Source organism: Petromyzon marinus, unplaced genomic scaffold (assembly GCF_048934315.1).
Source record: "Petromyzon marinus isolate PM22_M1 ecotype Great Lakes invasive population unplaced genomic scaffold, UKy_Petmar_22M1.pri1.0 PM_G_Scaffold_49, whole genome shotgun sequence".
Lineage (NCBI taxonomy): Eukaryota > Metazoa > Chordata > Hyperoartia > Petromyzontiformes > Petromyzontidae > Petromyzon > Petromyzon marinus.
In genome coordinates this window covers 712,239-784,327 of record NW_027423001.1, presented here as the reverse complement: position 1 = coordinate 784,327, position 72,089 = coordinate 712,239, and the positions used below count along the sequence as shown (strand labels likewise).

The following is a 72,089-nucleotide window of genomic DNA, read 5'->3' as shown; positions in this document are numbered from 1 at the left end:
TAAATAGGAAATACGGTTGGAGGGGGGGAGGGGCCAGAGCGAGAGTGGCAGCTCAAACATGCACATCTTACACATACAAAACGGCAGCTCTAAAAAAGACTACCTCTTGTAAATACAAAACGGCAGCTCAAAAAATTACCACCTCTTGTAAATACAAAACGGCAGCTCAAAAAAGGGCACATCTTACACATAATTACAACGGTAACTTCCTCGTAGAAGTGTGATAATAAAGTATTAAAGCTTTCGTGACTGCATAAAATGACTCATTGGTTTTGTCGGTAAAGTCACGTAGGTAGAAATACAATAAAATTATATTAAAACAAAAAACAATCACGACGTTTCGATCACAACGCAAGCGATCTTCATCAGGTGTCAAGAACAAATCACAGAGGTAAATACAACAAAAAGATGACATACGAGAATTCAACAAACCTGAAAAAACATTATGTGAAGCACATCCAGTCAGGCCAACAACACAGTTAGACACTTCCTGGCAGACCACGAATTTCAGAAGAGTGTTACATTTCGTGTTCAACCTTTGGATTGCACATACCAGCATAGATAGAATGAAAAATACGAGGTACACAGTCAGTAGAAATACATATACAAGTCAACCAAGAGGTAAGGAGGGAGGAAAGACGGACAGGGAGGCAGAGAGAGGGGGGGGGGGAGGGATGAACAGAAGCTTAAAAAGGAAATACGGTTGGAGGGGGGGAGGGGCCAGAGCGAGAGCGGCAGCTCAAACACGCACATCTTACACATACAAAACGGTAGCTCAAAAAAGGACTACTTCTTGAAAATACAAAACGGCAGCTCAAAAAGGACCATCCCTTGTAAATACAAAACGGCAGCTCAAAAAATGACCACCTCTTGTAAATACAAAACGGCAGCTCAAAAAAGGGCACATCTTACACATAATTACAACGGTAACTTCCCCGTAGAAGTATGATAATAAAGTATTAAAGCTTTCGTGACTGCATAAAATTACTCAATGGTTTTTTCGGTAAAGTCATGTACGTAGACATACAATAAAATTATATTAAAACAAAAAACAATCACGACGTTTCGATCACAACGCAAGCGATCTTCATCAGGTGTCAAGAACAAAGCACGGAGGTAAATACAACAAAAAGATGAGAGACGGGAATTCAACAAACCTGAAAAAACATTATGTGAAGCACATCCAGTCAGGCCAACAACACAGTTAGACATTTCCTGGCGGACCACGAATTTCAGAAGAGTGTTAAATTTCGTGTTCAACCTTTGGATTGCACATACCAGCATAGATAAAATGAAAAATACGAGGTACACGGTCAGTAGAAATACATATACAACTCAACAACGAGGTAAGGAGGGAGGAAAGACGGACAGGGAGGCAGAGAGAGAGGGGGGGGGGGGGGCGGAGGGATGAACAGAAGCTTAAATAGGAAATACGGTTGGAGGGGGGGAGGGGCCAGAGCGAGAGCGGCAGCTCAAACATGCACATCTTACACATACAAAACGTCGGCTCAAAAAAGGACCACTTCTTGCAAATACAAAACGGCAGCTCAAAAAAGGACAATCTCTTGTAAATACAAAACGGCAGCTCAAAAAATTATTACCTCTTGTAAATACAAAACGGCAGCTCAAAAAAGGGCACATCTTACACATAATTACAACGGTAACTTCCCCGTAGAAGTATGATAATAAAGTATTAAAGCTTTCGTGACTGCATAAAATTACTCAATGGTTTTTCGGTAAAGTAATGTATGTAGACATACAATAAAATTATATTAAAACAAAAAACAATCACGACGTTTCGATCACGACGCAAGCAATCTTCATCAGGTGTCAAGAACAAATCACGGAGGTAAATACAACAAAAAGATGAGAGACGAAAATTCAACAAACCTGAAAAAACATTGTGAAGCACATCCAGTCAGGCCAACAACACAGTTAGACACTTCCTGGTGGACCATGAATTTCAGAAGTGTTAAATTTCGTGTTCAACCTTTGGATTGCACATACCAGCATAGATAGAATGAAAAAAAAGAGGTACACGGTCAGTAGAAATACATATACAAGTCCACCAAGAGGTAAGGTGAGAGGAAAGACGGACAGGGAGGCAGAGAGAGAGGGGGGGGGGGGCAGAGGGATAAACAGAAGCTTAAATAGGAAATACGGTTGGAGGGGGGGAGGGGCCAGAGCGAGAGTGGCAGCTCAAACATGCACATCTTACACATACAAAACGGCAGCTCTAAAAAAGACTACCTCTTGTAAATACAAAACGGCAGCTCAAAAAATTACCACCTCTTGTAAATACAAAACGGCAGCTCAAAAAAGGGCACATCTTACACATAATTACAACGGTAACTTCCTCGTAGAAGTGTGATAATAAAGTATTAAAGCTTTCGTGACTGCATAAAATGACTCATTGGTTTTGTCGGTAAAGTCACGTAGGTAGAAATACAATAAAATTATATTAAAACAAAAAACAATCACGACGTTTCGATCACAACGCAAGCGATCTTCATCAGGTGTCAAGAACAAATCACAGAGGTAAATACAACAAAAAGATGACATACGAGAATTCAACAAACCTGAAAAAACATTATGTGAAGCACATCCAGTCAGGCCAACAACACAGTTAGACACTTCCTGGCAGACCACGAATTTCAGAAGAGTGTTACATTTCGTGTTCAACCTTTGGATTGCACATACCAGCATAGATAGAATGAAAAATACGAGGTACACAGTCAGTAGAAATACATATACAAGTCAACCAAGAGGTAAGGAGGGAGGAAAGACGGACAGGGAGGCAGAGAGAGGGGGGGGGGGGAGGGATGAACAGAAGCTTAAAAAGGAAATACGGTTGGAGGGGGGGAGGGGCCAGAGCGAGAGCGGCAGCTCAAACACGCACATCTTACACATACAAAACGGTAGCTCAAAAAACCACTACTTCTTGAAAATACAAAACGGCAGCTCAAAAAGGACCATCCCTTGTAAATACAAAACGGCAGCTCAAAAAATGACCACCTCTTGTAAATACAAAACGGCAGCTCAAAAAAGGGCACATCTTACACATAATTACAACGGTAACTTCCCCGTAGAAGTATGATAATAAAGTATTAAAGCTTTCGTGACTGCATAAAATTACTCAATGGTTTTTTCGGTAAAGTCACGTACGTAGACATACAATAAAATTATATTAAAACAAAAAACAATCACGACGTTTCGATCACAACGCAAGCGATCTTCATCAGGTGTCAAGAACAAAGCACGGAGGTAAATACAACAAAAAGATGAGAGACGGGAATTCAACAAACCTGAAAAAACATTATGTGAAGCACATCCAGTCAGGCCAACAACACAGTTAGACACTTCCTGGCGGACCACGAATTTCAGAAGTGTTAAATTTCGTGTTAAACCTTTGGATTGCACATACCAGCATAGATAGAATGAAAAATACGAGGTACACGATAGGTAGAAATACATATACAAGTCCACCAAGAGGTAAGGAGGGAGGAAAGACGGACAGGGAGGCAGAGAGAGGGGGGGGGGCCGGAGGGATGAAAAGAAGCTTAAATAGGAAATACGGTTGGAGGGGGGGAGGGGCCAGAGCGAAAGCGGCAGCTCAAACACGCACATCTTACACATACAAAACGGCAGCTCTAAAAAGGACCACCTCTTGTAAATACAAAACAGCAGCTCAAAAAATGACCACCTCTTGTAAATACAAAATGGCAGCTCAAAAAAGGGCACATCTTACACATAATTACAATGGTAACTTCCCAGTAGAAGTGTGATAATAAAGTATTAAAGCTTTCGTGACTGCATAAAATTACTCAATGGTTTTTTCGGTAAAGTCACGTATGTAGACATACAATAAAATTATATTAAAACAAAAAACAATCACGACGTTTTGATCACGACGCAAGCGATCTTCATCAGGTGTCAAGAACAAATCACGGAGGTAAATACAACAAAAAGATGAGAGATGAAAATTCAACAAACCTGAAAAAACATTGTGAAGCACATCCAGTCAGGCCAACAACACAGTTAGACACTTCCTGGTGGACCATGAATTTCAGAAGTGTTAAATTTCGTGTTCAACCTTTGGATTGCACATACCAGCATAGATAGAATGAAAAATACGAGGTACACGGTCAGTAGAAATACATATACAAGTCCACCAAGAGGTAAGGTGAGAGGAAAGACGGACAGGGAGGCAGAGAGAGAGGGGGGGGGGGGGGCAGAGGGATAAACAGAAGCTTAAATAGGAAATACGGTTGGAGGGGGGGAGGGGCCAGAGCGAGAGTGGCAACTCAAACATGCACATCTTACACATACAAAACGGCAGCTCTAAAAAGGACTACCTCTTGTAAATACAAAACGGCAGCTCAAAAAATTACCACCTCTTGTAAATACAAAACGGCAGCTCAAAAAAGGGCACATCTTACACATAATTACAACGGTAACTTCCCCGTAGAAGTGTGATAATAAAGTATTAAAGCTTTCGTGACTGCATAAAATGACTCATTGGTTTTGTCGGTAAAGTCACGTAGGTAGAAATACAATAAAATTATATTAAAACAAAAAACAATCACGACGTTTCGATCACAACGCAAGCGATCTTCATCAGGTGTCAAGAACAAATCACAGAGGTAAATACAACAAAAAGATGACATACGAGAATTCAACAAACCTGAAAAAACATTATGTGAAGCACATCCAGTCAGGCCAACAACACAGTTAGACACTTCCTGGCAGACCACGAATTTCAGAAGAGTGTTACATTTCGTGTTCAACCTTTGGATTGCACATACCAGCATAGATAGAATGAAAAATACGAGGTACACAGTCAGTAGAAATACATATACAAGTCAACCAAGAGGTAAGGAGGGAGGAAAGACGGACAGGGAGGCAGAGAGAGGGGGGGGGGGGCGGAGGGATGAACAGAAGCTTAAAAAGGAAATACGGTTGGAGGGGGGGAGGGGCCAGAGCGAGAGCGGCAGCTCAAACACGCACATCTTACACATACAAAACGGTAGCTCAAAAAAGGACTACTTCTTGAAAATACAAAACGGCAGCTCAAAAAGGACCATCCCTTGTAAATACAAAACGGCAGCTCAAAAAATGACCACCTCTTGTAAATACAAAACGGCAGCTCAAAAAAGGGCACATCTTACACATAATTACAACGGTAACTTTCCCGTAGAAGTATGATAATAAAGTATTAAAGCTTTCGTGACTGCATAAAATTACTCAATGGTTTTTTCGGTAAAGTCACGTACGTAGACATACAATAAAATTATATTAAAACAAAAAACAATCACGACGTTTCGATCACAACGCAAGCGATCTTCATCAGGTGTCAAGAACAAAGCACGGAGGTAAATACAACAAAAAGATGAGAGACGGGAATTCAACAAACCTGAAAAAACATTATGTGAAGCACATCCAGTCAGGCCAACAACACAGTTAGACACTTCCTGGCGGACCACGAATTTCAGAAGTGTTAAATTTCGTGTTAAACCTTTGGATTGCACATACCAGCATAGATAGAATGAAAAATACGAGGTACACGATAGGTAGAAATACATATACAAGTCCACCAAGAGGTAAGGAGGGAGGAAAGACGGACAGGGAGGCAGAGAGAGGGGGGGGGCCGGAGGGATGAAAAGAAGCTTAAATAGGAAATACGGTTGGAGGGGGGGAGGGGCCAGAGCGAAAGCGGCAGCTCAAACACGCACATCTTACACATACAAAACGGCAGCTCTAAAAAGGACCACCTCTTGTAAATACAAAACAGCAGCTCAAAAAATGACCACCTCTTGTAAATACAAAATGGCAGCTCAAAAAAGGGCACATCTTACACATAATTACAATGGTAACTTCCCAGTAGAAGTGTGATAATAAAGTATTAAAGCTTTCGTGACTGCATAAAATTACTCAATGGTTTTTTCGGTAAAGTCACGTATGTAGACATACAATAAAATTATATTAAAACAAAAAACAATCACGACGTTTCGATCACGACGCAAGCGATCTTCATCAGGTGTCAAGAACAAATCACGGAGGTAAATACAACAAAAAGATGAGAGATGAAAATTCAAAAAACCTGAAAAAACATTGTGAAGCACATCCAGTCAGGCCAACAACACAGTTAGACACTTCCTGGTGGACCATGAATTTCAGAAGTGTTAAATTTCGTGTTCAACCTTTGGATTGCACATACCAGCATAGATAGAATGAAAAATACGAGGTACACGGTCAGTAGAAATACATATACAAGTCCACCAAGAGGTAAGGTGAGAGGAAAGACGGACAGGGAGGCAGAGAGAGAGGGGGGGGGGGGGGGCAGAGGGATAAACAGAAGCTTAAATAGGAAATACGGTTGGAGGGGGGGAGGGGCCAGAGCGAAAGTGGCAACTCAAACATGCACATCTTACACATACAAAACGGCAGCTCTAAAAAAGACTACCTCTTGTAAATACAAAACGGCAGCTCAAAAAATTACCACCTCTTGTAAATACAAAACGGCAGCTCAAAAAAGGGCACATCTTACACATAATTACAACGGTAACTTCCCCGTAGAAGTGTGATAATAAAGTATTAAAGCTTTCGTGACTGCATAAAATGACTCATTGGTTTTGTCGGTAAAGTCACGTAGGTTGAAATACAATAAAATTATATTAAAACAAAAAACAATCACGACGTTTCGATCACAACGCAAGCGATCTTCATCAGGTGTCAAGAACAAATCACAGAGGTAAATACAACAAAAAGATGACATACGAGAATTCAACAAACCTGAAAAAACATTATGTGAAGCACATCCAGTCAGGCCAACAACACAGTTAGACACTTCCTGGCAGACCACGAATTTCAGAAGAGTGTTACATTTCGTGTTCAACCTTTGGATTGCACATACCAGCATAGATAGAATGAAAAATACGAGGTACACAGTCAGTAGAAATACATATACAAGTCAACCAAGAGGTAAGGAGGGAGGAAAGACGGACAGGGAGGCAGAGAGAGGGGGGGGGGGAGGGATGAACAGAAGCTTAAAAAGGAAATACGGTTGGAGGGGGGGAGGGGCCAGAGCGAGAGCGGCAGCTCAAACACGCACATCTTACACATACAAAACGGTAGCTCAAAAAACCACTACTTCTTGAAAATACAAAACGGCAGCTCAAAAAGGACCATCCCTTGTAAATACAAAACGGCAGCTCAAAAAATGACCACCTCTTGTAAATACAAAACGGCAGCTCAAAAAAGGGCACATCTTACACATAATTACAACGGTAACTTCCCCGTAGAAGTATGATAATAAAGTATTAAAGCTTTCGTGACTGCATAAAATTACTCAATGGTTTTTTCGGTAAAGTCACGTACGTAGACATACAATAAAATTATATTAAAACAAAAAACAATCACGACGTTTCGATCACAACGCAAGCGATCTTCATCAGGTGTCAAGAACAAAGCACGGAGGTAAATACAACAAAAAGATGAGAGACGGGAATTCAACAAACCTGAAAAAACATTATGTGAAGCACATCCAGTCAGGCCAACAACACAGTTAGACACTTCCTGGCGGACCACGAATTTCAGAAGTGTTAAATTTCGTGTTAAACCTTTGGATTGCACATACCAGCATAGATAGAATGAAAAATACGAGGTACACGATAGGTAGAAATACATATACAAGTCCACCAAGAGGTAAGGAGGGAGGAAAGACGGACAGGGAGGCAGAGAGAGGGGGGGGGGGCCGGAGGGATGAAAAGAAGCTTAAATAGGAAATACGGTTGGAGGGGGGGAGGGGCCAGAGCGAAAGCGGCAGCTCAAACACGCACATCTTACACATACAAAACGGCAGCTCTAAAAAGGACCACCTCTTGTAAATACAAAACAGCAGCTCAAAAAATGACCACCTCTTGTAAATACAAAATGGCAGCTCAAAAAAGGGCACATCTTACACATAATTACAATGGTAACTTCCCAGTAGAAGTGTGATAATAAAGTATTAAAGCTTTCGTGACTGCATAAAATTACTCAATGGTTTTTTCGGTAAAGTCACGTATGTAGACATACAATAAAATTATATTAAAACAAAAAACAATCACGACGTTTTGATCACGACGCAAGCGATCTTCATCAGGTGTCAAGAACAAATCACGGAGGTAAATACAACAAAAAGATGAGAGATGAAAATTCAACAAACCTGAAAAAACATTGTGAAGCACATCCAGTCAGGCCAACAACACAGTTAGACACTTCCTGGTGGACCATGAATTTCAGAAGTGTTAAATTTCGTGTTCAACCTTTGGATTGCACATACCAGCATAGATAGAATGAAAAATACGAGGTACACGGTCAGTAGAAATACATATACAAGTCCACCAAGAGGTAAGGTGAGAGGAAAGACGGACAGGGAGGCAGAGAGAGAGGGGGGGGGGGGGGGGCAGAGGGATAAACAGAAGCTTAAATAGGAAATACGGTTGGAGGGGGGGAGGGGCCAGAGCGAGAGTGGCAACTCAAACATGCACATCTTACACATACAAAACGGCAGCTCTAAAAAGGACTACCTCTTGTAAATACAAAACGGCAGCTCAAAAAATTACCACCTCTTGTAAATACAAAACGGCAGCTCAAAAAAGGGCACATCTTACACATAATTACAACGGTAACTTCCCCGTAGAAGTGTGATAATAAAGTATTAAAGCTTTCGTGACTGCATAAAATGACTCATTGGTTTTGTCGGTAAAGTCACGTAGGTAGAAATACAATAAAATTATATTAAAACAAAAAACAATCACGACGTTTCGATCACAACGCAAGCGATCTTCATCAGGTGTCAAGAACAAATCACAGAGGTAAATACAACAAAAAGATGACATACGAGAATTCAACAAACCTGAAAAAACATTATGTGAAGCACATCCAGTCAGGCCAACAACACAGTTAGACACTTCCTGGCAGACCACGAATTTCAGAAGAGTGTTACATTTCGTGTTCAACCTTTGGATTGCACATACCAGCATAGATAGAATGAAAAATACGAGGTACACAGTCAGTAGAAATACATATACAAGTCAACCAAGAGGTAAGGAGGGAGGAAAGACGGACAGGGAGGCAGAGAGAGGGGGGGGGGGCGGAGGGATGAACAGAAGCTTAAAAAGGAAATACGGTTGGAGGGGGGGAGGGGCCAGAGCGAGAGCGGCAGCTCAAACACGCACATCTTACACATACAAAACGGTAGCTCAAAAAAGGACTACTTCTTGAAAATACAAAACGGCAGCTCAAAAAGGACCATCCCTTGTAAATACAAAACGGCAGCTCAAAAAATGACCACCTCTTGTAAATACAAAACGGCAGCTCAAAAAAGGGCACATCTTACACATAATTACAACGGTAACTTTCCCGTAGAAGTATGATAATAAAGTATTAAAGCTTTCGTGACTGCATAAAATTACTCAATGGTTTTTTCGGTAAAGTCACGTACGTAGACATACAATAAAATTATATTAAAACAAAAAACAATCACGACGTTTCGATCACAACGCAAGCGATCTTCATCAGGTGTCAAGAACAAAGCACGGAGGTAAATACAACAAAAAGATGAGAGACGGGAATTCAACAAACCTGAAAAAACATTATGTGAAGCACATCCAGTCAGGCCAACAACACAGTTAGACACTTCCTGGCGGACCACGAATTTCAGAAGTGTTAAATTTCGTGTTAAACCTTTGGATTGCACATACCAGCATAGATAGAATGAAAAATACGAGGTACACGATAGGTAGAAATACATATACAAGTCCACCAAGAGGTAAGGAGGGAGGAAAGACGGACAGGGAGGCAGAGAGAGGGGGGGGGCCGGAGGGATGAAAAGAAGCTTAAATAGGAAATACGGTTGGAGGGGGGGAGGGGCCAGAGCGAAAGCGGCAGCTCAAACACGCACATCTTACACATACAAAACGGCAGCTCTAAAAAGGACCACCTCTTGTAAATACAAAACAGCAGCTCAAAAAATGACCACCTCTTGTAAATACAAAATGGCAGCTCAAAAAAGGGCACATCTTACACATAATTACAATGGTAACTTCCCAGTAGAAGTGTGATAATAAAGTATTAAAGCTTTCGTGACTGCATAAAATTACTCAATGGTTTTTTCGGTAAAGTCACGTATGTAGACATACAATAAAATTATATTAAAACAAAAAACAATCACGACGTTTCGATCACGACGCAAGCGATCTTCATCAGGTGTCAAGAACAAATCACGGAGGTAAATACAACAAAAAGATGAGAGATGAAAATTCAAAAAACCTGAAAAAACATTGTGAAGCACATCCAGTCAGGCCAACAACACAGTTAGACACTTCCTGGTGGACCATGAATTTCAGAAGTGTTAAATTTCGTGTTCAACCTTTGGATTGCACATACCAGCATAGATAGAATGAAAAATACGAGGTACACGGTCAGTAGAAATACATATACAAGTCCACCAAGAGGTAAGGTGAGAGGAAAGACGGACAGGGAGGCAGAGAGAGAGGGGGGGGGGGGGGGGCAGAGGGATAAACAGAAGCTTAAATAGGAAATACGGTTGGAGGGGGGGAGGGGCCAGAGCGAGAGTGGCAACTCAAACATGCACATCTTACACATACAAAACGGCAGCTCTAAAAAAGACTACCTCTTGTAAATACAAAACGGCAGCTCAAAAAATTACCACCTCTTGTAAATACAAAACGGCAGCTCAAAAAAGGGCACATCTTACACATAATTACAACGGTAACTTCCCCGTAGAAGTGTGATAATAAAGTATTAAAGCTTTCGTGACTGCATAAAATGACTCATTGGTTTTGTCGGTAAAGTCACGTAGGTAGAAATACAATAAAATTATATTAAAACAAAAAACAATCACGACGTTTCGATCACAACGCAAGCGATCTTCATCAGGTGTCAAGAACAAATCACAGAGGTAAATACAACAAAAAGATGACATACGAGAATTCAACAAACCTGAAAAAACATTATGTGAAGCACATCCAGTCAGGCCAACAACACAGTTAGACACTTCCTGGCAGACCACGAATTTCAGAAGAGTGTTACATTTCGTGTTCAACCTTTGGATTGCACATACCAGCATAGATAGAATGAAAAATACGAGGTACACAGTCAGTAGAAATACATATACAAGTCAACCAAGAGGTAAGGAGGGAGGAAAGACGGACAGGGAGGCAGAGAGAGGGGGGGGGGGAGGGATGAACAGAAGCTTAAAAAGGAAATACGGTTGGAGGGGGGGAGGGGCCAGAGCGAGAGCGGCAGCTCAAACACGCACATCTTACACATACAAAACGGTAGCTCAAAAAACCACTACTTCTTGAAAATACAAAACGGCAGCTCAAAAAGGACCATCCCTTGTAAATACAAAACGGCAGCTCAAAAAATGACCACCTCTTGTAAATACAAAACGGCAGCTCAAAAAAGGGCACATCTTACACATAATTACAACGGTAACTTCCCCGTAGAAGTATGATAATAAAGTATTAAAGCTTTCGTGACTGCATAAAATTACTCAATGGTTTTTTCGGTAAAGTCACGTACGTAGACATACAATAAAATTATATTAAAACAAAAAACAATCACGACGTTTCGATCACAACGCAAGCGATCTTCATCAGGTGTCAAGAACAAAGCACGGAGGTAAATACAACAAAAAGATGAGAGACGGGAATTCAACAAACCTGAAAAAACATTATGTGAAGCACATCCAGTCAGGCCAACAACACAGTTAGACACTTCCTGGCGGACCACGAATTTCAGAAGTGTTAAATTTCGTGTTAAACCTTTGGATTGCACATACCAGCATAGATAGAATGAAAAATACGAGGTACACGATAGGTAGAAATACATATACAAGTCCACCAAGAGGTAAGGAGGGAGGAAAGACGGACAGGGAGGCAGAGAGAGGGGGGGGGGCCGGAGGGATGAAAAGAAGCTTAAATAGGAAATACGGTTGGAGGGGGGGAGGGGCCAGAGCGAAAGCGGCAGCTCAAACACGCACATCTTACACATACAAAACGGCAGCTCTAAAAAGGACCACCTCTTGTAAATACAAAACAGCAGCTCAAAAAATGACCACCTCTTGTAAATACAAAATGGCAGCTCAAAAAAGGGCACATCTTACACATAATTACAATGGTAACTTCCCAGTAGAAGTGTGATAATAAAGTATTAAAGCTTTCGTGACTGCATAAAATTACTCAATGGTTTTTTCGGTAAAGTCACGTATGTAGACATACAATAAAATTATATTAAAACAAAAAACAATCACGACGTTTCGATCACGACGCAAGCGATCTTCATCAGGTGTCAAGAACAAATCACGGAGGTAAATACAACAAAAAGATGAGAGATGAAAATTCAACAAACCTGAAAAAAACATTGTGAAGCACATCCAGTCAGGCCAACAACATAGTTAGACACTTCCTGGTGGACCATGAATTTCAGAAGTGTTAAATTTCGTGTTCAACCTTTGGATTGCACATACCAGCATAGATAGAATGAAAAATACGAGGTACACGGTCAGTAGAAATACATATACAAGTCCACCAAGAGGTAAGGTGAGAGGAAAGACGGACAGGGAGGCAGAGAGAGAGGGGGGGGGGGGCAGAGGGATAAACAGAAGCTTAAATAGGAAATACGGTTGGAGGGGGGGAGGGGCCAGAGCGAGAGTGGCAACTCAAACATGCACATCTTGCACATACAAAACGGCAGCTCTAAAAAGGACTACCTCTTGTAAATACAAAACGGCAGCTCAAAAAATTACCACCTCTTGTAAATACAAAACGGCAGCTCAAAAAAGGGCACATCTTACATATAATTACAACGGCAACTTCCCCGTAGAAGTGTGATAATAAAGTATTAAAGCTTTCGTGACTACATAAAATGACTCATAGGTTTTGTCGGTAAAGTCACGTAGGTAGAAATACAATAAAATTATATTAAAACAAAAAGCAATCACGACGTTTCGATCACAACGCAAGCGATCTTCATCAGGTGTCAAGAACAAATCACAGAGGTAAATACAACAAAAAGATGACATACGAGAATTCAACAAACCTGAAAAAACATTACGTGAAGCACATCCAGTCAGGCCAACAACACAGTTAGACACTTCCTGGCAGACCACGAATTTCAGAAGAGTGTTACATTTCGTGTTCAACCTTTGGATTGCACATACCAGCATAGATAGAATGAAAAATACGAGGTACACAGTCAGTAGAAATACATATACAAGTCCACCAAGAGGTAAGGAGGGAGGAAAGACGGACAGGGAGGCAGAGAGAGGGGGGGGGGGGGGGGGCGGAGGGATGAACAGAAGCTTAAAAAGGAAATACGGTTGGAGGGGGGGAGGGGCCAGAGCGAGAGCGGCAGCTCAAACACGCACATCTTACACATACAAAACGGTAGCTCAAAAAACCACTACTTCTTGAAAATACAAAACGGCAGCTCAAAAAGGACCATCTCTTGTAAATACAAAACGGCAGCTCAAAAAATGACCACCTATTGTAAATACAAAATGGCAGCTCAAAAAAGGGCACATCTTACACATGATTACAACGGTAACTTCCCCGTAGAAGTATGATAATAAAGTATTAAAGCTTTCGTGACTGCATAAAATTACTCAATGTTTTTTTTGGTAAAGTCACGTACGTAGACATACAATAAAATTATATTAAAACAAAAAACAATCACGACGTTTCGATCACAACGCAAGCGATCTTCATCAGGTGTCAAGAACAAAGCACGGAGGTAAATACAACAAAAAGATGAGAGACGGGAATTCAACAAACCTGAAAAAACATTATGTGAAGCACATCCAGTCAGGCCAACAACACAGTTAGACACTTCCTGGCGGACCACGAATTTCAGAAGTGTTAAATTTCGTGTTAAACCTTTGGATTGCACATACCAGCATAGATAGAATAAAAAATACGAGGTACACGGTAGGTAGAAATACATATACAAGTCCACCAAGAGGTAAGGAGGGAGGAAAGACGGACAGGGAGGCAGAGAGAGGGGGGGGGGTGGCCGGAGGGATGAAAAGAAGCTTAAATAGGAAATACGGTTGGAGGGGGGGAGGGGCCAGAGCGAGAGCGGCAGCTCAAACACGAACATCTTACACATAATTACAACGGTAACTTCCCCGTAGAAGTGTGATAATAAAGTATTAAAGCTTTCGTGACTGCATAAAAATATATATATATATTGTTTTTTTCGGTAAAGTCACGTATGTAGAAATACAATAAAATTATGTAAAAAAAAACCAATCACGACGTTTCGATCACAACGCAAGCGATCTTCATCAGGTGTCAAGAACAAATCACGGAGGTAAATACAACAAAAAGATGAGAGACGAGAATTCAACAAACCTGAAAAAACATTATGTGAAGCACATCCAGTCAGGCCAACCACACAGTTAGACACTTCCTGGCGGACCACAAATTTCAGAAGAGTGTTAAATTTCGTGTTCAACCTTTGGATTGCACATAACAGCATAGACAGAGTGAAAATACGAGGTTACATGGTCAGTAATTACCTCATCAGCTCTCGCAATGTCGATGCATTAAAATAAAAACCGGATCGTGGTAACGAAGCATCGATTACAAAAAATACATTACACTCACAATGCAACACTGATTTGTGTAAGACTCACTGAAGGTATCATTTATATGATATATGCAAAAGATTCGCTGTAACATCTCGAAATCTAAATCAGGTCAAGGCTCCCGTTAATCTCATGCCTTCTTCTGTGTGGCCACCCCCACTCTGAATCCCTCCACTATCGATGCAGCCTCTGCGTCAATATCCTCACCTCTCCCGACCCTTGGCTTCTGCTGTTCCGTTCTTTTTCCATCCTTTTCCTATTTCCCATTTTTCCTGTCTTCCCCTTTACCATTCCGCGTTTTCCCCCACGCGTAAACGTCCTTGACTCTACTCCCCTTCCCGCCGTGAGGCCACGGGAGCAGAGCCGCTGGTCTAGGCTAGCGGAGCAAACAAATACTGGCCGGATGGCCCTCACATTCTAAAGGTTGTGAATTCTGGTTAGAGGTTCGTTCACTGAGCCCATCACCTTCCTGTAGACAGGTCTAGGAGGTGTTCCTCCTCTGAATTTGACCCTCGCGATCTGGGTCCGTCTGTATTTTTCCTCGTGATTTGCCACGCGAGGCGGCGATGTTGGGGCCCACGACCTCAGGTGTGGGAGAATGCAATGCCTGTCGGGTCCGGTGTGGGCTGTTGGGGGCCTCGTTGCAACGGAGGCTCTTGCTGCCTCCCTCATCCCCACTCTGTTCTCCGACCCTTGCTGTCGTCGGTTTGGGGCAATCCCTTCGGAAGTGCCCCTCTTCTTTGCAAAGATTGCATTTGACGCAATCCTTGCCATAGAACAATCTATGGGCACACCAAATAGATTTTTCCAAGACGGAAATACTCTGCAAACCCACCGGCTACCTTCAGAGATTTGTTCGCGAAGTCATCTTCGGTCTCCGCTCGGCATCGTGGGTCAGTCAGGACGTTACTGGCTGACCCGGTTATGTAGTTACCCTGTTGGGGTCTAGTGAGCATGTGTACGTTGATGTAATTAGCCCTGTCGGGGCTGTGAAGTAAACGTGTTGCTTCCAAGTCAAGTGGGTGCCTCAGTGAAGAACACTACAGATGTATTTGTATGCACGTAGACTTGTCACTTACCTGCAATGGTCATTCATCTCTGCTGCTGCTGCCCATTGGAATCATGCTACACGTGCCATGACATTTCAGACAAAAGCACGTGTAGCTTAAAAAACGCACACGCTAAGATCGTGTATTGGTAGCGATGACAAGGGTCAGTGATCGTGTATTGGTAGCGATGATAAGGGTCAGTGATCGTGTATTGGCAGCGATGACAGGGGTCAGTGATCGTGTATTGGTAGCGATGACAAGGGTCAGTGATAGTGTATTGGTAGCGATGACAAGGGTCAGTGATCGTGTATTGGTAGCGATGACAAGGGTCAGTGATCGTGTATTGGCAGCGATGACAGGGGTCAGTGATCGTGTATTGGTAGCGATGACAAGGGTCAGTGATCGTGTATTGGTAGCGATGACAAGGGTCAGTGATAGTGTATTGGTAGCCATGACAAGGGTCAGTGATCGTGTATTGGTAGCGATGACAAGGGTCAGTGATCGTGTATTGGTAGCGATGACAAGGGTCAGTGATAGTGTATTGGTAGCGATGACAAGGGTCAGTGATCGTGTATTGGTAGCGATGACAGGGGTCAGTGATAGTGTATTGGTAGCGATGACAGGGGTCAGTGATCGTGTATTGGCAGCGATGACAAGGGTCAGTGATCGTGTATTGGTAGCGATGACAAGGGTCAGTGATCGTGTATTGGCAGCGATGACAGGGGTCAGTGATAGTGTATTGGCAGCGATGAGAAGGGTCAGTGATCGTGTATTGGTAGCGATGACAGGGGTCAGTGATAGTGTATTGGTAGCGATGACAAGGGTCAGTGATCGTGTATTGGCAGCGATGAGAAGGGTCAGTGATCGTGTATTGGCAGCGATGAGAAGGGTCAGTGATCGTGTATTGGTAGCAATGACAGGGGTCAGTGATAGTGTATTGGTAGCGATGACAAGGGTCAGTGATCGTGTATTGGTAGCGATGACAAGGGTCAGTGATCGTGTATTGGTAGCGATGACAAGGGTCAGTGATCGTGTATTGGCAGCGATGAGAAGGGTCAGTGATCGTGTATTGGTAGCGATGACAGGGGTCAGTGATAGTGTATTGGTAGCGATGACAAGGGTCAGTGATCGTGTATTGGCAGCGATGACAAGGGTCAGTGCACAATGATAGGGTCAGCGCACACTGTCCCAGGTGATACGTGCAGTCCCTAGCCACTTGTTGACGTGATTGGCCAGTTCTGTGGTTTAACACACGAAAGGCTTGGCAATAATTAATCGGTCATTAGGTAGAGTATGGAGAAATTCTTAACTGATATTGAAAACGACAAGACCTGGTTCAATGCTCATAGGAAATGTTTATTACGTTGCTATTTTAACACTGGGTTCCATTCACTGCCGTTTGCCTGTTGGATCGACCTTTTGAACACTTCCTCGCACCCATTCCAGTTTGAAGCAACCCCCTCTCGCTCCCCTCCCTCACCCACTGCTCGTCCCTCCTGACCACCCCACCGCTCCCGAAGTGACGAAACCAGTTCCATGTCAGCGTCACAGACTGTCGAGAATGCCCCATCCACTCACGCCCCCTCTGACCTCTGACCCCTCTCCCCCACCCCCTTGCGCCTCCTTCCTACGCCCTCCCTCATCCTCCACCTCTCTCCACCCCTCCCCCCTCTCTTCCCTGCCCTCGCTCACCCCTCGCCCCTCCCACCGCTCCCACCCCCCCCCACCTCCCCCCCGGATCTTCTCTGCACCTCCCCCCTCGCCCCTCCCCCCTACCTCCCCCCCCCCAGGTTTTCTCTGCGTCTCAACCCATGCCCCTACCCTCGCCTCCCTCAGCCTCATCCGTTCATCGCTCCCCCTCCTCGAATCCCTGCCGCCCTCCGGCCCTGCCGCCGCTCCCCGGCCCCCGGCCCTCCCTGGCCTGCGGCCGCGGCCCAGGGACGCGGCGGCCGCCTCAGCCTGGCCGAGATGCCATCGATGCTCCTGCGGTCTCCTCCTCCGCCTCCACCTCGGCCCCTCTCGACGGCCGGCGGTCGTCGCCGGTCGCATTCTTGCTCGGCCCTCCTGCGCCGTGACGGCCGTCGCGGTTTGGTTACCCGTGGGTCTCTACGAGTCGTGGGCTTCTGTGAGTGTCTGGCAAACACAACCCCCTGCCTCCTCGTGGTGCCTGCCGGGCGGCGACGCTGCGGCGGGCGGTGCCGTGAGGGGAGGACCAAATTGGCCTCTCCCCTCGTGGTGTCTGTGACCACCACGGCGGCCACATAGGGGCTCTGGACGGGTGCGAGGGTCTGGTAACCCCTCCACCTTCAATTAATTAGCACAAAACCACGACATAGATGCCTGTGCCCTGGGGTGCGGCTGGTGGTGGTGCTGGTGGTGGTGCTGGTGGTGGTGCTGGTGGTGGTGCTGGTGCTGGTGGTGGTGGTGCTGGTGGCGGTGCTGGTGGTAATGCTGGTGGTGCTGGTGGTGCTGGTGGTGGTGGTTGTGTTGGTGGTGCTGGTGGTGGTTGGCGGTGGTGGTGCTGCTGCTGGTGGTGGTAGTGCTGGTGATTGTGCTGGTGGTTGTGGTGCTGGAGGTGCTGGTGCTCGTGGTGCTGGTGCTGGTAGTGCTGATGGTAGTGCTGGTGGTGGTAGTGGTGGTGCTGCTGGTGGTGCTGCAGGTGGTGGTGCTGGTGGTGCTGGTGGTGGTGCTGGTGGAGGTGGTGAGGGTGGTGGATGTGGTGAGGGTGGAGGAGGTGGTGTTGATGATGATGGTGGAGACGGTGGTGGTGGAGGTGGTGTTGATGATGGTGGAGGGGGTGGTAGTGGTGGTGGTGGTGGTGTTGATGATGATGGTGGAGGGGGTGGTAGTGGTGCTGGTGGTGGAGGTGGTGTTGATGATGATGGTGGAGACGGTGGTGGTGGTGGAGGTGGTGTTGATGATGATGATGGAGGGGGTGTTAGTGGTGCTGGTGGTGGAGGTGGTGTTGATGATGATGGTGGAGGGGGTGGTAGTGGTGGTGGTGAGACAAAGGCGGCCGGCCGGGCGGCGGCGACGGCGCTTTGCTAATCTTCGACGAGGAGGTGCGCCCTCAGCGGTCTGGAGTCCACGTCGTTGACGGCGATGCACACGTACGAGTCGGTGTCCTCACGGCGCGCAGGGTGCCGTTGTTGAAGGTCCGGTGGCGCTCGTCCTGCAGGCGGAGGTTCCGTGAGTCCTTGAACCTGGCGGTGAGAGAGAGAGAGGGGGGGAGGGGGAGAGAGAAACCCGCCGGTGATATTCACGAAATCGACTAAACTCCCGCACCTTAAAGCTTTCGTGACTGCAAGGATTCATCTTCTTTGGTTCTTTCGGTAGAGTCACGTAGAATGAGAATAAAATATTAAATAAATTAATAAAATAAAATAACGCAATAAAATTCTCACGTTTCGTGAAGAAGGCCACTTGTGTTGTGGCCGAAACGTCGTGAGAATTTTATTGTGTTATTTTATTTTATTAATTTAATATTTTATTCTCATTCTACGTGGTGACTTTACCGAAAGAACCAAAGAAGAAGTTCAACGTAGGTACAGGCCTCGCGGTACAAAGAGCGCTCGAGGCATCCTTAGCCGAACAAATGAGCCACTTCGTCGGGGCTGTCGTTTGCGACATGGCTGCTTCTGATAACACATTCTCCTGCGGAGGGAGGGAGCTGGTAGTAGGAACGTTGGGTTGCTCGGTCAATGGCAGCGTGGTGCATTCAGCACAATATGCCCGACTGTGAGGGCGGGCACGAGCCGGCGTGAGTAGGTTAAACGTTGAGTTTTATAAGGGCACCACGGGGTGACCAGCCCCTCCACACCCAGCCCCACCCCTCCCACCCCCCACCCAGCCCCACCCCCCACCCAGCCCCTCCCCACCCAGCCCCACCCCTCCCACCCCCCACCCAGCCCCTCCCCACCCAGCCCCACCCCTCCCATGATTGGATGCACGACTGACAGACACAACAACAATCCCCTGTGTGCTGCTGGTGGTGTAACAACCAGGAGGTTCCTACACAGTATAAAGCGCTCCGTAGCTCAGTGGCCATGAGCTGGTGAAACTATCCTCATGGCGGTACCCCCGGGGTAGTGAATGATACCAACTGGCTCACGCGAAGTAGATTCCTCTAAGATGAAGGTACTTTGCAAGCTCGCTGGCCATCAACAAAAGATTCATTATGAGACCTCCTTTGCCAGTAACAAGATATAGTAATAGGTTTTACCCTTTTGACTGGCACAAAAACTGACACCTTTATTCAAGGCATCATGTTTGCAATAACCACAACACAAGCAGTCAAAATGCAAACAAAAGAGACAACTCTGATAATGGTCCAACACCAGTGGAGACTAGGCTCTAAGAAAAGCCGTCTCGGGTGTGGACCAATCAAATTCAAGGACAGTGCATATTATTATCAGAGTTGTCTCTTTTGTTTGCATTTTGACTGCTTGTGTTGTGGTTATTGCAAACATGATGCCTTGAATAAAGGTGTCAGTTTTTGTGCCAGTCAAAAGGGTCAAACCTATTACTATAACAAAAGATTCGTTCGTGAAGCCATCCATATACATATAGAAACGGACACAATTTCAACCGAGGAGATGGGTGCAAAGTGAAGGATGTTATCAACCAGTTTAAGTCATGACTGGCTGTGATGTTCCCATCCTACCACCTTAGCTAGTTGCAATTTACGCCCATTTCAAACTTGCGCGTTCACAGTATTGACACCGACACAGCCATTTCGCGCGCCCACTACCCCTCTTATAGACGACCGCTTGCGTTGCGATCAAAACGTCGAAGTTTTTGGTTTTCCGTTATTTTTCTGTGAACCGATCTACGTGACTTTACCGGAAAACACCCCCACAAAGAATATGGCCGAGGCGATCGGGAATCTTTTATTTCTGGGACGCTATTTTTTTTACCGGGGTGTTACTCAACTCCGCGACCGGGGTACCGGTCGATCCGAAATCAGTGCCACGCTCGGCGATCTCGAAACGCTAAACATCAGCGTGAAAAAAAACCCGTCACCGTTAACATTGAACTTTGAGCGGCGAATCGCAAGCGGCTCGTCGAGATGAGTCGACTGCCGCATCGCCGGCCATCAGCAGACTAAAAATTACTGCATCACGCACATCACGCGAGAGCCGGGGTACTATGATACCCCGGGGAACCACCATGAGGTTCAAATAAATAAACAATCGTCTAAGTGAGCGGAGAGAGAGAGGCGGAGAGGGAAGGAGCCAGGGCAGCGTTCCGTCTCACCACAGGAACTCGGCGGGCGGCCACGAAAACACCGCGCACTCCATGTACACCGCCTCTCCCTCCCTCGCCACGTACAGCCTGTCTTGCTTCGACAGCATCTGTGGGGGCACGGCTGTTGGAGGGGTGGGGGGGCACAGACAGCCAGCCGGAAGGGGTCGTCCGTCAGAGTCGGTCCAAAGTGCCCTGCCTAGAGGGGGGCGACCTACAGCCGTCTGTCCAGCCAAGGACCTCCTCATTCTCCTCCTCCTCCCCATACTCCTCCTCCCCATACTCCTCCCACCTCCTCCCCATACTCCTCCTCATACTCCTCCTCCTCCTCCCCATACTCCTCCCACCTCCTCCCCATACTCCTCCTCCTCCCCATACTCCTCCCACCTCCTCCCCATACTCCTCCTCCTCCTCATACTCCTCCTCCTCCCCATACTCCTCTTCCTCCCACCTCCTCCCCATACTCCTCCTCCTCCCCATACTCCTCCACCTCCTCCCCATACTCCCCCTCCTCCTCATACTCCTCCTCCCCATACTCCTCTTCCTCCCACCTCCTCCCCATACTCCTCCACCTCCTCCCCATACTCCTCCACCTCCTCCCCATACTCCTCCTCCTCATACTCCTCCTCCCCATACTCCTCTTCCTCCCACCTCCTCCCCATACTCCTCCACCTCCTCCCCATACTCCTCCACCTCCTCCCCATACTCCTCCTCCTCCCCATACTCCTCCCACCTCCTCCCCATACTCCTCCTCATACTCCTCCTCCTCCCCATACTCCTCTTCCTCCCACCTCCTCCCCATACTCCTCCTCCTCCCCATACTCCTCCTCCTCCCCCCCATACTCCTCCTCCTCCCCATACTCCTCCTCATTCTCCTCCTCCTCCTCCCCATACTCCTCCTCCTCCCCATACTCCTCCCACCTCCTCCCCATACTCCTCCTCATACTCCTCCTCCTCCCCATACTCCTCCCACCTCCTCCCCATACTCCTCCTCCTCCCCATACTCCTCCCACCTCCTCCCCATACTCCTCCTCATACTCCTCCTCCCCATACTCCACTTCCTCCCACCTCCTCCCCATACTCCTCCTCCTCCCCATACTCCTCCACCTCCTCCCCATACTCCTCCTCCTCCTCATACTCCTCCTCCCCATACTCCTCTTCCTCCCACCTCCTCCCCATACTCCTCCACCTCCTCCCCATACTCCTCCACCTCCTCCCCATACTCCTCCTCCTCCCCCCCATACTCCTCCTCCTCCCCATACTCCTCCTCCTCCCCATACTCCTCCTCCTCCCCATACTCCTCCACCTCCTCCCCATACTCCTCCTCCTCCTCATACTCCTCCTCCCCATACTCCTCTTCCTCCCACCTCCTCCCCATACTCCTCCTCCTCCCCATACTCCTCCTCCTCCCCCCCATACTCCTCCTCCTCCCCATACTCCTCCTCATTCTCCTCCTCCTCCCCATACTCCTCCTCCTCCCCATACTCCTCCACCTCCTCCCCATACTCCTCCTCCCCCCCATACTCCTCCTCCTCCCCATACTCCTCCTCCTCCCCATACTCCTCCTCTTCCCCATACTCCTCCTCCCTCTTCCAACCTCCCTCCTCGTCCTCCCTCCTCCTCCCACCTCCTCCCGGTCACCCCCCCGCCCCCCGCTCACCCGGCACTTTGACGTAGGCGTTGGCCAGGATGGTGCCGTGCCGGTTGGAGGCCTCACACTGGTACACGCCGGTGGCTCCCCCGTCCAGCCGCCTCAGGGTCAGGGAGTCGCCGTCCACGCTTCGCCCGGGCACCGCGGGGGCCTCTGCTCCACCGCACAGCGACACGACACCCGGCACGGTTTGGTGCGTGTGGGGGCCTTGACACGATTCAGAGCATGTTTTTTGTTTCCATTTTGACCACCAGCATATGTGGTGGTTAATGCAGACATGATTCCTTGTAAAAGGTTTCAGTTTGGTGTTTTACCATCTTAACACAGCTGTTTTGAAAGAAAATTCATTGTTTTTTTAAACTGATTGGTCCACACCAGAGACAGCTGCCTCTGGTGTGGACCAATCAGTTTCTGTGAGTTTGACAGCTGCCTCTGGTGTGGACCAATCAGTTTCAAAGACAATGCATATACTATCAGAGTATGTTTTTTGTTTGCATTCTGACCACCAGTATATGTGGTGGTTAATGCAGACATTATTACTCGTAAAAGGTTTCAGTTTGGTGTTTTAACATCTTAACACAGCTGTTTTGTTGTCAGAAAAAAGTGGAAAACCTATTCTCAGGCTATGAGTGTGTGAGCGTGTAATAGACTGTGAGTGAGTGAGTGTGTAATAGACTCTGAGTGAGTAAGCGTGTAATAGACTATGAGTGAGTGTGTAATAGGCTGTGAGTGAGTGAGCGTGTGATAAGCTGTGAGTGAGTGTGTAATAGACTATGAGTGTGTGAGTGTGTAATAGACTGTGAGTGTGCGAGCGTGTGATAGGCTGTCAGCGAGTGAGCGAGCGTGTGATAGGCTGTCAGCGAGTGAGCGAGCGTACGAGAGTGGACGAGCAAAGTCAGTGGGTAGTGAGCGAGCGCGTAGGTTGGACGAGCGGGCGAGGAGGCGTCTCACCGTCGATGGGGACGCCGTTGAAGAACCAGCGGACGAGCGGTTTGGGGATTCCGTCGGCGAGGCAGGCGAGCTCCACGGTGTCCCACGGAGCGTAGACGCAGCTCTCTGGCTCGGGAGCGATCCAGTAAGGCTTGGCTGCAGCGGTCGGGAAAACACGAGGAGGAGGAGGGGGGAGGAGGTGGTGGAGGGGGGAAGGAGGGGGGAAGGAGAGTGGAAGGAGGGGGGAAGGAGGGGGGAAGGAGAGGGGAAGGAGGGGGGAAGGAGGGGGGAAGGAGGGGGGAAGGAGGGGGGGGGTATTAATTTGAGGTCGAGTCGACCTAGGAGAGGCCCGGGACCGGTCAAAACAATCGTTGCCACGACTTGGGACCCGCAGGGTTCGCTAACCGCCGTGCCGCCGCTCCCTCCGTCGCCCCCCGAGGCACCTTCCATGGTGACGGTGAAGGTGTGCAGGGCTCTGCCCTCGCCGTTGCCGGCGTGACACCGGTAGACACCGGCGTGGGCCGCCAGCGCGTGACGGATCGCCAGCGTCTGGTTGAAGGCACCGAAGGTGATGCGGCCGCTTGGGAGCTCCCCGTCCACCTTGGTCCAGCGAAGCTGCGGTGTGGGGCTGAGCGCATGCAAGCGGGGGAATGCGCGCACGTGTACTCACACGCACGCACACACACGCACGTGTACTCACACGCACGTGTACTCACACGCACACACACGTGTACTCACACGCACGCGCACACATGCACGTGGGTGTGCGCGCACGTGTACTCACACGCACGTGCACACACGCACGTGGATGCGCGTGCACGTGTACTCACACGCACGCGCACACACGTTCGTGGGTGTGCGTGCGAAACTAGCGTGGGATATTACGTAGTGTAGTGTGAAGTGTAGTGCATAGCAGTGTAGTGTACAGTAGTGAAGTGAATAGTCGTGTCGCGTGTGTGTGTACGTGCGTGTGTGTGTGTACGTGCGTGAGTGTACGTGCGTGTGTGTACGTGCGTGTACGTGCGTGTGTGTGTACGTGCGTGTGTGTGTGTACGTGCGTGTGTACGTGTGTACGTGCGTGTGTGTACGTGCGTGTACGTGTGTGTACGTGTGTGTGTACGTGCACGTGTGTACGTGCGTGTGTGTACGTGCGTGTGTGTACGTGCGTGTGTGTACGTGTGCCGAACGGCAACGCTGTGGTCAGCAGTGCCATGGGAGTAGGGCCAACTTAGATTCGCCATTCCCCCCATGGCGTTTGTAGCCACCATAGCAGCAAAAGGGGGCTTTGGACGGTTGCGAGGGGCTGGTAACCCCTCCAGCTTCAATTAATTACCACGAAACCACGAAATAAAACTCTTATTAAGCTTGTGTCGCAGGCCCCGGGGGGACAGGCGTTTCTGACGTCTCCTGGCCAAACCCCAATTGGCGGAGTCAGGAGACTGAATCCTTACCCTCAGGGCTCCTCCAGAAACAACAAAAAACCACTACGTGTGGCCACGTGGAATGTTTGAACGCTCACTGCGGAAGAGAGGCTGCCACTCCTCTGTCGGGAGCTGGAATGGTACCGCCTGGATCTCTGTGGCTCCTGCCACCATGAGGGGTGGACAGTCCTCTACTCGGGGCAGGAGACTGCCAAAAGACAGGGAGCGGCTGCTCTTCCGAAAAATGACTGAGGGGGGCGTGGGAGCGTGGCGATGAGGTGTGGGAAGCTGTAAGTCCCAGGCTACTTTGGGCTCGCCTTCCCATCAACCAGAGGCGAGTGGTGGTCATGGTTACATATGCCCCACCGAAGATGAACATCCGTGGAGGGATGCAGGCAAGGTCGATGAGTCAGATGCCTTCTATAACCTCCTGTCACAAGTGCTAGCTAAAGTGGCCCCTCGGGATAGTCATCTTGTTGGGCGACTTCAATGCCCGAGTTGGTCATGATGCTGGCACCTGGTCTGGAGTGATTGGAGGGCATGGGCCAGATTGGCTCAATGACAACGGTAGGAGGCTGCTAGATTTTTGTGCAACCCAACACGCCGTTCCGGCATCGGCGCATCCACACATCATGGATGCATGCCGGGTCCAAGCAAGAACAACTGCTGGACTACATAGTGACAGAACGGCGGATGAGGGCCCATGTCCTTGACACCAGGACCTACCATGGAGCTGATCTGCCCATTGACCATCGACTTGTCATCTGTAAGATGCGCCTGCCATTCTTCCACTCCGGTGGTGGATGTACACCCAGGACCCCATTCAAACCCATAGTGGCCTGGTCTCAGCTAGCTGATGAAAGTTGCAAGCGAGAATTTCATCATCGCTTGCGGCTGGGATTGGCATCGTCCCCGACTCCTCCTGATGTCGAGGGTAAATGGGCGAGGTTTAGGACTGTGACTCATGCAGCTGCAATGGCTGCTTTGGGTACACGGTCCAGACCTCCCCAGAGACCCAGGCTGACAGATGTTCAGGCTGACTGAGAAAAAGCGACAGGCCCACTCTCATCGTCTACAGCATCCCACGTCAGAGAATGAGGAGGCTTACCGCAGCCTTCGCTCGGAGGTTCAAAGAGCCGTGAGGCGCTGCAAGGATGGGTGGTGGTTGCGGGTTGCTAAGGAGATGGAGTCTGCCTTAATGGCCCGCATTCACAAATTGCTCTTTCACTCCATCAAAAAATGTACCTGCAGCACCACACCTATTACCATCATCAGGGGAAAGAACAGCGATCCAATCTCCGACCCCCAGGAACAGTTTTGCAGATTTGCTGAGCATTTCTGAGGTCCTGGGGGAGGAGAAATCCCTCAGCCTGGAAAACATTGTGGGACAAAGGGGGGATGACCCTACTGAGACCTGCGGTGCCTCAGATATTGGAAGAAGTCACCCCCTGTGAGTGGCTGGCTGAGGTGCCATCTGTTGAGGAAGTACTGAAGGCGATCCAGAGTCTGAGACCAGGAAAGGCACTGGGCAGAGATTATCTCCCAAGTGAAATGCTGAGGGAGAGTGGCGTTTGTGCACAGACTGCCCTCCATGACATCATAACAGTCTGGACTACTGGACGGCTTCTGCAGGATTGGAAGGATGCCCTGGTGGTCCCCCTCCTTAAGAAGGGGGACCGCACAGACTGTTACAACTACAGGAGCATCTCAATCCTCAGTGTGCCGGGAAAGGTCCTGGCAAGGATTATTCAACATCGCCTTACCAGGCACGCTGAGGAGAGGCTTGCGGAGCCCCAATGCGGTTTCAGGAAAGGGCGGTCCTGCACAGATGTCATATTTTCTGTCCGTCTGCTACAGCAGAGGTGTAGGCAATTCCAACAAGATCTACATCTCTGCTTTATTGACCTGGTCAAGGACTATGATACCATCAGTAGGCCTGGGCTCTGGGTTGTTCTTCATACATTTGGAGTCCCTGACCCTCTGCTCACAATTATTAAGGACCTTCATGATGGTGAGCAGGCACCGGGTAAAACTACGTGGCCGGGAGTCGGAGTCAATCCCTGTTTACCTTGTTGTGCGACAGGGATGTCCTCTGGCTCCCACATTATTAAACATCAATTTCGACCACGTAATTCGTAAAGCCTTGGATGGCTGTACCCTTGTTGTGCGACAGGGATGTCCTCTGGCTCCCACATTATTAAACATCAATTTCGACCACGTAATTCGTAAAGCCTTGGATGGCTGTACGGGAGGAATTTCCATCTGGTATAGATACAATGGGAGGCTGATCGATGCCCAGGTGCGGTCAAGGGATTGCTCCCTATCGGTCAACAGCGTTATGTATGCCGATGATCTGGTAATTGCTGCTCACTCAGGAGGAGTTGGAGGTGCTGCTGCTGAACCTGGAGCTTGCCACTGAGAGGTGGGGCCTTACCATCAGCCCCACTAAAACTAAGCACCTGCCTGGGTATGTTGTCCCATCGGACACTCCACCCCCACAACTCCCAATTGGTGATGGGGCAGTTGTGGAAAGAGTGAAGAGTTTCCCATACCTGGGCAGTGTGCTCATGACCGGCTCCGGTTTGGCAGCAGAGGTCTCACTTCGAATCAGTCGAGCGGCATTATCTTTTCATTGGTTGTGTAACGCTGTGTGGAAGCTACCTGGTCTGTCGCTCCGCACGAAGCTTCAGGTCTTCTCGGCCACAGTCATTCCCTCCCTTCTCTACGCTTGCGAAACGTGGACCCCCCTAATGGAACATCTTTGCCGGTTAGAAACATTTAGGCTGGCCTGCCTACGATTCATCCTTGGTTAACCGGGCTGGATTGTGTGAGCTCACAAATCCTTGAAAGATCTGGACAAAGTCCCATCGGTGAGCTCCTCTGGCAGGCACGGCTGCGTTGGCCAGGTCATGTAGCCCGCATGCCCAGATACCGCATGCCTAAACAGCTTTCATGACTGCAGGAATTCATACTCTTGGGTCTGTCGGTAAAGTAACGTAGATAGAAAAATAATAATAAAAATCACGTTTCGATCGCAACACAAGCAATCATCTTGAGGTGAAAAAATACAGCAGGCAAACTGCTGAGGCAGGAGAAATATATATTTGCTTGTGTTGCGAATGAAACGTCGTGATTTATTTTTTTATTTTTCTATCTACGTGACTTTACCGAAAGACCCAAGAACATGCCTAAACAGATTTTGTTCGGCCGGATTGAGGGGGCTAAATGGGCGCGGCACGGGCTAGAGAAAAGATGGAGTGATGTGGTACAGGAGGACGTGGAGCTGACTGAACTTGCCGATGACCGGTACCAGCGGTGTCAAGATTGGCCTCTGTGGAAGAGGCTCGTGAAGGACGCTGCTGCTACTGGGCAGTTGGAGGCAGTCACCCTCAACAACGGAGGGCGGAGGAGCGACGCTCACAACAACGAGCGTAGGGGCCGTGTGGCTAAAGCACAGCAGGTTGGCACAGTAGGCGGCACAGGTGGTGCATCGGCCAGTCATCTCAGTCATCTCAGTCAGTCGACCCGTGGCACCTGGGTCTGCCCCGTGACCTCCTGCCAGCGGGCGTTCGACACTTCACGTGGCCTCAACGTGCACATAGCCTGGCACAAGCATTGTGGTGATGTCACCGCTACTTAGTGGTGAATGGCGGTTGTTGTTGTGTGTGTACGTACAGCCCTTGAACGATGCACCCCAGCAGTAGCGTGTCTCCCTGAAGCACCAGTGTGCTGCTTGTCTTACCGCGAGGCTCCACAAACACCAGATGTCTCTTCGACGGATGAGCTGTGTGTGTGTGCATGCGTAGGGGAGTGGGTGGGTGGATAGGTAGTGTAGTAGTTAGCACTATGCTGCGCTCCGACCCCGCTGACCCGAGTTTGATTCTCGCTCACAGCCAACATTTTTATTATCTGAATCGATCCTGGGCCTACCCTAGGTCAAATCAGCCTCAAACGAGTGCCCGGTGCGTTTTGTAGTAAACATTGCCACCGGGGAGACAAAGGCGGCCGGGCGTGGTGTTGGCCACCCCCTTGTGTGCCGTGTCGGCCTTCACAGGTGCTCGCTAACAACAGTCTGTTAAGGCCATACGGGGGGATCTTTGTCAAGTCGAGCGAAACAACCCCCTACCTCCTCGTTGGTGCCGGACGGTAACGCTGCGGTGAGCAGTGCCATGGGGGGAGGACCAATTTCAATCGAACATTTCCCTCGTGGCGTTTGTAACCACCACAGCGGCCAAATGGGGGCTCTGAATGGGTGCAAGGGGCTGGTCACCCCTCCATCTTCAATTATTAGCACAAAACCATAAAAAATATTCTAGCGGGGGGACAGGCTTCCATGACATCTCCTGGCCAAACCCCATTTGGCAGAGCCAGGAGACTGAATCCTTACCCTTGGGGATCCTCCAGAAATAATAAAAAGCTACTGCGGGTGGTCACGTGGAATGTTCCGACGCTGACTGCGGATGAGAGGCTGCCACTACTCTGCCGAGAGCTGGACAAATACCGCCTGGATCTCTGCGGTACTCAGGAGGTCCGGTGGACCGGCTCTGGCTCCTGCCACCATGAGGGGTAAACAGCCCTCTACTAGGGGCAGGAGACTGCCAAACAACAGGGAGTGGCTCTTCTTCTGAGCAAAAGAATGAAGGGGGCGTGGGAGCGTGGCGGTGAGGCGTGGGAAGCCGTAAGCCCCAGGCTACTTTGAGCTCGCCTTCCCATCAACCAGAGGCGAGGAGTGGTGGTCGAGGTTACTTGTGGCGACAGGCCCACTCTCATTGCCTAGAGCAGCGGTCCGCAACCTTTTTGGCACTAGGGACCGGTTTCGTGGTAGACGATTTACTCACGGACCGGGGGGGTGGGGGTTCATCATTGGGTCTTTCCCCCTTTTCATAGAAGCTCTCCGGTGACGTTTGTTTCTTAACTCCTTGTGGCTACTAGGGGGTTAGAGCTTGTGGGCTTACTCATTGTGGCTACTAGGGGTTAGAGCTTGTGGGCTTACTCATTGTGGCTACTAGGGGGTTAGAGCTTGTGGGCTTACTCATTGTGGCTACTAGGGGGTTAGAGCTTGTGGGCTTACTCAATGTGGCTACTAGGGGGTTAGAGCTTGTGGGCTTACTCCTTGTGGCTACTAGGGGGTTAGAGCTTGTGGGCTTACTCATTGTGGCTACTAGGGGGTTAGAGCTTGTGGGCTTACTCATTGTGGCTACTAGGGGGTTAGAGCTTGTGGGCTTACTCATTGTGGCTACTAGGGGGTTAGAGCTTGTGGGCTTACTCATTGTAGCTACTAGGGGGTTAGAGCTTGTGGGCTTACTCATTGTGGCTACTAGGGGTTAGAGCTTGTGGGGCTTACTCATTGGGGCTACTAGGGGTTAGAGCTTGTGGGCTTACTCATTGTGGCTAATAGGGGGTTAGAGCTTGTGGGCTTACTCATTGTGGCTACTAGGGGGTTAGAGCGTGTGGGCTTACTCCTTGCGGACTCACCGCTCACCTCCTGCTGCTGTGCGGCCCGGTTTCTAACAGGCCACGGACCGGTACCGGTACCAGTCCGGGGGTTGGAGACCCCTGGTCTAGAGCATCCCACGTCAGAGAATGAGGAGGCTTACCGCAGCCTTCCTTCGGTTATTGAGGTGATGGAATTGGCCTCAGTGGCCCGCGATCACACATCACTCTTTAACTCCATCACAAAAGTAACTTGCAGCACCACACCCATCACCATCATTAGGGGAAAGAAAAGTGATCCGATGTTCGACCCCCAGGAACAGGTTTGCAGAATTGCTGAGCATTTCTGTGAGGTCTTGGGGGAGGGGAAATCCTTCAGCCTGGAAAACATCATGAGGCAAAGTGGGGATGACCAGGCAGAGATGATCTCCCAAGTGAAATGCTGAGGGAGGGTGGCTATTGTGCTCAGACTGCCCTACATGACATCATAATCAGTCTGGACCACTGGAAGGGGTCCACAGGATTGGAAGGATGCCCCCGTATAGCCTGTAACAGACTGTTGGGGCAAGTGCTGTTAGCAAGTAGCACCTATGAAGGCCGGCATGGCACACGAGGGGGTTGGTGGCCAGCACCACGCCCAACCGACTTTGTCTCTCCAAGTGGTGATATTTACAAAGTCGCACCAGGTACACACACACGTGCACACACACGCACACACGTACACACGTACACACAGACGCACGCACGTACACACAGATGCACGCACGTACACACACATACCCTGCCGGCGATCGCCGCCACCGCCGCCGCTCACCGGGTTTGACGATCAGCTGAATCGGCCCCTTCTGCTGGATGGTTCCAGTGCGTGGATAGCGGGTGCAGCACACGTAGTAGTCCACGTCCCCGGGGAGCACGTTGGCAAAGTACAGGTCGCCATCCAGGCTCTGGGACACTCGAGCATCCAGCCGCACTCTCTGCATGGCTGCAGCGCCAGCAGCACGCCGGGGGTAAGGGGGGGGGGATGAAAGGGTTCGGAACGAGAATCTTGAGACTGCAGGAGGAGGAATCCGACGAGCCATGAAACTGAATTGTCACAGAAGTCCACCACTAAACCAGCATCAGCATCATCAGCAGCAGCATCATCATCAACATCATCAGCATCATCAGCAGCAACATCAGCATCAGCATCATCATCAGCAGCATCATCAGCATCATCAGCATCATCAGCAGCAGCATCATCAGCATCATCATCAGCATCATCAGCATCATCAGCAGCATCATCAGCAGCATCATCATCATCAGCATCATCATCAGCATCATCATCAGCATCATCATCATCAGCAGCATCATCCGCTGCGCAAGTCATGGCAGCAGAAGAGCCCCTGTACAACGTATAGCGACGCACTGCCTCCCCCGATTCACAAATCTGGAAGGATACATCACGGCAATGATGCACTCCACTTCTCGCTTGCCTGGCTCGACAACCTGAATGTGAAATTGTAGTCGTTGTCTCTGCATCTACACCAGCATCCGTGGGAAAGAGGAAGAAGCCCTGCATACCAGGCAAGGTAGTCAACATCTCCTAGCCATCACGATGGCGACGAGAGACACCTCAAACTCTCAAATACGCAGCAGCAGGCGTCGTCAGGGTCGGGATCAAACCCATGACCTCCCGCGTACCAGAAGAGGTAGTCAACATCTTCCTATCCACCGTGGTACTCACAGCCGTCCAACCAGAAGATGTCGGGAGGGGGAAAGCCGTGGGGAGGTTTGCAGCGCAGCACGGCCGGGGAGCCCTCCACGACGAATACGGGGCTCAGGTCCTCAAGGGGCCACGCCGGGGCACCTGCAGCACAAAAACAAAGACGCCGCCCTGCCCCCGCCCGTGTAGCCTTAACAGATCGTCGGGGCAAGCGCTGTCAGCGAGCGGCACCTTTGCAAGGCCGGCACCGCGGCGCACGCCGGGCCGGCTGGTTTACCGCGCGCTCGTCCCCCTACTCACGAGCCAGCCGCACGGCGATGTTGGCGGTGAGGGCCGTTCCATGCCGGTTCTCCGCCGAGCAGCGGTAGACCCCTCGTAGGCCTCCATAGCACCGTGTCGGCCGCCGGATGCGGCCAACACCGCCGCCGTGTCCACGGTGAAAGTGCCGTAGCCATTCCCGTGTTGCTTCACGTTGGGGTCCCAGCCTGGGTCAAAACGCCGGCCGTCTTTGCTCCACCGGAACCTGAAGCGCAAATGGGAGGGGAGGGAAGGGAGGGAGGGGAGGAGAGGGAGGGAGGGAGGGAGGGAGGGGAGGGAGGGGAGGGAGGAGAGGGAGGGAGGGAGGGAGGGAGAGGGAGGGAGGAGAGGGAGGGAGGGAGGAAGGGAGGAGAGGGAGGGGAGGGGAGGGAGGGAGGGAGGGGAGGGAGGGAGGGAGGGAGGGGGGAGGGAGGAGGGAGGGAGGGGGAGAGGGAGGGAGGGAGGGAGGGAGGGAGGGAGGGAGGGAGGGAGGGAGGGAGGGGGAGAGGGAGAGGACGTTTAAATACATCTTTATTTTATTCTTTCTCCCCTTTTTTCGGGATGTATTTCCACCACCAGTGTCTGCTTACCCCCACCTGTGTGATCACTTTGTTTATTTATTTGGACTTCCTTCGTCCTTCTTTCCTCGTTCCTTTATGTTGTTTTCACCGTTCAGGGCGCGGCTGTGCTCTCTGCAGTGTACAGGTGTCTTCGCTCTCCGCACAATCCTCCACTTTTACTTGATAGTCGATTTCATAATCACGCTTTTCTTTGTTGTCAATTCGATTTTGAGTTCCTTTGTTCCTCAAGCAATTTTTAGAATTTTGTGCGTTTTTCGTGTTTTCTGTTCGTTCCTTTGTCTCGCGTGCCTCCACGTGTTACACGCACCACGTGTTGGCACTGTACCCACGCCGGCCGGTGTGAGTGCAATGCCAACATCCCCTTTAGACCCCTCTTGTGTTGTACTGCGAGCGTGTTTACAGCATTTTTTTATTTTTATTGGTGTGCTTTTTTTCAACATCAAGTAATTTTACCCTCTCCATGGGAGCTTTGGGTGGACAGCAGCAATAGTAATTATGAGAAGGTGGTCATAACACAGGTTTGACCATCTTTATAAACAGTCACCTTCGTTTCTTGTTTTTTTTGTCAATCATTTTCTTGGCTTTAGACAATAAGAGAGGTTTGCTTTAGCAGTTTGTGTGCAAAATCTCACATGCGAAAGCTACCGTGCCTACGCAAGGCCGGCCTCTTGGGGCCTGTAAGGCGCCCGCAGCAGCAGCAGCAGCAGCAGCTGGAGCCTCCACGCGAAGGCTGGGATCCGCCGCCCCGGCTTCCACCGATGTCCCGCTCGAAGTTTACGCGGAAGTGCTGGGCGCCGTCGTGCCCGGGGGCTCGATAAAGTACGCCTCCAAGGTGAGCGGAAGGGTGGTTTTCTTCATGCAGTCCGAAAAGGTGGCAAACGCCACCATGGAGAAGGGGCTGACGGTTGACAATTGGCACCTCACCTTGGAGCCACTGTCGTCGCCATCGGTACGCGTGATCGCATCCAACGTCCCCCCCCCTACATTCCCGATAAAGACATCCAAGATAACCTGGCTAAGTTGGGTACGCTGACTTCCAACCTACAGCGTGTGCCTCTGGGCCTCAAAAATCCTGCCTTGAGGCATGTCTTGTCTTTTAGAAGGCAGGTCTACATGCTGGTGCCCAATGGGCAGCTTGAGGGAGGGCTCCTTTGTCGTCATGCATGGAGGAAGGGCCCATAGGCTGTTTTACTGCAGGGACGTGCTAAAATGCAACCTATGCAAAGTAGAGGGGCATATAAAAAAACACTGCACCAAAGACAGCAAATGCCCAATCCAACAGCGAGGCAACGGTGGAAAAGGGTGCTAAAGAAGCACACCCAACAAGTGACCCAGGAGAGGGTCCCTCACCACAGAGATCACCCGAGATGGCGGTAGACCCCGCTCCGACACCAGCTACTGCCATGGAGACCGAGGCTCAGCCAGCCACCCAGCCATCATTGACAGCCGGACCTCTGAAGAGGAAATTAATAGGAGGATTCGGCTTCGTCGTCCCCAGAGTCAAGCGGGGATGAGGTCAGTCCCTTTAAAGATCTCCCAGAGTTGGAGTCGGACATCGCACCAACGCCTGGGGGAGACGCGGAGAGCTGCCGGTGGCAAGGACGGCGGTCTTCACCGTCCCAGACGCCCCTAGAGGCGGGACACGCAACAGGGAAGAAGCCCCGTGCGGGAACCAAGCTCAAGCGCGGGACGCCTGAAGAAAATCTGCAGCCTGAAATAGAAGCGGGGGGGAAACGCAACCTGTGCAGCGACAGAGGAAACCAGTGAAGAGGGTCGCGCTTCAGACCGCGACGACGCGCCCTGTGAGGCGGCCGAGGGCTCCCAGGAAACGCGAACGGCCAAGAGCACGGAGGAGCCCAAACAGGACCCGACTGACCAAACTACGCGCGGTGACCGGGATGAGGACGATGGAGGGTCATCAGTGGAGGGGCAAGCGGCATCGCCCAATAAAGCATCGACGGAGGATACCACCTTGTGGCACCGCTTCTTTTCCCTCACTCCACCCGCATAGCTCTTAGCAAAACTTCAGAGACTGAAAGCTGCCTTCTTCTGGTCGCAGAGGAAGCACCGTGTGGCTGCCGGTGTCTTGGTCTTGCCACTGCGGGAGGGCGGGCACGGTCTGGTGTGTGTACGGAGCCAGCTCTCTACTTTTCGTCTACGTGCCGTACAGAGGTTTCTCTACTCGGCCCCATCACCCGTGTGGTGCTCCACAGCATCTTTTTTTTTCTGAATAACCTCGGGGGGCCTTCAGTGCAGCAAGCAGCTCTTCTTCGTGGACATTACGGGTATTCCACTCACGCAGATTCCCCACTTCTACAGGAGTATCCTAGATACATGGGGTTTCCTTGTCACCGTCCGACTGAACACACCCCAGTCGGCATCAGAATTTGCTCACGAGCCGCTGTTACGGAACCCCCACACGGCACTACCCTCTCTTGCGGGCCCTGCCATGGAGAAACGCGTGGTGGACGCACGTCTCATGAGGGTGGGCGATTTTGTGAAACCGGGCACTGGGGGGGGGGGGCAATGGCTTCTCCCTGCCGAGATAACTGCGATAACCAAGATGCGCTCGGTGAGACTCGCCGCAAAACTCGTGAATGAGGTATGAAGGTCCTTCTCAACAGCAGTGGGGAGCGCGCCTGCTGCGAGTGCTGGCGACGAGTCAGCTAGAGATGGCCCCGTGTCACCAACACTGAATGTGGTCCCAGCAAGGAAGCACTCTCAACTCTCTTGCTCACAGCAGCAGTGGGGAGCGCGCCTGCTGCGAGCGTTGGCGACGAGTCAGCCGGCGGTGGCCCAGTGCCACCAAAGCTGAATGTCATCCCAGCACGGGAGCACACTTGCCTCTCTTCCTCACGGCAGCACGGGGGGCACGCCACGGGGAATAGCCAGGAGGGGTGCTTCTCAGGTGTAGACCGGAAAAAGCTGTACGACCAAATGGTCGATTTCCACCATCAACAAATAATGTCACGTAAGGGCTACGCTTGGAGGGACACGATGCCCCTGCGGTGATCGCTTGAGGCCTCATTGGGAGCTGTTTTACTCAAATCCATCGTACAAGCGCCACGGTGATCTTAGCTGGAGCACTGCCCATGGGACTGTGACCACGAACACATTCCTGGCACTTTTCACAGACGCAAATCCTGAACGCGGATTCTGTGGTGAGCTCGAAACAGTGGCGCATCAATACGTACGCCGCAAAAGCCTAGACTCACTCTATAAGCTGTTACGCAATATTCTACTGAAATTCAATCTTCATTTCTCCCCCACAATTCTTATTTTTGGATATAGGGGGCACGAGGGTACCAAGGATATCGAGGGGTTGACGGACTTCATCATGAACAACGCCAAACTGGCCATCTATAGGGCCAGGAAATGCGCAATTGACGGGAGCGGCGTCCCCAGCCACTGCCGCATCTTCAAGGCCCTGGTTTCTGGCAGAATTTGGCTGGAATTTCGGTACGCTCAGTTGACGGGGGGCGTCACGTCTTTCTCGACGTGTTGGGCTACCGAGGGTGCTTTGTGTAATGTGACAAAAGCAGGGTATCTGGTGGTGATGGGTTTTTAAGGTTGAATTTTTTTTTATGGTGTTTACGAACAGTAGCACACAATGGGATTTATGTTACATGGGAAAACCGTGTTATATCTTTAATTTTTTTTTTTAAAAGGGGGCACGTAAGCAAAAAAAGACGAAAAAAAGACGACATGATGAACGAAGCAAAGTGCCGAAAGACCGAGCATCTTTCTGTTTCTTCTGATCGTTAAATAAAAAAAGGGAGGGAGGAGAGGGAGGGAGTGAGTGAGGGAGGAGAGGGATTGAGGGAGAGGGAGGGAGGGAGGGAGTGAGGGAGTGAGAGAGGGACGGAGGGAGTGAGGGAGGGAGAGAGGGAGGGAGGGAGTGAGGGAGGGAGTTAGAGAGGGAGTGAGGGAGGGAGGGGGGGAGGGAGTGAGAGAGGGAGGGAGGGAGAGAGAGAGGACGCGCTTCGTTTGAGCTCCCCGTGGTAACTTTATAAATCTAACATACCCTCTTCTAATTAATTTATTTTCTTCAAGTTTTTACTCATCAGGAGTAAGTATTCTGCCTTTTGCACACACAAGTAGTACTTTTTGTGTTGCTCATTTTTCTTTACTTTTTTTAAGCTTAACAGTTCAGGGTGAGGCCATAGCCTTTTGAAACACGTTGGTGTTTCTTAGGCGATGGGCTCAATCCCATAGTTAATTAAAGCATCGTTTTCATACTTTACAGGTATTTTTATACTCTACTTATTGTTCCTTTATTCTTCTGCTTATGTTTTTAATCTCGGTTTACGAATCTCAAACTATTTGAGATTTGTTATAACTTACATTTTGTGTGAGCCACGTGGAGGCATCCACACTGTAGCGCAGAAATTTAAGGACACACAAGCAATTGTTTACTTTGAGGCTAAATCAATCTATTAGTTAATGATTCCTTAACACACTGCGTTTTTTTGGTTTGCCTCCACGAGTGTGCAAGGACTCTAAGTTATATTTATTTAACGATGAGTGAATGCATTTAATAAACACATTTTTCTAAAAAGTAGATTTGTTTGCAAAATACATTCATTTATTTAACACGCAAATTTATTATTAGATATCACTATCAAATTATTTTTTCATTTACTGCTTCATAATTTATTCAATAAAAATAGTTTATTGGATAAATAAATATATCTCTTTCCTTTCTTTTTTCCTTTCATTATTTTCTTAAACGAGGATTCTTTATTCATCCTCAGTTTACATTCTCTCAAGGGGAGCTCTGTACAGAAGCGCAGCACCACAGTCAGGTAGAAATTGAAGGCAGCAGGAACAAAATGGCCACCTACGCAAAGGTCGCAGCTACCAATCTGCCTGGAGTCACGAGGCCCCCCACTAGGGCCTCTGCTCCAAGGCCAACCCCCCCAATTGGTGACCACGCCTCGAGCTCCGTCACGATCGAGGCGTACGTCGAGGCCCTGGCCGCCATTGTCCCGCCGGCCACCATCACCCACGCCTCGAAGGTCAGCGGGAAAGCCGTCTTCTTCCTGACGACGAAGAAGGTGGCCGATACAGCCGTCGAGAAGGGGATGGCCGTGGGGGGACTCCACGTCCAGCTGGAACCCATTGCTTCGGTGGCGGCGCGAATAGTCGTTTCGAACGTGCCGACCTACATCCCTGACAAGGCCGTGTTGGAGCACGTGTCCAAGCTGGGCACCATCGTGGTGCCAGTACGTGCCCTGGCACTGGGGTGCAGAAACCCTGCTCTCAATCACATTTTATCTTTCAAGAGGCAGGTGCGCGTCCTGCTGACTCCCGGACAGCAGGAAGAGGGCTCGTTTGTCATTGTCAACGCAGGCATTGCCCATAGACTGTTTTATGCCAAAGATTCCATCAGATGCAATCTCTGCAAAGAAGAGGGGCACTTCCGAAGGGATTGCCCTAAACCGACGACGGCGAGGGTCGGAGAAAAGAGCGGGGAGGAGGGAGGCAGAGTAATAGGGGCAAAGCAGCAAGAGCCCCTATTGCAACAAGCCCCCCAACAGCCCACACCAGACCCGCCAGCCACGCAGCCTCCTACACCTCAAGTCGTGGCCTCAACTTCGCCGCCTCAAGCAACAAATTGCAAGAGGAAGAATACAGAAGGACCCGGATCTCAAGTGTCAAATTCAGAGGAGGAACCCCTCCCAGACCTCGAACAGGAAGAAGTGGTGAAACCCCCCACACCAGGGAAGGAAGCAGAACAGCTGCCAGACGCCGAAGACGCGGTTTTTGCCTTCCCGGACGCCACGCCGAGTGATGCGCGAGCGGCGAGGAAGAAACCCGCCAAGAGGAAGAAGCAGCGTGCGTCTGGGGAAGGGTTTCTACAGCAGGAGACCGTCGACGATGAAGGCAACATCACCACGGAAATCGACCCACCTACTGTTGTCATAGAGACTCACTCCCCACCAGCTATACAGGAAGCCCTTGACCAAGAGGAAGAAGTTGGCGGAGAGACACTCACCAAGGGCAAGGACGAAATAGATGGGAATGAGGAGGAAGGTCCCCGTACCACTGCTGATCCAAAACCAGCGGAAGAGACACCGGGCCATCCACGCGAAGAGCCTGAGCAGGAGCCATCCCAGGCCATCCCTGACACCGGGGGAGAGGACGCCGCTGGGCCATGCGCCAGCTCAGCCGCTGCAGCTCTTCCAGCGGAGCCGGACGCCGAGGAAATCGATTCAGATCGGGACGACTGCTTCAGCATGGGGAGCGAGAGCAGCCAGGGGTCTACACTCCTTGACCCTCAGACTCCCCTGATCTACTCGGAAGATCTCTGGAAATTCCTCGACGAGACCAACATGAGGAAGGACAGAGCAGACATTGCCTTGGCTCGATGGAAGGACAGCAAGGCAATAAAGGCCTCTGTGACTCAAGCAGAGAGACTCCTTGCCAAGCAGAGACTCGAGTCCCGGGGCAAGGAGAGGGCAAAGCTGACATTTTTCCGCAAACAAATTACAAGGTGGGAGGCCACGGGGGAAAGGAACAAGCAATGCCTATGTACATCGGCTCCCTGAACGTGAACGGGTCAGGGAGGCAGTGCGGAGGTTTCCCGCAATGTCTCTTGCGAGGAAACACGCTGCCTCTGTCTTCTTCATTCAGGAGATGCATCTCACGGTCGAGGACGAGGATGACTGTAGGAAGGAGTGGGGAGGGGACTCCTTCTACAGCCACCTTGACAACACCTCCTGTGGAGTCGCGACCCTGTTTGCTAAAGGGTTTCATCCCGAGCTTATCACCCACACCGAAGTGGTGAAGGGAAAGCTGCTAGCGGTAACGGTCAGGGTGGGCGATGTCACCACCCACCTACTGAACGTGTACGCGCCGGTGACCAACAAGGAGAAGATCCCGTTTCTGCACCTCCTGAGGAGGCACCTGGCCGGGATTCCGGACGACGAGTGCGTGATTGTGGGTCACCACCCACCTACTGAACGTGTACGCGCCGGTGACCAACAAGGAGAAGATCCCGTTTCTGCACCTCCTGAGGAGGCACCTGGCCGGGATTCCTGACGACGAGTGCGTGATTGTGGGTGGCGACCACAACTGCACACTTGGCGCCCTGGATCGTTCGGGGGGGCAGCCGGGGGGAGTAGGGCCTAAGAGGGAAATGCAGGGACTCCTGGAGGACGCCGCCTTGGTGGATGTGTGGGACATACATCACCCGGGCCAACGCCAGTTCACGTACACGAGGACGAGGCGCGATGGCTCAGTGACGCAGTCCAGGCTCGACAGATTTTACATCTCTAAGAACTTTGTGACGTGCGCCATAACGTCTGGCATCAGGGCGGCACCCTTCACGGACCACAACCTCATCGTGCTCCGTGTCAGGCTGGAGAGGGCCCGTGAGGGCGCGTCCCGCTGGCATTTTAACAACTCACTGCTGGAGGATGGCACCTTCTTAGAAATGTTCGAGGACTTCTGGGAAGAGTGGCGAAAAACCAAAAGGCAGTTCGACTCTCTGGCCCAGTGGTGGGATATGGGCAAAGTGCACATCAGGCTGTTGTGCCAACAATACACCTGGGGGAGCACCAGACTGAAGAACGTGGATATCACTGACATGGAAGCCCGAGTCCTCAATTTGGAGGGTCGCCTCGCCGAGGACAGCGACCCTGCTCTTCTCCAAGAATACGAGAATAGGGAGCGTCTCAAAGGGCTACAGGAGGAGCAGACGAGGGGAGCGTTTGTGCGATCCCGGGTGAAGCTCATCACGGACCTCGACACGGGATCCCCGCTTTTCTACTCCCTCGGGAGGCAGAATGGGCGATGCAAATCCATGGAGTGCCTCTTTGATGGTGACGGTGTCCTGGTGCACGAACTCCAGCAGAAGTCGACCATCATCAGAGACTTCTACGGCAACCTGTTCTCCCCTGAAGAAACATCGGAATCGGCCCAGGCGGAGGCATGGAGTGGTCTACCCACCCTGGGGGAAGACGGGAGAGAGCTGCTAGAGCAAAAGCTCACCAGGACTGACCTTGACGCAGCCGTAAGAGGACTGGCCCCGAATAAATCCCCAGGGTTAGACGGCCTAACAGGGGAGTTTTACGCCGCTTTTTGGTCATCCCTGCGGGAGGACTACAGAGAGGTGCTGGTGGAAGCCTCAGTCACCGGGGTGATGCCTCAGTCTTGGAGGAGGGCGGTGCTCACTCTGCTTCCCAAAAACGGAGATGTGAGGCACCTACAAAACTGGCGTCCGGTGTCCCTCCTGAACACAGACTACAAAATATTGACGAAGGCTCTCTCCCTGCGACTGAAAGGGGTGATTGCACAAGTCGTAAACGGGGACCAGTCCTACACCATCCCCGGACGAACCATCCACGACGGCATCTTCCTGGTCAGGGACCTCATCGCGGTGTCCCAGAGGTTGGGCATCCCAATCGCGTTTCTGGCTCTTGACCAGGAAAAGGCTTTTGACAGAATGGACCACAAGTACCTGCTGGGAACCCTCAAGACCTTGGGTTTTGGGGATGCCTTTGTCCAAACGATCCGCCTACTTTACACCAAGGCGGAGTGCATGATCAAGATCAACGGCGCCCTCACTGCCCCGGTCAAATTCGAGCGAGGAGTGAGACAGGGATGCCCATTGTCGGGCCAACTTTATGCCCTGGCATTAGAGCCTTTCCTGAGTCTCATAAGGCGGAGACTCAGCGGCCTGGTGCTGAGGGAACCAAGCGTCAAGTTGGTCCTGACGGCATACGCCGACGACGTCCTCCTCATCCTGCGCTCCCTGGCTGATGTCGCCCTGCTGCATGAGTGCCAGGAGGTATTTTCGAAAGCCTCCTCATCAAAAATGAACTGGCCAAATTGCAGCGGCCTGCTGGTTGGAGCGTGGGACATGACCGAGTGTCCCGAGAAGGCAAAAGCCATCAATTGGAGCACAACATCGCTGCACCACCTGGGAATGTTCCTCGGACCAGAGGAGGAACCACCGCAGAGGAACTGGGTCGAGCTGGAGGAGAAGGTGAAGGAGCGGCTGGGCACCTGGGGTCGCCTGTACAAGTTCCTCACCTTCAGGACAAAGACGTTGGTGGTGAACCAGCTGGTGACGTCCATGCTGTGGCACCGACTTTTCTCCCTGCACCCCCCCCATGAGCCTCGTCAACGCACTTCAGAAGCGAGTCCTCGACTTCTTCTGGTGGGGTGGAGGACACCGGGTCGCGGCTGGGGGGTCTGCAGTGCTCCAAGCAACTATTCTACATGGACCTGCAGGGCCTCCCACTGGGACAGCTGCCACCCTTCTACAGAAGCGTCCTGCAGACATGGAGCTCCCTCGCCGTCAGGAGGCTGAACCAACCGCGATCGGCCGAAGATCTGGTCTTCGAACCGATCCTCAGGAACCCACAGACAAAGCTGCCATCCACCATCACCACCCCTGGCACGGAGAGGCGCCTCGCCAACGTGCGGCTCACCAGGATGGGGGATCTGGTGGAGCCTGAAACACGGGGCCGGTGGCTCGGACCAGCAGACATGGCCGCAAAGACAGGGCTGCAGTCGCTCCGGGTGGCTGCCCGGATCCTGGCCGAAGACAAGGGGGCCTTCTCAGCGGCAGTGGGGAGAACGCCCCCCATCGGCGTTGGGGATGACGAGGCCCCTCTCGATCCCCCTCCACCGGAGCTCTCAGTCGTGCCACTGCATCGCCAATACCGACAAACCAAGGCGGATCACAACCTGTGCCGGCTAGAAGACCTACTGGAGGTGGCCTTCGCAAATGTAAAGAGGAAGGTGCTCTACTCCTACATGGTCCGGTTCCACCAACAGGACACCCTAAGGAGCCACAAGGACCATGCCTGGAGGAAAGCCCTGCCCTGCGTCTCTCCGGAGAGGCCTCGCTGGAGGCAACTCTACTGCAGGCCGACGTACAACCGCATCGACGACCTCAGCTGCAGCATCGCCCATGGCACCGTCACCACCAACGTCTCCCTGGCACGCTTCACCGACACGTCCCCGGAGTGTCGGTTCTGCGGTAAAGTGGAGACGGTGGCATACCAATACGTGGAGTGCAAGAGCCTGGACTCGCTGTTCAAGGTCCTGAGAAACATCCTTCTAAGGTTCAGCCTCCACTTCTCCCCGACGGTCCTCATCTTTGGATACCCGAAGGGCGACGGACCCCAACATCTTCAGGGGCTGGTCAACGTGCTCTTCGGCTACGCCAAGCTCGCCATATACAGGGCGAGGAAGGTGGCCCTGGAGGGGCAACGTCCAGCCAGCAGCCTGGGCATCTTCCGCGCTCTGGTCGGAGCCAGGGTGTGGCTGGAGTTCCGCCATGCGCGGCTGACCCACGCCGTGCCGGCCTTCAAGGAGCAGTGGGCACTGGAGGAGGCCGTGTGCTCGGTGGCAGATGACGGAGAGCTCTGCATGCAGATCTAAGCTGCCCGTCGGAGGCCGTTTGACTGTGGGAAGGGCTGCGTGCAGGTGCAGCACTTGTCGTAGTTATAAAGAAAAAAAAGAGAGAGCGAGAGAAAGCCAAATGGAGTAGGAAGAGAGCAGGCAGAGAGAGAGAGAGAAGGGGCGGAGAGGGGGTTAGAGAGAGAGGAGAGGCAGAGAGGGGGGTAGAGAGAGGGGGGGGGGGCAGAGAGGGGGGTAGAGAGAGAGGGAAGGGGAAAGGAGAGCAGAAAACAAGAAAAAATTTTGTTGGGTCTTTCATTTAAAAGGGAGGGGGGGGGTTTACATAAAGCAAAGCATAAAAAAAACGAAATGATGAACGGAGAAAAGTGCCGACTACACCGAGCATCTTCTTGTTTCCTTTGATCGTAAAAAAAAGAGAGAGGGAGTGAGGGAGGGAGTGAGGGAGTGAGGGAGGGAAGGAGGCAGGGAGGGAGTGAGGGAGGGAGGGAGAGAGAGAGGGAGGGAGGGAGAGGGAGGGAGGGAGGGAGGGGAGTTTAATTTTAATTTAATTTTTATTTTAAACGGCCAACCTTGTAAATTGTCTTTCGCCAGTTTCTTACACCGCTGTGCTGTGCAGTTGAGAGGGAAGGAGGAATTCAGTACCAAATTGTCGGTGGGGAAAGCGGTTAGTTGGTTGTTGTTTTAGGACACCGGCCTTTGTTCAAGCCTTGTTGTAACAACGTTTGCAGCGAGGGCAGCAAGTGCAGAAATGTAAAAGTTTGGTTGGCAAAAATTTCACCTTTACCCTGTGAAAAATGTTAAACTTAGATTTTTTATTTTATTTCTAACCCGTAGCCTGAAAGCCTGCGTAAATAGATTAAAAAAAACGTACGTGAAGTAACGTTCGGTTAAAACAACTGGTTTTGATGATGATGGTGATGTAGAAGGCTTTTTTTCAACTTGTGTACGCTTCAATGTGTTTAACAAAACTGTTTTTGAAGATGCTCATAATTAAAAGAAATGGCAGAGGTGTTGCATATGTTTCACTGATGCTGTGATGCCACACAAAAAAGAGAGAGGGAGGAGGGGGAGGGAGTGAGGGAGTGGGGGAGGGAGTGATGTTGAGCGCGTGACCTGTTGTTTGTCTTTGTCTGGTGATTCACGCACGACCCAACATTGAAATCGCCCCAGCGCATTGTTTGCGGCCGAGGTAATAAAGTTTGCTTAACAAGTCAAACAGGGAGGGCTAACGTTGCGGCATGCTCAGTTCGGGCACGCTCAGTTCGGGTCGGAGCGGGAGCGAACGTTTGATCACGTTTGTTAGTTTTCCCATTGCGTGCGTCAACGTGCTCTGTGAAATAACAGCGACAACAGCGGTGTTGTCCCACCAACTGCCACCGATACAAATAATAATAATGTACTGTTATTTTGCCGTGGATGGTTTTGTATGCCGATTCGCTGACAGTTTCATCGTCATAATGGGAATGTGCGAGTTGAATTGTGTTTGATGGTCAACGCAGCTTGTCAATGTTGAAGCGTAAATAAAACGTGAAAAAAAGAGGGAGGGAGGGAGGTAGGGAGGGAGGGAGGGAGTGAGGGAGGGAGCGTACTTGGGCATTGGGTTGCCTTGGGCCTCACACTCCATCACAATGTTGTCCTGCGGTTCCACGATGTAATTCAATGGCGAATGCCGCCTGATGGACGGAGGGTGAGTAACTGCAAGAGATCGACGGGTTAATAGAAGCATAGCTTGCAGCAAACAGACGCGGAGGAGACCCGGTGCACAAATGAAAAAATGTGAAACTCTCCGGTAGAAGTTTGCCCCGATCGAGAAGCACGGAGGAGATGTCACGGCCATCGCAGTTGTCGCTCTGCATCCGCATCGGCTGCGCGGAAGAAGAAGATTTTGCACGGCACCCCTCAACGCCAGCAGCATCCAGCGACGCTGGACGTTGAGCGGCACACGAGGACCCAAAATCCCGTAAGACGCAGTTGGCTTCGTACATTTATGGGCACCAGTTTTTCCCTCCGCGCGAAGAGTCGGCGTCAGGCGTTCAGAGTGTTCGGGCCGCCGCTATGAACGTCGTGCCGCTTCGTTGCGGCTATCATTTGCGACCGCCGGGGTCGCTTCTGAAAGAAAGGAGCCACGTAGCTCGGTGGGCATTACCCGGTGAAGTCTAACGAGTCGAGTTTAGCCGATGGTCTTTAGTGGACGATTGGTGGGTGTAAAGTTGAGAGAGGGGGGCATCGTCTCAAATGGGGTGGCGGGGCAGAGTTTGCTACTCACGGTCAAGGGGCAGGGCGAGTGGGTGGTGACGGTCGCCCAGCACAGCCAATAGCAGCGCCACAAAGCGTGCGGTGTTGAAGGCGTCCATCGGGGGAGCAGATGGTCGGACCGGGGGCTTCCTTCACTTGGCTAGGAGGAGGGGGTAGAAGGGAGGGAGCAGTAGGGGGAGGGAGGTAGCAGGAGGGGTGAAGGGAGGGAGGGAGCTGGAGGAGGTGGAGCAGGAGGAATGATATTTATTAAGACCGCAGGAGTAGGAATCCAAAGAGCTATGAAGCTATTTTTCATATATGTCCAGCTGGGGCACTGGGTCAGAACATCACAACAACAAACACGATGTGAGGGGCAGAGTACAGGAAGAGTAAACAAACCACTTTACAAATATATACTAATAAAACTAACCCATGCATGATCTTGCCACGCGAAGCCCAGAGATCTGGCCACAACTGGTGGCTGATATCAAGTGGACATTTATAGCAGTATAGACAAATACTGTAAACGCGTGGTGTTTCTGAATGTGGACGGAAACACAGGAGGACCCGGAGTAAATTCCACGTGACCACGGGGAGTGAGACACGTAAACTCCAAATATACAGCAGGTAGTGGCAGTCGGTATCAAACCCACGACCAACAGTACACCAGGTGACAACCATGTCAGGTTAAAGATCTCCTTTGCAAGGGACACTTGGATGCACGCTCCTACTTGATTGACACGTGCTCCTAATTGATGGACACGTGCTCCTAATTGATGGACACGTGCTCCTAATTGATGGACACGTGCTCCTGCGTTCATCATGTTTACCTGCTCATTTCACTGAGGCTGCATTTCGCCACTGCAGAATACTAAAGTTGAGGAAACACAGTCTTATTTTGGCACCAATGCTCGTGCCGATTTTTTTAAACCAGATAAATAAAAATCAACATTGATACCCCAGGAAACAGGGCAACGCTGTAACAGCCACAGCTCAGGTTTCTCCCATCACTTAAACAGCTCCCCCCCCCCCCCCCCCGGAGTGAGAACACCCTCCAGGATAGAAACCAACACGGCTGCACGTCTGTGCAAGTGCTGTGTGAAACAATTGTTGATGGAAACAAATATAAAGTTGATATGAAAGGGCTCCTGGCAAAGCGTCACCGCAAGGTCGACGTACTGATAATTACGTGCATTTTTGTCGTCCTTGTAAACACGGACTGTGAATAAAACGAGATACAGTACTGGCAGAGTTTATGGATGTGTTACTTGTTCAAGCAGGTTACTCGGTCTAAGAAAAAAAGGCACAGCAAAAATAACTGTGCTTTTTTTACGCCTGATGAAGGAAGCTTGTGTTGCCTCCGAAACGTCGTGATTTAATTTAGTCGTTTTCATTTATTTTTATTTTATTTTTTACCTACGTGACTTTATAGGCGGCAGTTTGTAAGCTCCTAAATAGGAAAAAGTGAGTTTGAACACGTGCTCAAGTGAAGTATTTGAGCAATGCACACGCATTTTTGCGTGTGCATTCATTGCAAACAATGCAAGTTTAAAAAATGCAGCTACGATTCGTTACAAAAGCCTATAAGCAGCCTTAATACATATTTAGAAGCTTGCTCCCTGCTACATACCTAGACCATCTGACAGGTCTCCAATAGGGTTCATCGAGTGACAGCGGCTCCGTAGCCGGCCAGGGTGCCACCTCGGCCGGCTGGGCAATCTAGCCGAGAGCGGCATCACTCCCCGGGACTAGGCCTCGACGCGGCACTCACCAGCGCAACGCGGCCCTCACCAGCGCAACGCTGCGTAGATGTCTGGGGGGGGTCTTGAGCTCTTTTCTGTGTCCTCGTGTGGTGGTGGTGGAGGAAATCCGACGTTTCGTGCCTCTAACACGGGCAGGCGACTGCGCGCAGCTGCGATCACGTGAGGCCTTAGCAGGGCGCTTTTAGAAAACGTAGCGCGGATAGGAGAACACGTGAGGGCGAGCATGATTCACAATCCGTAGAACTGATAAGCACCGCCCATTGACAACACTGCCCCATAGAGTCACGTAGGTAGAAAAATAACAGATGACGACGTTTCGATCGTAACACAAGCAACCGTCATCAGGTGGGACAACCACAGCAAGAAGAAAAAACTGTTTAAGTAGGCGAGGATTCACGTGAACCTATAATCTATGTATATAAAAGGCAAAGTTGTGAATGTGTGTCTGTTCGAAATGTTTAGAATACTTCCCGACATGCAACAAACTTGAAATTTGGCACGTGGGTAGCTTCCAGACTGTACACAATGCAAAAAGTATAAAAATAGACTTTTGTGTTTTGAGGTGGGAGCGCAACAATGGATATATTTTGCACGGCAAGTGAGCGGTGACGTCACCCGCTCCCCCCCCCCCTCCGCGTAGGCCCTGTATTAATCCAAGACAATAATCCAAGTCTCGGGCGAAGCCGTGTAGTAGTAAAGCTCGTGTCTTATATATAGAGATATGCATATTTTGGGGGCTTCTCCGTTTTGTGGGTTGTTTACCGCATGCTGTATAGGAACTGCATCCAGTTCCTGAAGATGCCAGCGCGTGGAGCGAAACGTCGGTCACCGCGCCCCACAACACGTGGCACAACCGGAAAATATAATTGAGAGCTCTACAGCAGAACCCTTAAAGCAAAAACAAAACCTACGCAGGAGTATCATTTTAAATTTTTTGACATTTATATTGCAATTGTAATATCGACGTTATGTCTTGAGACTAACACATTTCCATTTGGAGCTCAAAGATGCGTTGGTTTTTAGTCGCGATATCAATCTCGATTCTGTTATATTGTATAGCGAGCAATGAATCATCACCCCGTTTCAGACAAGGACCGTGAGAGATGACGTCAGAACTACTGCTGAAATCACTGGAATTGGCCTCTTAATCCATCCGCACTGGACTGTATCCACACGAGGACTTCATTTCATCTGGGTGTGTCCGGATCGGCGGCAGAGACATTGTTCCTGCACCCAGCACACCACATCCAGTATACCTCTCTATTTAGCTCCGTCTCTTGTCGTTGTGCACCCACTCCAGTCTACCAGCAGCTTGGAAAGTATTTTGGTGAGAGATGAAGCCCCGGGCACACTAGTTACGTGCCCTGCTGTGTCCGCCACATGTCAATAAAACGTGCACATATACGTTAGTTTCAGAGCAGGAATAAGGCACAATTGGTGAAACAAACATACATTAAATCTTGACTTAAAGCTTTCGTGACTGCAGGAATTCACATTCTTTGGGTCTTTCAGTAAAGTCACGTCGATAGCTTCAAAGAAAATGACAAAAAAGTCTACGTGACTTTACCGAAAGACCCAAGAATACAAACGTACATGATTATGATGACGTATTATTGTGTGTGTGTTTGAGTCATTGGTGACCAGGCAGAGACCATTCACTCACAACCCTTGCGCGAGCAAAATTTGATCACGGGCAGCTTGCTCAGATTCAAAAGCAGAAACTGAGCAGTGCAGCCTCAGAGCATTGCCCCTGAGCCCCCCCCCCCCCCCCCCGGTTCGTCAAAGCGCTGTCGGCAAGCGGGTAGCGTGCACAACATCTATCGTGCCACGTGGCTCTTCACAGTCAAACCGCAGCTGCGACACAGCAGGCATCTCGGCCCACGGAGAGAAGGGATACAAAATAAAAGGGCATCGAAACCCCCGCCTAGGAATTCTCGTGTGTGGGTGTGTGCAGTGGAGAGGGGGCAGTGTGGGGTTGCAGCTGACCCCGACGCAAACAGCTGGAGCTGAACTTTGAGCAGTGGCGTAGCTATCGAATTTGACAGGCGATGCAACTGCTCCGTGCGTGGACGTTGGAACGTCTTTCGCATCGCGCGTAGCCAACCGTGCCGGTCAGAACCGCATGGGGCTCTGGGGCAACATTGACCGGAGACATCCGGTTTGTTGTTGCTGTTTGTTTGTTGTTATTGTTGTCAGCCAGTACATTCCCATTGCTGGGCAAAGGCCTCCCTCATCCACAACAGAGGTTTCTGTTTGTTTGGTTAGATCGCGGAAATAGATAAATTTTGCGTCGTAAAAACCCGCCACCACCCGACACAGCCAACGAGTAAGGGTTGTCACGTAAACAGAACGTGCCAATTCGTCACTAGCACAGCACGAGTGTGTAGTGTATAGTGTAGTGTATAGTGTAGTGTACTAGTACAGCACTAGTGTGTAGTGTATAGTGGTGTATAGTGTAGTGTACTAGTACAGCACTAGTGTGTAGTGTAGTATATAGTGTAGTGTACTAGTACAGCACGAGTGTGTAGTGTATAGTGTAGTGTATAGTGTAGTGTACTAGTACAGCACTAGTGTGTAGTGTAGCGTATAGTGTAGTGTACTAGTACAGCACGAGTGTGTAGTGTATAGTGTAGTGTACTAGTACAGCACTAGTGTGTAGTGTAGCGTATAGTGTAGTGTACTAGTACAGCACGAGTGTGTAGTGTATAGTGTAGTGTACTAGTACAGCACTAGTGTGTAGTGTATAGTGGTGTATAGTGTAGTGTACTAGTACAGCACTAGTGTGTAGTGTAGTATATAGTGTAGTGTACTAGTACAGCACTAGTGTGTAGTGTATAGTGGTGTATAGAGTAGTGTACTAGTACAGCACTAGTGTGTAGTGTATAGTGGTGTATAGTGTAGTGTACTAGTACAGCACTAGTGTGTAGTGTAGTATATAGTGTAGTGTACTAGTACAGCACTAGTGTGTAGTGTATAGTGGTGTATAGTGTAGTGTACTAGTACAGCACTAGTGTGTAGTGTATAGTGGTGTATAGTGTAGTGTACTAGTACAGCACTAGTGTGTAGTGTAGTATATAGTGTAGTGTACTAGTACAGCACTAGTGTGTAGTGTATAGTGTAGTGTATAGTGTAGTGTACTAGTACAGCACTAGTGTGTAGTGTAGTGTATAGTGTAGTGTACTAGTACAGCACGAGTGTGTAGTGTATAGTGTAGTGTATAGTGTAGTGTACTAGTACAGCACTAGTGTGTAGTGTATAGTGGTGTATAGTGTAGTGTACTAGTACAGCACTAGTGTGTAGTGTATAGTGGTGTATAGTGTAGTGTACTAGCACAGCACTAGTGTGTAGTGTATAGTGGTGTATAGTGTAGTGTACTAGTACAGCACTAGTGTGTAGTGTAGTATATAGTGTAGTGTACTAGTACAGCACGAGTGTGTAGTGTATAGTGTAGTGTATAGTGTAGTGTACTAGTACAGCACTAGTGTGTAGTGTAGTGTATAGTGTAGTGTACTAGTACAGCACGAGTGTGTAGTGTATAGTGTAGTGTATAGTGTAGTGTACTAGTACAGCACTAGTGTGTAGTGTATAGTGGTGTATAGTGTAGTGTACTAGTACAGCACTAGTGTGTAGTGTAGTATATAGTGTAGTGTACTAGTACAGCACGAGTGTGTAGTGTATAGTGGTGTATAGTGTAGTGTACTAGTACAGCACTAGTGTGTAGTGTAGTGTATAGTGTAGTGTACTAGTACAGCACTATTGTGTAGTGTATAGTGTAGTGTATAGTGTAGTGTACTAGTACAGCACTAGTGTGTAGTGTATAGTGGTGTATAGTGTAGTGTACTAGTACAGCACTAGTGTGTAGTGTATAGTGGTGTATAGTGTAGTGTACTAGTACAGCACTAGTGTGTAGTGTTGTGTATAGTAGTGTATAGTCATTCATGGATTTGGCTGAACGTCGCAGTGTAGAAGCGCAGAGCTTGGACATTTATTTCACCGGATATGGCTCCCTTCTAGCTTGCCTCTCGCTTTTCACGCAAGTGGCCTCGGTGCGAAAACCGTGCACGTTACAAATTCAGCAGCATTTCGAGGCGCGATTGCACGAATTTCGACGCTGTTTTTCAAGACACGTTTAAAGCATAGAGCGCGGCCACCTGCACGCGGTCACCCCGGTGACTCGCCGAGTTCGGGCGCGGGCGCAGTGCCCCCCGCGACGCCACGGAGGGGGGCCGAGCGGAGCGCGCGGAGTGTTCATCACGCCAGCAGCAGCACCGACGATTCGCGCTGTCGTGGCTTCTAACGGCGGCGAGAGCCGAGAACCTCGTCCGGGGCGGGGGGGGGGGGGCGCTCGCCGGCAGTGAATCCACACGGCGACGGTGCCCGCCCTCGACTCGTCAGGGAGGGGGCGAACACGTGGTCGAGAGGGCCTGACCCTTCGCAGCAGTATAACGAGAACATGATGGGAGACTATATTTTGGGGGCTGATTCGTGAAAGTGATTGACAGTAAAATCATAAATCTTGAAAAACTACTTGCTTATAAATCTTTTGTAGCAATTTTTGTTATTACTTTAGTATAAATACATGTTAATTTTTATTCGCCCATTTTCTCATTGAAAATAGGTACATTTCAAAATATCACTGTCTTGGTCGCAAAAGCAAAGTCTGTGGGGAATAATAATAGCGGCCACTTTCTGTACTTTTGAGGCAGAGGTTCGCACATTGAGCGTTAAAATATTCCTCCATTTGCACATCGATACAAGTGCATGTATGCCCACACAGTTGTGTTAGTTGTTGTTGTTGTAAAATATGGGCCGTGTAAGCCGCTTTGACGAAACGAAAAAAGAAAGGACTTGGTGTCTGATGATTCAAGCCCTGCTAATATCACAGTCGATGACACGAGGCTATCGATTTAATTATTAACTGGCAAAAAAATGACAGTTCACTACACCCGCACAACAGCGTCAAACGAATACCGGCGAAACGAGAATCGCGAGCTGAACAAACCTTTAAACGAGACACGATGACGAAAAACCCCTAAAAAAAGGAAGTAACTAAAATCCTAAAAAAGGTAGCAAGTCATGGGAATAACCGCTAACACCGCGTTACTACCGCTAACACCGCGTTACTACCGCTAATACAGCATTACTACCACTAACACAGCGTTACTACCGCTAACACCGCATTGCTACCGCTAACACCGCGTTGCTACCGCTAACACCGCGTTGCTACCGCTAACACCGCGCTGCTACCGCTAACACCGCGTAGCTACCGCTAACACCGCATTACTATCGCTAACACCGCGTTACTACCGCTACGGGTAGCTCAGGATGCCATGCTTCGAGCCCTATCTCTAACGCCGAGCGAAACGGTCCCAACGGTGCGGGATGGGGGGGGTCACGCCCCCAAACACTCGCGTAGAAATCGCTCCCAGAGTGTGGTGGTGGTGGCGGTGTTGCCGCGTGACTTCTGGAGGACCTTGAGTCTCTGGTGGAGATTGTAGAGGTCAATGGATCCCACGGACTTCTACATCGCTTTTTAGACGGTCAACGCGAGAGAGTTTGGCAAACTCTCTCACTTTCTCCTGCAACATCATCAACATCATCATTGTCAACGTCAACATCGTCAACATCATCAACATCAACATCATCACCAACGTCAACATCGTCATCGACACCATCGTCATTAACATCATCACCACCACCCTCACCACCACCACCCTCACCACCACGCTAACCACCACCACCACCACCCTCACCACCACTGCTCACCTGAGGCAGGAACTGACACAGGTTGGACACCTGGATGTTGAAGACAAAGGGAGGTGGCCCAAATAATGTCTGCTTAAGCCCCCCCATAGACTGGCACCAGCACTGTGAGAGATGAATTACCGCGCGTGGAGGTGTTCGGGGAGGTCACAGATCTGAGCGCTGAGTGGCCCAGGCTCAAATTCCTGGGGTCAAACGTGGGGTTTGAGCGGCCCATTTTCAAATGTTGTTAAGTGTAGGGAATCGATGGTCTCGGGCCGGTCACCAATGACATCACAAGATCATTCCACGCTATCAAATTAGTTTTTCTTAAATTGGCGAAAAAAAAATATCCGGCTCAGAGATTTAAAAGAAAAAGATTTTACTGCAATGCGATGAACCTCTTCTTGAGGGCATGTGGGAATGTGAAGGGATCTAAGCAGTAGTTCTGTGATATCCCCTTCTACAGGCCGTTCTCGAAAAACACGTTGTTAGCGCTGCCCTGCTAGTGCTCTGAACGGACACTCCTTCCCCGTGTCACGAACTGGCCCGTACAATCGGAATACAATTTTTGTAAAATATAGAAACATAACCAGTCGCACTCACTGCAGCTGAGCGCTGCAGTGAGTGCGCGAGTGCACGTGACATTTACCAGCTGGGGATTTTTTTGCACACAGCGTTGTTGGTGCACGGTGCTTTTTTCAGGAATATTTTGATGGGGTTTTTTTTTCATGGATTTTATGTTTTTACACAGTCACACGTAGTAGTCACTTTAAGATGTTTTCTTGTTCGTGTTTTTTTGTTTGTTGTGGCTGCACCCGATTCAAGAGCCGAATGGCTCAAAGGGCTATACCAAAATAAAATAAAAACTGAAACTGTACGTGCTGCTGTGGATGTGTGGGGGCTACCGTCCCCCGCCATCACCGAATTGTCGGGGCCGCTGTCTCCCGATTCCCCCGTGACGCTCGTACCGCTACCCCCTGGCTCAACTCCCTCGCCTCCCTGTACCCCTGCCTTTGCTGCTGCCCGCGTTGGCATATTTCTATTAGCGGGGCGGTACGCTCTACGCTTACAGCGCGCTACGCTGGTTGAAGGGGATCCCTGCGTTCTGATTTAAAGGGGCCGTTCAAACCGCCGCGCGAATACGCGTACGCCTGGCGCGTCGCTCGCTACCTCGCTATAGACACTCGTACAGGCGAGCGATCGTAACCCAGTCACACCGGAGCGCGAGCGCTAAGCACTATTCTAAGTGATTGTACAGATGCGGGGACACCAAGCACGCTCCACGCTCTCAAAGACCGCACGACGCAGTTTTATCCTCCAGCTAGCGATTTTATTTGCCGCGAGTAACCAATTTAATCAAAGTGTGATGGTGTGGGTCAGTGGACGCTAGTCTATCCCTCGGAGGTCTTCGATTCAATTTCTCCTACCGATCGCCCCGCTCTCTACCCTGGATTTAAAACACTTAAACTTACGCCTCTCTCCCTCGCACTTACTTCCACCCTGCTGTGCTGACCGCTGTAAGGGGACGAGGCGGCGAGTTGTCTCTGTAGAGGGGCGAGCCTGGCGGTGCTGGAGTACGTCTCACGGACGTCTCGGACGGCTGACTCTGCTGCTCCTGGAACCGCGATGAACTTGAAGAAGAACTGACTTGCTACCTGAATCCCCCTCCCTTTATCCTACCTACAACAAAGGAATTTCGCCGTTTCGGTCTCTTGGCCTCCCGTCCAATCAGGGGCTCGGATTTTCCCGCCCTTTCGATACCCGGATCCCAGCTCGGGTGACGTCGCCGCAGTGATCTCACCGACGTCCGCTCTCTGTTCTCCCGCTACCAGTCCACTGACCCGTGCTTGTGCGTGTGTGGTTCCACTCGCGGTGGCTCGATGGCCCTTGCCGTGACTATGCCACTTTAATATTAGGTCGCGGCGCCGCAGTGCATGTCAGCTACAGGGGGAAGATCGCCCAATTTCCCGGCCGCAGGAAACCATGAAGTTCGATCCCACTAGGGCCTTCTGGACAAAAACCTGTCGGCCGGGTGACCTCCCCTCCCGGCTCTACGTGGGGCGTGTGTGCGTTCGTGCGGGGGGGGGGGGGGGGGGGGGTGGCGAGGGTGCTCCGCGTCGGCGTCGGCATCCCCCGGTGGCGGCTTCACGGTGGTGGGCACGACCTTGGCAGAGTGGCTCTGCTGCGGCGGCCTCACGACTGTGCAGTGGGCAAAACGCGGACGTCTGAGAAGGCACCGGCCCCGGGAGAGTGGCGGGAAATCCGAGGCCTCGGTGACGGCGTCGCGGCAGTGGGCACGGCTCCGCTGGAGCGGCTCTGCTGCGGCGGCACCACACAGCCCCCCAAGGTGCCAGTCCCCGTCCCGGGTTGACTGGAGCACCTCGCCTGGGTTGACCCTACAAGGTAGCACCGCGGGGTTTGTGGGACTCGCCCGGCTCTCGTGGCTGTGTCTCGGGGGTGGTGGCTCCGTCTCTCAGGGTTCCGGCGGCAGTCTCCTTCTCCACTTCAATGGTTCCCTCTGGCCCTGGCTACCTGCGGGCTGGGAGACAAACTCGGGGGTGGTAGGGTTCAGGGGGCGCCGTCCCCGTCTCTCCTGGCTTGGGCCGGGACCCCCTGGGGCCCGGGACCCCGTGGGGCTCATATACCGTGCGAGGCCCCTGGGTATCGGGGGTGTGGGGACCCCGGGGTTTCGAGGTCCTCGAACGGTGGGGTTCTCCCTCGCTGGGGCTGCCCTCCATGGTTTTAGTCGCCGAACATTAACTACCATCTCCCGGCCCCTCTCTCCCCCCTGAATCAGTACTGTCCAGGGGGAGATCTGTCGCCCAACCGTCCAGGGTCCCCGCCAGTAGGTGGTTAACTTCCCCACCTGCCCGGCCCCGACGCGAGGGGTGTGCAGCCACACCTTAGAGCCCGCCGAGTAGAAGGGGGGCTCCATCCAGGGTCGGGCGCCCTGCTCCTGCCGCCAGTGTGCGGTCTCGCCTTGCGGGTAGGCACGGACCCTAGCTTCTCGCAGGGACCCCATCAAGTGCTCCACGGGGCGGCTCCCTTCCTCCCGTTGCGGCGGAGGGACACCGAACAGCAGATCTGTAGGCAGGCGAGACTCGCGACCAAACATCATTAGGAGCGGGGTCTGTCCTGTGGATGTGTGTACTGTGGTGGCGTAGGCGAACAGAGCATAGGGGAGGTGTTCGTCCCAGTCCCGTTGATTCGTGGCCGCCATGCGTTTAAGCTTCCCTGCTAGAGTCTGGTTCATTCTCTCTACCATCCCATTTGCCTGGGGGTGATACGCCGTAGTTCGGTCCTTCTGGATCCCGAACTCCCGGCACAGTGCCTGGAATAGCTCTGCCTCAAACTCACTACCCTGGTCAGTAATGACTCGTTCGGGGATCCCGTGCTTAAGTACGTAGTGTTCCACGATCGCTCGGGCTACTACGAGGACTGTCTTATCGGGGATGGCTACCGCTACGGGATAGCGTGTGAAGTACTCCACCGCTACGAGAATATATTGGTTGCCCCGGTGGGATCGCGGGAATGGCCCCTGCAGGTCGATCCCGACCAACTGGTTCATCTGGCTGACGCGGAACGGCCTCAGGGGTACCTGGTATCGCGCCGGTTTCGGCCCGCATTGCTGACACGCGCGGCAGCCCTGCACCCAGGCGGCCACGTCTTGTGCCAACTTGGGCGAGAGATACTGGCAGCGCAGGGTTTCACGAGTGCGCCGTTCTCCATCATGGCCCCCGAGCGGGTGGTCGTGCACTAGTCTCAGCAGCTGGGGTCACACCTGGGCGGGCACGCAGATGCATTCCGGCTGGCCGGCTTCGGTTAGCTCCCATACCACCCCGTTCTGCACGCACAATCGGGCATACAAACCACTCCAGGGCCCCGGTAGGGTGTCCTCTTTATCCCGTAGGGCCGCCTCCACCGCCGCCAGATCTGGATCCCGAAGCTGGATCCGCCTCAGCTGCTTGTCGTCCAGGCTCGGGAAGGCGCAGCCGACGTCCTCCTGGATCCGATCGGGTGGGGTTGACCGACCCGTCGGGCCCCGGGGTGTGGGCTCCGTGTCCGCCGAGTGGTCTCTTTGGCACATACTGCACTGCCTCTCACCAGGGAAGGGTTAGTCTCGGTGCGCTCCTGGGGGTCCACCACCTGCCGACAACGGCCCCCCCTGAAGCACGGGCAAGCTTCCTCCACCCTTGTCTCGGCGCACACCGTGGGTCGCCTCGACAAGGCGTCCGTGTTGGTGCGCGTACGCCCAGCACGGTACTCGATTTGCAGGTTGTACTCCTGCAGCTGCGCCAGCCATCGGGCCATCTGCTGCGACCGAGAAGCCATCCGACTCCCATCACAGCACTTCCCCCGCCACCCCCCCCCCCCCCCCCCCACCTAAACACACACACACTCAAGTAGGGCCTCATGGGGAGGGAGGGGAGGGGGGCACCTGCCCTGAGTTTTTACCCGAGAGGCCCCCTCGTGGGGGTGCTCCACGGTTTCTCAGGGTCAGGGAATTGGCAGGCACCCCCCCCCCCCCAGGCCAAATGGCACTGCGGCGCCGTGGCTTAACTTAGAATTAAATGACCACGGCGAACCCACTGAGAACCGCAGTGAGGAGATGCCCAAGACACACACGGATCAGCAGACAGGTGGGGAGCGGGGCAGCATGGGTTAAGCGTCTCTACCCATGGTGCACTGCGGGCTAGCGTCTCTACCCATGATGCACCGCGGATTAACGGCCCTACCCATGATGCACCGCGGATTAACGGCCCTACCCATGATGTACCGCGGATTAACGGCCTGACCCGTGATGCACCGCGGATGGGCGGTGCGAGGGCTTTGAAAGGAGCATAAAAAGGGACGCTTTGGGGAAGTACGGGGCCATTTTTATTATTTGACTGGAGATCAACAGGAGGGAGGGATCGGGGAGTTGTCACCTGACTGTTACTCGCACGTCCGTGAGACGGGGCAGAGAACAGCCAGATTCTGTTTACAGCATCATCTATCCGCGACCTCCATCGCTGCGAGGTCGGACTGTAAGTACGAGAGAGAGAGGTAAGACAAAGGGACAAAATTCGGAGAGAAAATCGAGGGCAGACAGGTCCATTAAGTATCAGGCAGTAGCGAGATAGGTTAGACCTGTCCTGCTGGTCCGTACTGACACGCACAGTCTAGTTCGATACTCGCGGGGAATAAAACCACTAATAGGATAAAGCTGTGTCGTGGTCACTTTGAGTGCGAGGAGGGAGACGGAGTGTTTGGTGTTCGCATACCGGTACGAGTGTGTACAGAGTGTTTTGTGTTCGCGCGCATACAACGGCTGTTTGCAGTGAATAAGGGAGTAGAACGTGCTTAGTGTCTGTACCTGTACGATCGTTTACAGTATTGTTCAGCGCGCGCGTACCTACACGAATATCTTCGGTGGTGCCCAGCGCTCGTGTACCTGCGCAATAGCCTACAGTAGCGCTTTGCGCTCGCGCGCCTGTGTGACGGGGTGGCGGGCGCACACTCGCGCGATTGTCTAATAGCGAATTAAGCGCCTGGCGTGCGTGAATACGCAGCTGTGTAAACAACCCGTTAAATCGGATCAAAGTAATCGCGGCGTGTTTGTTTTTGCTTAAACGCGTGGAGCGTGGGCGGGAGGAAATCCCACGGGAGCGCGCCGCGCCTGTTTATTCCCGTGCAGGACGGGGTTTTACTTTGCGAGCGCGCTCACCGCGACACGCCGCCGTTGAACAGGGTAGCGCATCGAGCCGCTAATTAAGCTACGCAAACCCGGTCGACATCTCAGGCAGAGGTACAGGGGGGGCGAGGCATTAGGGGTCGGTAGTCTGGACCTGACAGAGCAGCCGGGGGGTAGCGGTATGAATGGAACGGGGGAGTCGGTGGGCAACGGCCCCGACAATTCAGTGATGTTTCATCTTCTTTGGTTCTTTCGGTAAAGTCACGTAGAATGAGAATAAAATAATAAATTGATAAAATAAAATAACACAATAATATTCTCACGACGTTTCGGCCACAATACAAGCGGCCTTCATCAGGTGAAGGGACGAGACTGTCTGGTAGGACAGCACTGGAGTGAAAAAGCCACGTTCAGATCACGACCTTTAAGCTGTGTGAGAGGAAACAAAGCGCCTTGACAAAGGAATTAGCATATAATTTAGCATTGAAATGGCTGAGTGATTAGCTTGTGACTGGTCACAGAAATAGCTATGTTAAAAGTTAAAGCATACACATCCGCAGAGGCACCCCTTGACAAAGGAATTAGCATAGAATTTAGCATTGAAATAGCTGAGTGATTAGCTTGTAACTGGTCACAGAAATAGCTATGTTAAAGTCAGAGCATACACATTCACCGAGGCACCTAGTACAAATCAAACAGCAGAATTTAGCATTGAAATAACTAGGCGAATTTAGCATTGAAATAACTGAGTGATTAGCTAGTGACTGGTCACAGAAATGGCTATGTTGAAGTCAAGTCCTACACATCTGAGCTATTCACAGTAACTGGGTATACAATACAATATATAATGAATACTATATAGTGAACCAATACAAAACTAAAATATAAATTACCTTAATGTTATCAATAAACTCTATATTCTCCAATCAGCTAAGCTACCAACAATAAGTCGTTATATATCACAATGCTATATGGCGAAAAAATGGGTGGATTCTTACCCTCAACTTTAGCAACACGGATAGCTACGGGCCCCGTTCAGATGGACGAGTTCATCCATGGTCGGAACAGAGGAGGGGGAGAGAGACAGCTGCGAGGCGCTATTATACTCCATGTTGTAAACCATACCATTAACCGTGGTGTGAGAGGTATTAAGATTCAATGCTGGCGAAAGAGCTGCGGTCTGAAGGTCATCGTAAAATACAATTAATTAAGAACGGAAATGGTTTAAAACATCTTTCCAATGGTTACTAAGCCAGAATCCATCTTCTTGGTTGAAATTGTCTCTGTGCTTGTATATGTGAATGGCCTCATGAACGAATCTCTCATGGTAGCCGGTTGGTTTGCAAAGAACCTCCGTCTTGGAGAAATCAATGTCATGTGAGCCCACTGAATTATAACAGTGATCTGCCACGGCAGAGGAGTTCGTTCTACCGTGTTTCAAGTCTGCTATATGTTCGCGGATGCGGTCCGAGATATGTCGTTTGGTTTCTCCAATGTAGCTACTACCACAGAGGCACTTTAGTTTGTAAACGCCCGGGTACTGTATGTCTGGAACAGCATCTTTTACAGATGGAACTAAATCACGGATTTTATGTACTGTGTTGAATCGGACCTGGATCTTGTGTTTATTCAGGATTTTGGAGATCTTTTTAGTGACCCCTGCAATGTAGGGTAAGGTGATGGTTTTGAGTGGCTCCACAAGAGGATCCTTCTTCATGACTGGAGTGATGGCTTTGCGGATTGTGTAGTCGGAGTAACCATTAGCCCTGAGAGCCTGGTGTACGTGCTTGAGTTCACTGGTAATGTGTTCCTGGTCGGAAATGCATTGGGCTCTATGGTATAGAGTCTTGATGAGGGAGTTCTTCTGGGATGGATGGTGGTGGGAATCCGGTTTCAAGTAAGCATCTGTATGGGTAGCTTTCCTGTAGACAGAGTGGCTCATTGAACCATCATGTCTCCTTTTAATTAAGACATCCAAAAAGGGTAGTTTGCCATTTTTTTCGACCTCCATGGTAAATCTGATGGCTGGGTGTATGGAATTGATGTGATCGCGGAATTGGTCTAGAGCAGGCTGGCCATGTGGCCAGATGACAAAGGTGTCATCCACGTACCTCTTCCATAAGGTCGGGCGTAGAGTGGCAGTCTGGATGGCGTCAGTTTCAATTTTTTCCATGAATACGTTGGCTACAACCGGAGATAGGGGGGGGGGGGGCATTGGGGTGCCCTCAGTTTGTTTGTAGAAAGTTCCATTCCAGGTGAAGTATGTGTTGGTTAATTAAGCAATGTCTCACCAGGGGGGGTACATCAGTATGCAGTCCTTGATGAACCAGGTCTTCAATGATAGCGATGGTGTCAGGTACCGGGACTTTGGTGAACAAGGACACCACATCAAAACTGACAAGCAGGTCGTCTGGGGACAGGGAAATGCCTTTGATTGTCGATACCAGGTGAGTAGAATTTAGTACCGCAGAGGTGGTTTTTCCAGTGAAAGGTCGCAGTATATCAGCAAGAAAACGTGCCAGTTTATAGGTGGGGGAGTTGATAGTAGAGACGATGGGAGGAAGGGGTGTATCTTCTTTGTGTATCTTTGGAAGGCCATATAATCTTGGTGGTTTGGCAGCAGAGGGTTTCAACGAGAACTGTTTGATCTCATCAATTAATGCTGTTGAATCAGAGATGATTTTTTTCCTTTTGGTAACCAGGCTGTTGGTGGGATCTCTTTTTATTTTTGTATAGCTGCCATTGTTGAGTAGTTCTTGAATTTTGTTGTTATATTCTGTTTTGTCCATGATGACAGTGGCATTGCCCTTGTCGGCTGAGAGGACGACAATATCATCTTTAAGCTGTGTGAGCTTGGCTGTGTTCGCTCCAGCGCTGTCCTCAAGACAGTCTCGTCCCTTCACCTGATGAAGGCCGCTTGTGTTGTGGCCGAAACGTCGTGAGAATATTATTATTTTATTTTATCAATTTATTATTCTATTCTCATTCTACGTGACTTTACCAAAAGAACCAAAGGAGACGGTAGCCCCCACAGTGTATATTGTAGTGTATATTGTAGTGTATAAGTGTATAGTGTAGTGTATAATAGTGTATTGTACAGTAGTGTATAGTGTAGTGTATGGTCGTGTATAGTGTAGTGTATAGTAGTGTAGTGTATAGTATAGTGTAGTGTATATTCTATTGTATAAGCGTATAGTGTAGTGTATAATAGTGTATAGTAGTGTATATTGTCATGTAAAAGTGTATAGTGTGTGTATAATAGTCTAGTGTATAATAGTGTATTGTATAGTAGTGTATAGTGTAGTGTATAGTAGTGTATATTGTAGTGTATAAGTGTATAGTGTAGTGTATAATAGTGTATATTGTAGTGTATAGTAGTGTACATTGTAGTGTATAAGTGTATAGTGTAGTGTATAATAGTGTAGTGCAGTGGTTCTTAACCTGGGTTCGATCGAACCCCAGGGGTTCGGTGAGTCGATCTCAGGGGTTCGGCAGAGCCCCCGCCACGGAGGTCCGGACACACTTGAATTATTGTGTAAATTTGTGATGACACACACGGCCCGCTTGGCCATCACTGGCTGCAGATGATCATGCTACACTGCTTGGCCAATCAGCGCTGCGGGGAATTTAGTGCGTACTCAGCAGTCAACGTGTGACTGTTGTTGTCGTACGTCGTGTGATTTCTTTAATATTTTATCCATACTAACTATGTCGGGCAAAAGAAGAAAGTGGTCGGACGAATATGTACAACATGGATTCTCATGTATCACGGAACGTGATGGGAGTGAGCGTCCTATCTGCATGATTTGCAACGCCAAGTTGAGCAACTCTAGTCTTGCACCGGCAAAACTAAAGGAAAACTTCTTGAAGCTGCATGGAGACGGGGAATACAAGAACACAACACTTGCTGAATTCAGGGTGAAGAGAGCCAGATTCGATGAAAGGGCCACTCTGCCTGCTCTTGGATTTGTACCTGTTAACAAACCGATCCTGACAGCATCGTACGAAGTTGCTTACCTGATCGCAAAGCAGGGCAAGCCACACACCATTGGTGAAACACTTGTGAAACCAGCTGCATTAAAGATGGCGAATCTGATACTCGGAACAGCGGCCGAAGGTAAATTATCCCAAATTCCCCTTTCAAATGACACCGTCAGTGACAGAATAGAAGACATGAGTAAAGACATCTTGGCTCAAGTAGTCGCGGATCTGATTTCAAGCCCGGCAAAATTCAGCCTTCAACTCGACGAAACCACAGACGTTTCTGATCTAAGCCAGCTTGCTGTTTTTGTACGCTATGTGAAAGACGACATGATAAAAGAAGAGTTTTTATTTTGTAAGCCTCTTACAACAACAACGAAGGCAGCCGATGTGAAGAAGCTTGTGGATGACTTCTTCAGAGACAACAATCTTTCATGGGATATGGTTTCTGCAGTTTGTACGGACGGAGCTCCAGTCATGCTGGGAAGAAAGTCTGGTTTTGGTGCGCTAGTAAAGGCCGATGCACCACACATCATTGTGACGCATTGTATTCTGCACAGGCATGCGTTGGCAACAAAAACCTTACCTCCAAAAATGGCAGAAGTATTAAAAACTGTGGTGGAATGTGTGAACTATGTGCGAAAAAGTGCTCTGAGGCACCGCATCTTCAGTGAGCTGTGTAAAGAAATGGGCTCTGAATTTGAGGTACTTCTGCTCCATTCTAATATTCGGTGGTTATCCCGGGGACAGGTGCTGAATCGTGTTTTTGCCATGCGTGTGGAATTAGCCCTGTTTTTGCAAGAGCACCAACACTGCCCTGCAGATTGCTTCAAAAATCCTGAGTTCATTCTCATTTTAGCGTACATGGCTGATATATTCGCAGCTCTCAATCATCTCAATCAGCAGATGCAGGGTGGTGGAGTCAATATCATGGAAGCGGAAGAACACCTGAAGGCTTTTCAAAAAAAGCTACCGTTATGGAAACGACGAACAGAGAACAATAACTTCGCAAACTTCCCGCTTCTGGACGACTGTGCAAGTAAGATCGAATATGTGTCTGGAATCGGAGATATTTCTGTATCCACGGAACTGAAGCAAACAATTGTCACGCACTTAGATGAGCTTGCAAAGTCTCTCGACGGATATTTCCCTACAAGAGAGTCATATCCAGCATGGGTGAGACAGCCGTTCACGTTTGCTGTTGAAACAGCAGATGTCAATGATGAATTCCTCGACGAAATCATTGAAATTCAGCAGAGCCAGGTTCAACAGCAACTCTTCAGAACAACAACGCTCTCAACGTTTTGGTGCCGACAAATGAACAAGTATCCAGTTATTGCTAAGAAAGCCCTGGATTTTTTTATACCATTTGTTACAACATATCTTTGTGAGCAATCCTTTTCGAGGATGCTGGACATAAAGACGAAGAAAAGGAACAGACTTTGCTGTGAAAATGACATGAGAGTGGCACTTGCCAAGGTGAAGCCACGCATATCTGAACTGATCTCTCAAAGGCAACAGCAGAAGTCACATTGATTTCCAGGTATGTAATTTGTTGTGAGTTTATGCATTGTGTTGGTTTTATTCTTTGAACAAGGTAATGTTCATGCACGGCTCATTTTGTGTACCAGTAAAAAACATATCTATGTCTTGAATTTGAAAAAAATCACATTTTATTTTTCACTAAAGAGGGGTTCGGTGAATGCGCATATGAAACTGGTGGGGTTCGGTACCTCCAACAAGGTTAAGAACCACTGGTGTAGTGTATAATAGTGTATTGTATAGTAGTGTATAGTGTAGTGTATAGTAGTGTATAAGTGTATAGTGTAGTGTATAGTGTATAAGTGTTTAGTGTAGTGTTTAGTGTATAGTGTAGTGTCTAGTAGCGTAGTGTATAGTGTAGTGTAAAGTGCAGTGTATAGAGTAGTGTATAGTAGTGTAGTGTATAGTTTAGTATACTAGTCATCACGTGACTAGTGTAGCTAGCCAGGTGGTGACAACACTCGTGCGTGCATCTCCACTCGTCTGTGTTTGCAAGTAAGCGCTCGTGTGTGTATGTGCACCCACGTGTTTGTTCGTGTCTGTATGTATGCACACTGTTGCACATGGTTCGCTCGTGTGGGTGTGTAGTGGAACGCACTGCTCATGAAAACATTGCCTCGTTACGCGGTAAATGCTGCGGCACAACAGGAGGGCACTACAGGGATGAGGCTCTCCGCTCTTGGTGCTGTGAATTAAAACAGCGCCAGGGTGGAGCGTCCTGATCCCTACATCTCGTAGCTGTGACGAAGTGAGAGTGATCAACGGACAGCCATCATGGTTGCCAGGTAAAAGGAGACTTCACCCGGAACTCTCCTCCACACGTGTTCCCTGTGAACATTGTCGCAATAAACGTACGATCAGGAATCTTTAAAATATCCGAACTTTGTTGTTCCGCAAGAATATTAACGCTCAAACTAGTATCCAACTCTTCATGAATTCACTTGGTCAAACAGTTCAGGTACTCGGCAAAGCATTTCACCACCCGGTATGCAACAGTTAAACAATCTACTCCAAATCAACACCGAAATGTCAAATTATCATCCACCATTGACTTCCACATCGATGGAAGCCGTTTGCCACGACGTCCAAGCCATTAAACACAGGAACAACGAACGTGCCATTCAAGTACATCTTGAAACCCATTTCCTGAAGTAGTTTGTATTAAACAATAACTAAATAACAGAAACACGTTTACAATATTGAGCGAAGTTATAGTCACGGACTTTTCCAACTTTAGCTCAGCAGGACCACAAAAGCTCAGATATGTGGTGCATAATAAATGAATCAATCTGATTGAAATCATGAACTGGCTAAAAACTTTTCGATTATCAACATCACTTTATAAAAGAATAACATTTTAAATATAAGCGCCCAACTTTATCTATCTGTGATGAGCGCTGCACTTTCCGTTGTTTTCATGCAGGGGGCGCTGCAAACCTACGCACCCCCTGCATGGACGATGGAGGCGCAGGGACAAACGTTCGATTACGTTGGAATCGATCTGCAGACGGCGGTCTTCTCGCACGGCCAGCTCCGTGTCGCCTTATCTCGATCCCGCAATCCCAAACAGGTGAAAGTCCGCATTGAACCGAACCCCCGGCAAGGCCATCTACTTAACGACGAGAGAAAATTCACATGAAATGTCCAATTCAATGAAGTCTTCCAGATGTAAATTGATACAAGCTTTTAATGAAGAAATACAAATTATCTAATTCAAAACACAACACAATTCAAATGTTTCATTTTAAAACTTCAAACCGGAGCATGGGGTACTTGCGTGAATGCGTCCTTCGTGTGCAAATGTTGTGACTTTCCTGGCCTGAAGGCCGTCAATGGTGCACAGCGTCTCAACAACAGCAGTGGGGTATGCTTCAACCGATAGGTAATGAACATCCAGACGTGAATCAGCAAGGAGCATTTCTAGTCCCAGTTAGACAAAATCTACGTCAACACATAAGACAAAATTACAATTCGTGTTGTAGAGAATGTACCTCCTCCTAAACGTGTAACTTTCAAGTGGTATGCCTTGTAACTGATGAATGATCCGAGCGTGCTCCCTATTTCAAAGACAATGAGTTGCTCCAGAGGCAGACGCTTCGTGAAACACAAAAGTACCCTTTGACCTGTATCACAATAACAACGGGTCTCACCCGAGTTCTCTATACAGGTTACTTCCAAACACACACACACACTTTGTCCTAACATCACTTATTCAATGTTTGACCCTCAGACAAAATGTTACATGCACGCGCACAATCAGACAAGCATTCATTCTAAATCATTGACGGGCATATTAACAACATAGAATCACTTCCAGCGAAATTGACTGCATCACGTTACATCGTATTAACAAGAAGTTATTTTACAAATACGCACCGTCTGCTTAACAGTGTATGTACAACGTACTTTTGTTGCGTCATTCAAAACGAGTAGGCCGTTGCATGCTGGCGTCTGGGTCAAAATGTAGCAAATTTAAAACATTACGCTACAAATAATAGATCACGGCACTTCGATGGCAACACAAGCAATCGTCATCAGGTGGGATAAGCACAGCAGCAAGAAGAAGAAACTGCTGGAGTAGGCGCCTACTACTTCAGCAGTTTCTCTTGCCGTGGTTGTCCCACCTGATGACGATTGCTTGTGTTGTGATCTAAATGCCGTGATCTGTTATGTTTCTACCCACGTGGTGACTTTACCGAAATAACTCAAGAGTGTGGATTCCTGCAGTCACGAAAGCTTCGAATCAAGATTTCCTACAAACTACACAACTGAGATGACGCATCAATCATCGCCCCCTACTGACAGGCTCTTGTCCACATGCAGGCTGGTGCAGGGCCACCACCTTGTGTCACACAGGGGCAGCTGCTACTTGGGGATGCTGCTCTTCAAGTGTTTCAGACGAGGTACGACACAAAACTCCGAGTTGCTGAGGCGATTAAGCAAGCACGGTGTAAATGCAATTATTATAACATAGTGAATGATTGGGGGCTTATTGTCTCTCGCTCCTGGTTAAAGATCTACCCAACCCACAGGTCCACAAAGACTGGCCACTCTTACTCTGCAGGATGAACCTAGAAACTGAGTGTCCAACTTCACATTCTTGTCATTAAAGGCCTGTGACAAAGGTGCATCTATTGGAACAACATCGTCTCTGGCTTACACATCTACCGGCTCTCCACTTGACTTTGGATTGTCTCGGAGGAAGTCCACCCACACCTCAACTTCCACAAACTGCTGGGAGTTGCCTCGCTCTGCCTCACAGTCAGAATTCTCCTCCTGCTTCACGTTGCCTCCATCGATGTGAAGGTCCCATTTTGGAGTTGAATCTTCATCTTCACATTTCACCTTCACTTCTTCCCTCTTCACAATCACCTCTTCCCTCTTCACCATCACTTCTTCCCTCTTCACCATCACCTCTTCATATTTCACCTCGATAACTTTAAAAGTGTCCAAGCTGGGATTTTCTTCCGGTTCTTGTTTCATGAGGGATGGGCTTATTGTGGCACTTTGACTTTCACAAGCTGATTTCAGACTCCACTCCTTGTGGATCTTCTGATGCTTCTGTGTTCTCTGGTGTACTTGAAGATGTGGTTGCTGTGCAAACGCCTTCCCGCACACACTGCACTTGAAGGGTTTCTATCCCGTGTGTGTTCTCTGGTGTATTACAAGAGCAGGTGACCGTGAAAATGCTTTCCCACACACACTGCACCTGAAGGGTTTCTCTCCCGTGTGTGTTTTCTGGTGTTCTACAAGAGTAGATGATTGTGCAAACGCCTTCCCACACACACTGCACCTGAAGGGTTTCTCTCCTGTGTGTGTTCTCTGGTGTTCTACAAGATTAGATGACTGTGCAAACGCCTTCCCACACACAATGCACTTGAAGGGTTTCTCTCCCGTGTGTGTTCTCTGGTCTGCTACAAGAGCAGATGAATGTGCAAACGCCTTCCCACACACACTGCACTTGAAGGGTTTCTCTCCTGTGTGTGTTCTCTGGTGTTCTACAAGATTAGATGAATGTGCAAACGCCTTCCCACACACACTGCACTTGAAGGGTTTCTCTCCTGTGTGAGTTCTCTGGTGCCGTGTCAAATCTCTAGTACGATCCGTGCTGTATGCACACTGGTCGCATTGTTGACTTGTCATACCGAGCTGCGCTGAGTGCCTTTGCTCCATCAGACCAATTCTGCAGAGGAAGCGTCAGAGGAAGCGTCAGCGGCAGACAGAAAAAAATAATATCCACACCATCTACACGTCAGTATCGAGGCACAGAGGAAAGCATATATGCACAGTAACACGTGACTTACACGTCTATACTTATTCATATATTCATGATATAGTGGAAAAGTGTCCCAAATTCATCACACGGGCTGTTATGGCACACAATGAGAGGGCAAATGGTTATAAACATGCCTGGAAGCCCTCGTATCTTCAAAATGAATGTTCACCAAAAACTCCGAGCACACAATTTCAGCTGGCTGGCAACAAAAGGAATATTTATGAAAGATAAATTCAGCTGACATAGCAAAGGCTGTTTAAAATAATACTACTTGTGTTCGGCAGAAATGCATAAATTAATGTTCAATCGCAACTTAGAGGTGTGAAGCCAGGCACAGATGTCCTTGAATGCTGGGATGAACAGATCCGACTTCAGCTGCACGTGTGTGCTGTGTTAACTTCCTGACTCCATTCTTACAAAGAGTTGCAGAGGAAAACAAAAATAAACTACTGTTTTGATATAACCTCCGTGCTCAATAGAGTTAATAGACTTTACTGCAAACACAAACTTGACACTGTCACACACTCAGAGGCGGAGCCAGGATTTTCAGGTAGGGGGGCAACCCCTCCAGCAATGACATGATAGGAGTTGTTAGTAAGTAAGGAGTTGTTACTAAGGAGTTGTTTGTAAGGAGTTGTTAGTAAGGAGTTGTTAGTAAGGAGTTGTTAGTAAGTAATGACTTGTCCCTTGCTTTTTATTTGACGCGTGTGATCGGCATTGCGCTCGCTGAAGGTGTTTGCCTTCAGGGAAGTCGTGTACTGTATACGCAAATGCGCAAAATTCTGTGAGTCACTTACAACTGCTTTGCCGTTACTTATTGCCAATTATGGACTCGGACTGTTGTCCTCTCATAGAGTCCCTGGCACGTAATAATATGCCACACGGTGGCAGTGGGGGACGCAAAATGCTGCTTTATCTATATCAGTGGTTCTTAACCTTGTTGGAGGTACCGAACCCCACCAGTTTCATATGCGCATTCACCGAACCCCTCTTTAGTGAAAAATAAAATGTGATTTTTTTCAAATTCAAGACATAGATATGTTTTTTACTGGTACACAAAATGAGCCGTGCATGAACATTACCTTTTTCAAAGAATAAAACCAACACAATGCATAAACTCACAACAAATTACATACCTGGAAATCAATGTGACTTCTGCTGTTGCCTTTGAGAGATCAGTTCAGATATGCGTGGCTTCACCTTGGCAAGTGCCACTCTCATGTCATTTTCACAGCAAAGTCTGTTCCTTTTCTTCGTTTTTATGTCCAGCATCCTCGAAAAGGATTGCTCACAAAGATATGTTGTAACAAATGGTATAAAAAAATCCAGGGCTTTCTTAGCAATAACTGGATACTTGTTCATTTGTCGACACCAAAACGTTGAGAGCGTTGTTGTTCTGAAGAGTTGCTGTTGAACCTGGCTCTGCTGAATTTCAATGATTTCGTCGAGGAATTCATCATTGACATCTGCTGTTTCAACAGCAAACGTGAACGGCTGTCTCACCCATGCTGGATATGACTCTCTTGTAGGGAAATATCCGTCGAGAGACTTTGCAAGCTCATCTAAGTGCGTGGCAATTGTTTGCTTCAGTTCCGTGGATACAGAAATATCTCCGATTCCAGACACATATTCGATCTTACTTGCACAGTCGTCCAGAAGCGGGAAGTTTGCGAAGTTATTGTTCTCTGTTCGTCGTTTCCATAACGGTAGCTTTTTTTGAAAAGCCTTCAGGTGTTCTTCCGCTTCCATGATATTGACTCCACCACCCTGCATCTGCTGATTGAGATGATTGAGAGCTGCGAATATATCAGCCATGTATGCTAAAATGAGAATGAACTCAGGATTTTTGAAGCAATCTGCAGGGCAGTGTTGGTGCTCTTGCAAAAACAGGGCTAATTCCACACGCATGGCAAAAACACGATTCAGCACCTGTCCCCGGGATAACCACCGAATATTAGAATGGAGCAGAAGTACCTCAAATTCAGAGCCCATTTCTTTACACAGCTCACTGAAGATGCGGTGCCTCAGAGCACTTTTTCGCACATAGTTCACACATTCCACCACAGTTTTTAATACTTCTGCCATTTTTGGAGGTAAGGTTTTTGTTGCCAACGCATGCCTGTGCAGAATACAATGCGTCACAATGATGTGTGGTGCATCGGCCTTTACTAGCGCACCAAAACCAGACTTTCTTCCCAGCATGACTGGAGCTCCGTCCGTACAAACTGCAGAAACCATATCCCATGAAAGATTGTTGTCTCTGAAGAAGTCATCCACAAGCTTCTTCACATCGGCTGCCTTCGTTGTTGTTGTAAGAGGCTTACAAAATAAAAACTCTTCTTTTATCATGTCGTCTTTCACATAGCGTACAAAAACAGCAAGCTGGCTTAGATCAGAAACGTCTGTGGTTTCGTCGAGTTGAAGGCTGAATTTTGCCGGGCTTGAAATCAGATCCGCGACTACTTGAGCCAAGATGTCTTTACTCATGTCTTCTATTCTGTCACTGACGGTGTCATTTGAAAGGGGAATTTGGGATAATTTACCTTCGGCCGCTGTTCCGAGTATCAGATTCGCCATCTTTAATGCAGCTGGTTTCACAAGTGTTTCACCAATGGTGTGTGGCTTGCCCTGCTTTGCGATCAGGTAAGCAACTTCGTACGATGCTGTCAGGATCGGTTTGTTAACAGGTACAAATCCAAGAGCAGGCAGAGTGGCCCTTTCATCGAATCTGGCTCTCTTCACCCTGAATTCAGCAAGTGTTGTGTTCTTGTATTCCCCGTCTCCATGCAGCTTCAAGAAGTTTTCCTTTAGTTTTGCCGGTGCAAGACTAGAGTTGCTCAACTTGGCGTTGCAAATCATGCAGATAGGACGCTCACTCCCATCACGTTCCGTGATACATGAGAATCCATGTTGTACATATTCGTCCGACCACTTTCTTCTTTTGCCCGACATAGTTAGTATGGATAAAATATTAAAGAAATCACACGACGTACGACAACAACAGTCACACGTTGACTACTGAGTACGCACTAAATTCCCCGCAGCGCTGATTGGCCAAGCAGTGTAGCATGATCATCTGCAGCCAGTGATGGCCAAGCGGGCCGTGTGTGTCATCACAAATTTACACAATAATTCAAGTGTGTCCGGACCTCCGTGGCGGGGGCTCTGCCGAACCCCTGAGATCGACTCACCGAACCCCTGGGGTTCGATCGAACCCAGGTTAAGAACCACTGATCTATATATATGAAAGGGAAATGTGTGGATACGTGTGTCTGTTCGAAATGTTTAGCATACTTCCCAACGTGCCACACACTTGAAATATGGCATGTGGGTATGTTCCATACTGTACACAATGTAAAAAATATAGAAAGTCTTTTAATCAAAGAAACTGAGTAAAATTGTGAAATGTAATGCAATGCAACACAGAGAGTCGGTCAACACACAATAAACGCATAGCCTGGTAGATTACTTTCTTGCAAAGATTGCTCAACTAAGTGAGATAATTGAAGCAAACGTGATCAGGCGAGGG

General features: G+C 49.6%; 1 protein-coding gene across 5 annotated transcripts; it reads right to left on the bottom strand.

The window, feature by feature from the left end:
* Positions 1 to 17,484: 17,484 nt before the first annotated feature.
* LOC142917415 (neuronal cell adhesion molecule-like) lies at positions 17,485 to 47,526 on the bottom strand. 5 transcript variants are annotated; one of them, XM_076062075.1, is made up of 12 exons: positions 47,351 to 47,526; positions 45,611 to 45,813; positions 44,934 to 45,039; positions 32,390 to 32,612; positions 32,111 to 32,233; positions 31,202 to 31,369; positions 28,630 to 28,738; positions 23,977 to 24,161; positions 23,555 to 23,689; positions 22,613 to 22,756; positions 20,965 to 21,076; positions 17,485 to 18,911 (listed from the first exon to the last, which is right to left on the bottom strand). In XM_076062075.1, the coding sequence occupies exons 6-12, from the start codon at positions 31,365 to 31,367 to the stop codon at positions 18,779 to 18,781; spliced, it is 984 nt and encodes a 327-aa protein (XP_075918190.1). In that variant the 5' UTR covers positions 31,368 to 31,369; positions 32,111 to 32,233; positions 32,390 to 32,612; positions 44,934 to 45,039; positions 45,611 to 45,813; positions 47,351 to 47,526; the 3' UTR covers positions 17,485 to 18,778. The 5 variants fall into 5 exon arrangements, with proteins under 5 accessions (XP_075918190.1, XP_075918189.1, XP_075918192.1 ...); XM_076062074.1 differs by having other exon boundaries at positions 45,611 to 45,739; XM_076062077.1 differs by having other exon boundaries at positions 45,611 to 45,739; positions 47,371 to 47,526.
* Between the last annotated feature and the right edge of the window lie 24,563 nt (positions 47,527 to 72,089).

Coding starts and splice junctions, on each gene's coding strand:
- LOC142917415 (XM_076062073.1), bottom strand. CDS start 31,466: ATGGCTCGTCGGATTCCTCCTCCTGCAGTCTCAAGATTCTCGTTCCGA. Junction 24,162..28,629: donor GGGTGCATCGTTCAAGGGCT/GTACGTACACAC, acceptor GCATGCGCTCAG/CCCCACACCGCAGCTTCGCT. Junction 18,912..20,964: donor CCGCCCGCCGAGTTCCTGTG/GTGAGACGGAAC, acceptor TCTCACCGCCAG/GTTCAAGGACTCACGGAACC.